At 35.4% G+C, this 72089-nt stretch overlaps 1 protein-coding gene across 1 annotated transcript; it reads left to right on the top strand.

The window, feature by feature from the left end:
• Window positions 1–36024: 36024 nt before the first annotated feature.
• LOC108473316 (uncharacterized) lies at window positions 36025–64444 on the top strand. The gene is made up of 26 exons (XM_017774813.2): window positions 36025–36461; window positions 37185–37360; window positions 37550–39748; window positions 43361–43436; window positions 44303–44425; window positions 46081–46336; window positions 46420–46905; window positions 46986–47171; window positions 47294–47584; window positions 48226–48870; window positions 49188–49587; window positions 49687–49814; window positions 49963–50133; window positions 51207–51401; window positions 51607–52167; window positions 52252–52311; window positions 52448–52767; window positions 52948–53362; window positions 54331–54798; window positions 59858–59974; window positions 60077–60198; window positions 60282–61005; window positions 61169–61423; window positions 61629–61811; window positions 62199–62540; window positions 63192–64444. Exons 2-26 carry the CDS (start codon window positions 37186–37188, stop codon window positions 63939–63941), a joined length of 9648 nt encoding a protein of 3215 aa, XP_017630302.1. The 5' UTR covers window positions 36025–36461; window position 37185; the 3' UTR covers window positions 63942–64444.
• The last annotated feature ends 7645 nt before the right edge of the window (window positions 64445–72089 follow it).

Raw genomic sequence — 72089 nt, 5'->3', positions numbered from 1 at the left:
TACTCAACAGAACGAACTCCCTTTCATACTCAGTAACTGTCATGTTGCCTTGTTTCTACTCGAGAAACTCTTTACGCTTCTGTTCAACAAATTTTTCACTGATGTATTTCTTCCAAAATTTTTCTTGAAAGAACTCTCAAGTCACTTTCTCTTTCGGTACCACTGAAATCAATGTCTTTCACCAATAATAGGCTAAATCTCTCAACAAGGATATAGCACATTTTAAGCACTCTTCAAGTGTACAAGACAATTCATCAAATACTCGAATAGAATTCTCAAGCCAAAATTCTGCTTTTTCGGCATCATCATCAACATTTTCCCTGAATTCTTCAGCCCCTTGCTTGAGAATTCTGTCAACTGGGGTTCTATGAAATTTTATCAGATCCATACCTTGAGGCATCGAAGGTACAAGTTGAGAAATCAAGGGAGGTGAGGAAGGTTGTTGAGCATTCGGGTTCGTACGAACGAACTCGGTGTACCATGCATTCATCATCTGAGAAAGACTTCTTGAGCCCCTTCTCCTCCTCTTTGACTAACATTAGGAGGTCGGTTTTAAGTCGGCACCGCCCCTTTAGCAGGAGCTGGTGCACCACTCTTTACATCATTGGTCACAGCTAGATCGAGATCCATTTACTATAAAAAAAATCATTTTAAAGGTCAGGAGTCGTCACACTATCACAATATATATATGGCATGTATAGTAAAACCCGTATATACACCACGTTAGTTCGAGAACTGACTAAATCGTAGCTCTGATACCATCAAATATAACACTTCCTTACCCGAAACCATCACCGGAGTCGAGCACAAGGTGCTAACAGACTTAAATTATCACTTAAACAATTTCAAACAATTTATTTCACCTTTCGTAATAAACTGCCCATCTACGTAACAGTCGCTAAAAAAATCATATTTCGAGTTACGAAACTTGAAATTAAAATCTGTAAATTTTTCCTGAAACTAGACTCATATATCTATTTACTAATTTGTTTTCAAAATTTTTGGTCAAGCCAATTAGTACAGTTTATTAGTTAAAGTTTCCCCTATTTCAGTGTTCAATTGCACTAACCTTTGTTCACTACGAATCACTTTTCTATTCGTACAGAATTCAGATGACCATGTTGCTTGTTTATCTTAAAAGTAGACTCAATAAGGAATCTATAAATATAAAGTATAAATCCTAATTATTTTTGTACAATTTTTTGTGAATCTCTAAAGTTAGAAAAGGGGATTCAGAAATTGCTCTGACCCTATTCCACAAAAACTCAAATTTCTTATAAAATACAACTTATTTACCTGTTTTGTTTCTTTTGCATGAAAATAGACTCAATAAGATTCAATTTCATATTTTATTCATCATCTAATTCTATCTCTACAATTTTTAGTGATTTTTCAAACTCATGTCATTGTTGTTGTATGATACTGTTTTATAGCAAATTTCACCTTTTTATGAATTTCCATGGATTAGATAACACATTAAGTATACATAACACCAAATATGATCTTGATTAGCCATTCCAATGGCTAATCATTATCAAACATTTCCTTACCACCCAATAGCCATATCATAAGATCATATACACAAAATGATTATAATGCTATACATGCCATACTCAAAATTTACAAGCCACTATACCAAAATGGTCCACGGATAGTGTGAGCGAGCCTCTGACCGTTCCCAATTTCCGAGCTGGCTTGTGAAAACTAAAAAGAATGGAAAAGAGGGAGTAAGCATAAATGCTTAGTAAGTTCATATGTAAATAGCAAGTAACATAATCATGCAATCCAACATAAAACATCATTTGTATAAATATCACCAAGACATTCATGTTACATTTGCATTTACTATCTTACCACGATTTCATCATACCAAGTTCTCAACCCGAGGGTTTAAGCACATACCTGTCCAAATTTTCTCATTCATGTCACCTTCGTCTTAAGTATTCTCCTTATTCACTTAAGATTCACCCGTTGAACACATCGGAATATAATTTGGATACACGGATTGCATGCACATAAGTGTCATACCCGCAGCTAGACAAACTCAATAGCCTGCGAAAATTATGTAGCCAAGCTACCATGTAACCTACCCATAAGCGAACTCAGACTCAACTTAATGAGCTCGGGCATTCACATCCATAAGTGAAGTCGGACTCAACTCAACGAGTTCGGATGCCTAGTTACATCTCACGAACTCGGACTCAAATCAACGAGCTCGGAACTCAAATATCCTAGTGACATGTCACTTGTATCCTAATCTATTCCCAAGGTTCAAACAGGATTTTCCTCAATCACACATCTTTGCTATCTTCCACAGAATGTCAGAACCGATACTTGATAGCAATTCATATTTATCAAGTAGCTCACATAATTTGCATATTACTAAATAATAATCCACAAAGCATAATATTTCATGATAATAATCATCATATCATATAAATAACATTAAATTACTTAAAATGACAATTATGTTACTACATTTACACCTGAACTTACCTCGGTAAAAAAATGTTAGAAATCGAGCCTATTCCTCGTAAACTTTATTTTTCCCTCGTTGACGACTCGAATCTTGTTTCTCTTGATAATCGAGCTTGGAAGCTTGAAAAACCCTAGCTATGTCTTCCTCATGTGAAATTCGGCCAAGGCGTTGAAGATGGACAAAAATTGGCTTTTAATTTTGTTTTTAATTCATTTTAATAACTAAATGACCAAAATGCCCTTAATTAAAAACTATGTTGTTTTATCTTCCTTTAGGTATTTTTGTCTAAACTAGTATAATGGTCTAATTACTATCCAAGGACCTCCACTTTAAAAACCCATTACTCACAAGTACTTAGAACCTTTGTGAACTAGAACACACATTTTACAACTTTTGCAATTTAGTCCTAAATATCAAATTGGACCCTCTATCGAGAAAATTTCTAAACGAAATTTTCACACAATCATGAAATCATGCAATAGACCTTAAAATGATAATAAAATAATTATTTCTATCTCAAATTTGTGGCCCCGAAACCACTATTCCGATTAGGCCCTAATTCAGGATATTACAGTCAACCAATCTATACCCAAAATAACATCAAATTCGTCAAACGGCAACAACATCAAGTCGGCCGAAAAATAATGACCTCTAATCATCAAAGGACATTTCTTGCATACTTTATGAACTATAACACATTTGCCTAACGGGTTTGACACTTTAATCATAAATTCCGTAGACTCAACAGGTATACTCATATTAGACACCAATTTCATGCACATATATGAATAAGTAGAATCGGGGTCAATCAAAGCAATAACGTTAACACCATAAAGAGAGAAAATACCAGTGAACACATCGGGAGATGAAGCATCTTCACGCGCCCTTATGGCATAAGCTCTAGCCGGAGCTCTAGCTTCAGATTTAAACGTTTAATCTCTGACTACATTCTTGCCGCTTGCCTCATTCCCAGCATTTCTTGAAGATCTTCCTCTCAAAATTGTACCACTAGGTTTTGCACTCTGAAATTTTTCTTTCTCAACTCTCTCGGGACAGTCTCTAATAAAATGATCTAGAGAACCACACTGGCAAGAATCGTTAGTTCTACATGGACCAAGGTGACTTCTACCACATCTTTGGCATTTTGGTCTAACAAATCTTGAATTTCCCACACTAGCCACAGAAGTAGTCTGAGATTTAAAACCCTTATTTTGCTTCTTACGATTCCTATACGAATGTCCGGCCGAAACATGAGAACGAGAATACATAACTCTGGATTTTCTAGATTGCGGTGGGAATGCACTGTTCATCTGTCTTTTCTTCAAATTTCTAGTCTCAGCCTCTGCCTTTCTCTTTTCTTTAATTAGTTCTTCAACCTTGCAAGCCCAAGCAAAAAGTACTATGAACTCTTTCAACTTAAGAATTCCCACAAATACTTTGATGTCTTCATTGAGTCCGTCTTCAAATCGTCTGCACATTTTAGCCTCTGAAGGAATACATTCTCTAGCATACTTACTTAACCGAACGAACTCCCTTTCATACTCAGTAACTGTCATGTTGCCTTGTTTCAACTCGAGAAACTTTTTACGCTTCTGTTCAACAAATCTTTCACTGATGTATTTCTTCCGAAATTCTTCTTGAAAGAACTCCCAAGTCACTTTCGCTTTTGGCACCACTGAAATCAATGTCTTCCACCAATAATAGGCTGAATCTCTCAACAAGGATATAGCACATTTTAAGCACTCTTCAGGTGTACAAGACAATTCATCAAATACCCGAATAGAATTCTCAAGCTAAAATTCTGCTTTCTCGGTATCATCATCAACATTTGCCCTGAATTCTTCAGCCCCTTGCTTGCGAATTCTGTCAACTGAGGTTCTATGAAATTTCATTAGATCCATACCTTGAGGCATCAGGGGTACAGGTTGAGAAATCGGGGGAGGTGGGGGAGGTTGTTGAGCATTCGGGTTCGTATGAATGAACTCGGTGTACCGTGTATTCATCATCTGGAGAAAGACTTCTCGAGCCCCTTCTCCTCCTCCTTGACTAACATTAAGAGGTCAGTTTTCAGTCGGCACTGCCCCTTCAGCAGGAGCTAGTGCATTGCTCTCTACATCATCTGTAACACCCCTAACCTGAATCAGATCGCCGGATTAAGGCTAAGAGGTATTACCGAACTAAACATTTAATAATCTCATTCACATTGTAAATAAACATAAACAGAGATCGAAATGAAATACATATTGATATTTAAGTTATCGCCATTTTCAGTATGGCGAATATTTACAATTTCAAAACATCGTTATCATCACCTAACCTATACATGCCATATCGAGTCCAAAATATAACTGTACCCAAAAGATCGATAGTGTGATGAATCACGATGATCCCCAGTCGATGGCCAAAATCAATAATCTATAAAACAGAGAAATAAAGAACGAGTAAGCTTTCAAAGCTTAGTAAGTTTTAAGCAATACAAACAATTAAAACTTGTCATTTAAATCGAGCATTTAGTATCACAAAACTAATATTCTAATTACAAATCACTTGGCCGAATATACACAAGTACACCAATTAAAAAGCCTATTGGCCGAATATATATGCATATAAATATATGAATACACAAAGAAATTTCAGCACATACTTTACTTTACTTTATAGCTCATACAATTAATTTAAGTCACATACTTTCATGTAATGATAGACATCGACCAAATAGGTCATGCTCTTATTCGAAGATATAATAATCATTCACACACATATATCGTTCTTTGATACTAATAATTCACTTTAAAAATCAATTCACATATGAGTACATAATACATACCTGACTATCATAATGTATCATACATAATCAATAGTAGTTTACCTCGAACTTTCGAATTCATAATCTCACTCGAATCACCGGCGTTAAGCCTGCTAGGTTTAAAACCCGAATCCAGTCACCAATACAAAACCTATCAGTATGAAGCCTGCGGGATTTAACCCGGATATAATTCCAGCATATAGCCTGCGGGTCTTGAAGCCCGGATACACATCAAATATCATGCATATTTAATCATATATTAACACATCTCACTCAACATATCACATTAGTAGTCATTTGCTACATTCGGATATAAGCTCCATATGAACACCATCATTTACATTTTGGTTCAAAAGTCATACATAAATATCACATATCCATTTCACGATTCAAACTTAACCCATAGTGACCATTCGACTATAAGTCATATACATAAATTATTTATCACACAACTTAATTCAAGTAGAACCAAAAGGTCACAATTCATCTAATATATACATATCAAGGCATCATCAATTATATACTAAAGGTGACTACTCAAAACTTACCTCGGATATAATTGAACGTTTGCGGAAAGGCTACTCAATTATTTTCTGTTTTCCCCTATATAACTTCGATCCTCTTTGCTCTTGAGCTTAAATTCAAAAATTTTAAACTAGTCATTATTCGACTATTCAAGCATTACTTCAGGAATATAATATATATATTCGACTTTCACACATATAGATCATAGTAAGTTTATAAGAAAACATTAAGCAACTCATTAACAAATTTTTTTTATCAATGTTTACCACAATATCACAAATTCACAATAAGCTGTCTTCCTGAGCAACAGTCACCAAATTATTTATAACTGAAGCTACGAAATTTCAAATCAATTGCTGTAAAATTTCCCTAAAAATAGACTCATATATCTTTTATCCATAAAATTTTTAGAATTTTTAGTTCGGCCAATCAATACCAGATTTTTTTTTAAAGCTTCCCCTGTTTCACTGTTTGACTAATCTGACCACCCTTTACTACAAATCAAATTTCTAATTGTATAGAAGTCAAAATATGTTCTCGTTGATTTCATTTGAAACTAGACTCATTAAGCTTTAATTTCATAGTTTATTCAGCTTCTAAATCCACTCTCACAATTTATGGTGATTTTCCAAAATCACACTACAGCTGCTGTCCCAAGCAAATTTACTACAATTTACTATTTCACAACTCTTTGCATTCATATTATTTAAACATGTATATCACCAATCAATTTCATCACATATCTATAATTTCACTTAAGCATAATCTCAATCCAAATATATCCATTGTCCAAATATCAAGCTTACTTAAAGCTATTTATAATCTATTCATATCATTAACCAAATATAGTTATGCAACCAAAACACAAATCATATACATTATACTATGCATATCCAAATAACTCCAACCATGATCGGATATAACCGAATTTAAACATGAAAATTAAGCCATTTTCGAACTCCTATAGCTCATTCGGCATTTACAAAATCATACCATTAGAATTCATGTACAATACCGAACCTTTAGACATTCAAACATCTACCCTATTCTTTTCAAATCATCTAAAACAGCAATACTAACATTTTAGCATTTAACTACAAAACATTTATTCAAGTAACTAAACAAGTCCAAGTTCGGCTATTACACATATAAATACTATCAAAAATTTTTAACTAGTTCAAACTTCTCTCATCAACATTTATTCATCAAAACATAAAGAAAATAATCAAATCTCTTCATTAACAGCCATGACCGAATGCTCCATTCACCACCCAAATTCAAAATTTTGACATGGGCTAGGTAAGGAACTTGGTAACTAACTTAAAACAAGCTAAAATTTCAAAGACTAACATGAATTTCTTACCTTAATTCATGCCTAAGATGACCGAATGGTTTTTGCTCCCCTTTTCTTTCTTTACAATCGGCTACTAAGGAAAAAGATGAAACAAACATTTTGTTTTTCTTTTGTTTTCTAATATCTTTTCTTATTTTACTTAATTTTTTTATTTCATAAATTAAGCCATTACCATTATATAATATTATTAAATAATACATATTTTTCTATCATCATTACCATGGCCGACCACTACAACTAAAATGGGGAATTTGACATGCAAATCCATTTTTTTACACCATTAATTATTTGGCCACTACAAAAATAACCTATCATATTTTCACAATTTTTTACATAAGTCCTATTTAATAATTTCACTCACAATTAACAATATTAAAGCATGAAATTTTCACACATGCACCTTCACATATAGTAAGCACAGAATATAACATCTAATTATTTTTATGACTCAGTTTTGTGGTCCCGAAACCACTTTCTGACTAAGGTCAAATTAGGACCGTCACATCATCGGCCACAGCTAGATCAGGATCCATTTACTATAAAAAAATCATTTTAAAGATCAGGAGTCGTCACACTATCACAATATATATATGGCATGTATAGCAAAACCCGTACATACGCCACGTTAGCCAAAGAACCAACTAAACCGTAGCTCTGATACCACCAAATTTAACACCCCCTTACCCGAGACCGTCACTGGAGTCGAGCACGAGGCATTAACAGACTTAAATTATCACTTAAACAATTTCAAACAATTTATTTCACCTTTCGTAATAAACTGCCCATCTGCATCACAGTCGCTAAAAAAAATCATATCTCAAGTTACGAAACTTGAAATTAAAATCTGTCAATTTTCCCTGAAACTAGACTCATATATCTATTTACTAATTTTTTTCAGAATTTTTGGTCCGGCCAATTAGTACAGTTTATTAGTTAAAGTTTCCCCTGTTTCAGTGTTTGACTGATCTGACCTTTGTTCACTAAGAATAACTTTTCCTCTGTACATAATTCATATGACTATACCGTTTGTTTCTCTCAAAAGTACACTCAATAAGGAATCTATACATATAAAGTATGACTTCTAATTATTTTTTTTTACAATTTTTAGTGAATTTATAAAGTCAGAAAAAGGAGATTCAGAAATCGCTCGACCCTATTCCACCAAAACTCAAATTTCTCATAAAATACAACTCATTTACCTATTTTGTTTCTTCCATATAAAAATAGACTCAATAAGCTTCAATTTCATATTTTATTCATCATCTAATTCTCTCTCTACTATTTTTAGTAATTTTTCAAACTCATGTTATTGCTGTTCTATGATACTGTTTTATAGCAAATTTCACCTTTTTATGAATTTCCATGGATTAGATAGCACATTAAGCATATATAACACCAAATATGATCTTGATTTGCCATTCCAATGGCTAATCATTACCAAACATTTCCTTACCACCCAATAGCCATATCATAAGATCATATACACAAAATGATTATAATGCTATACATGCCATACTCAAAATATACAAGCCACTGTACCAAAATGGTCCACGGATAATGTGAGCGAGCCTCTGACCGTTCCTAATTTTTGAGCTGGCTTGTCAAAACTACAAAGAATAGAAAGGAGGGAGTAAGCATAAATGCTTAGTAAGTTCACATGTAAATAGCAAGTAACATAATCATGCAATCCAACATAAAATATCATTTGTATAAATATCACCAAGACATTCATGTTACATTTGCATTTACTATCTTACCACGATTTCATCATACCAAGTTCTCAACCCGAGGGTTTAAGCGCATACCTATCTAAATTTTCTCATTCACCACACTTACCAACATGTCACCTTCGTCTTAAGTATTCTCCTTATTCACTTGAGATTCACCCGTTGAACACATCGGGGTATAATTTGGATACACGGATTGCATGCACATAAGTGTCATACCCGCAGCTAGACAAACTCAATAGCCTGCGGAAATTATGTAGCCAAGCTACCATGTAACCCGCCCATAAGCAAACTCGGACTCAACTCAACGAGCTCAAGCGTTCACATCCATATGTGAACTCGGACTCAACTCAACGAGTCCGGATGCCTAGTTACATCTCACGAACTCGGACTCAACTCAACGAGCTCGGAACTCAAATATCCTAGTGAAATGTCACTTGTATCCTAATTTATTCCCAAGGTTCAAACAGGATTTTCCTCAATCACACATCTTTGCCGTCTTCTACGGAATGTCGGAACCGATACTTGGTAGCATTTCATATTTATCAAGTAGCTTACATAATTTGCATATTACTAAATAATAATCCACAAAGCCTAATATTTCATGATAATAATCATCATATCATATAAATAACATTAAACTACTTAAAATGACAATTATGTTACTACATTTACACATGAACTTACCTCGGTACAAAATGTTAGAAATCGAGCCTATTCCTCGTAAACTTTGTTTTTCCCCTGATCACGACTCGAATCTTGTTTCTCTTGATCTAAAATAAAAAATTTTTCTTATTTAATACTCACATTTATTAAAACAGTCCTTGACTCAAACTTTGGCAAAATTATATTTTTGCCCCTAAATTTTTCAATATTTACACTTTTTCCCCAAGGCTCAAAAATTAAACTTCATCCTATTTTCTTATGTTTTATGACATGCTGATCATTTTTCCCTTCTATAGAAACATCAAATTCTCACTCTAACATGTACTTATGAACATTAGGTATTTTTATCGATTATGTCGTTTTACTCGTTTTCATGTAAAATCGCTTGGCAAAAGTTGTTTAACACAATTTCAAGCTTCATATTTTACCATAAAACATCAAAATAAACACATTTCACCTATGGGTATTTTTCAAAATATAAACCTTAGGTTAAATTATTGCTAGAATAAGCTTAATCAAGTTCTGGGACTCTAAAACGTAAAGAACATTAAAAGCGGGCTAAAATGGACTTACAATCGAGCTTGGAAGCTTGAAAAACCCTAGCTATGTCTTCCTCATGTGAAATTCGGCCAAGGGGTTGAAGATGGACAAAAATTGGCTTTTAATTTTGTTTTTAATTCATTTTAATAACTAAATAACCAAAATGCCCTTAATTAAAAACTATGGTGTTTTATCTTCCTTTAGGTATTTTTGTCCAAACTAGTATAATGATCTAATTACTATCCAAGGACCACCACTTTAAAAACCCATTACTCACAAGTGCTTAGTACCTTTTGTGAACTAGAACACACATTTTACAACTTTTACAATTTAGTCCTAAATATCAAATTGGACCCTCTATCGATAAAATTTCTAAACGAAATTTTCACAAAATCATGAAATCATGAAATAGACCTTAAAATGATAATAAAATAATTATTTCTATCTCAGATTTGTGGTCCCAAAACCACTATTCCAGTTAGGCCCTAATTCGAGATATTACAAGTTTACTTGGCGATCATTGGTACGGTAGAAATGTGCAAGTGTACACAATCGTGACAAGTAATAAAATGACAAGTAAATGTCGAGTTATTGCACCCACAGGGTCTGTGAAAAGAATTATTTATGAATGCAATTTAAAACACTTTGATGAAGAAAAAATATTTTGATTTGAGCAGGTGATTAAAAATAAGGATTTTACCTAAGTAAAATAAATAAAAAATAAAATAAAAGTTCCAATGCACGATTTCAAAAGATGATTTTAATCAAGATGACATAATTGTGCTAGATTAATTACATTTCTTAACAGTTTAATCACAATAATCCTTCAAGTTATGCAAGGCTAATGTATCGTTAGATACCATAGCTAATTTAAGCATCAACTACCTTAGATGATTAAACATGCAATGCTTAAGTATTGTGTCAATTAATTACAATTTCAATCCGTTTAAATAATTAATTCATTAGTTACCTTACAATTGTAATACAAGAATAACTTAGTCATGATTTTACTCAATCAAACATCTTACCAAGGCCTATAACAACACAAACACAATTTTAATAAATTAAGTAGACAAAATGCAATCAACCCAACATGAAATAAATTTAAGTCATATTAATTAAATTAAACATATCAACATCACAAATGTTCATAGACATGTTCATAACAACAACAATAAAATTAAAAGGATAAGGAACAAGAATCAAATCCTGTGTTTCTCCGAGGCTTGACTAGTTTGCTCCGCACCTCCTTCTCAACTTGTTCTTATTGAATCGAGGCTTCCATAAACACTTGAATGCTACTTCAAATGGTGGTTGAAGGACTCTTTTTCAAGAGGTGAAATCGACAAAGGAATAGGGAAGAAAATGAAAAACAATGAAAGGGGTTTGAAGAGAGAAAGTGAGAGAGAAGTGAAGAGATGAGAAGGTTTGAGATGTGTTTAAAGTGAGCAGCCAAGGGGGTATTTATAGGTTGAGAAGGCTACTAAAAATATCCAAAATCAGCAGCCAAAGACTCCCCCCATGGCTGGCCACACATGTGGCATGTTTGAAGATTTCAAACATGTTATTTTTAAGTAGGGGCAAATATTGAAAGGCATAAATAGTGGAGGGGTTTGAATGAAAATTGAAAGATTCTTCATGGGCCACTTTGCAAGCCAAATAATCATCCAAACAAGCTGATTGGGTCAGCATGTGGGACGGTTTTGGCCTACCCAGTGCTTAGTTGGATCGATTTTTTTTGTTCAGCGCAATTAGGCCCCTTTTCATAATTAATTAATAATAATTTAATTAACCCAAATTAAATTGGATTAAAATTAAAATTAATTATATTATGAATTAATACACATAATTTGGACCATCTTAGGCTGAAAACTTAATTCGCCTTGATGCTTCAAAATTGTTTCTCAGTTTTGAGCTTCCAGTTGTGTTTGCCGAGTCGTTTTTCACCCTTTGTGCAAATCTGTTAAAAATAATCAAAATTAATCAAAATTTGATATAAAATTAATTAAAATTCAACATGTTTATAATTTGAGTGCAATTTAATTATTTTATAATTATTATATATTTTTCAATAAGAATTTTACCGGAACTGCATGAATTTGAGTTAAAAATGGCATGAAAAAGTGTGTATATCTTTGTGTTTCCAGTCATATTTGATCCGCGCTGTAAAATGAGTTTTTTGGACTTTGGGGTCAACTTGCTTTTTTCTAATGTTGCTAATGACATTATGAAAATGATTGATAAAGAATTGCATTGCTTGTTCAATAAGTATTCTTCTAATGCCAAGAGAATTCAATTGTTTGAAGGTAGATCTAGTTCTTCAACAAATCTTTGCAGTTCAATGGAAATAGATCAGTCAGAAACGAAAACGTACTTGGCCAAGCAAAAAAGCCTTAAGAAGAAGAAACAAGTTGGATTAGAAAGAAAATTTGAGTTGGATAGATATTTGGGTGAGGATGAAGAAGTAAATAATTCAAGTTCATTTGATTTACTATTGTGGTGGAAAGTGAACAATCCTAGATTCCCTATTCTTGCAGAAATGGCTCGAGATATTCCTGTTGTTCCTATCTCAACAGTTTCCTTGGAAAGTGCATTTAGCACTGTGGGCGTGTTCTCGATAGTTTTAGAAGTTCTCTAACTTCTCTCATGGTTGAGGCTTTGCTTTGCACACAAGGTTGGCTTCAAAAATTAAATTATGCCATCAATCTTGAAAATTATGTTGATGAATTTCAAACCATGGAAAATGGTAATATATAAATTTAAATTTATAAAATAAGATTTTGTGTTATTTATATTAGTAAGCATTCCCATAATTTAACTAACACTTTTGTTTTTAAATTTGCTAGACTTATCCAAAATACTAGAAAATCAACAAGGTAATATACTTAACATTAGTTTATAAAGTTAAATGTTTATTTAATTTATTTTTGCAAACATTTTTTATCATTTAACTAACTCATTCAATACTTTTACTAGATGTTTCAAGATTATCAACGGTGTTTGAAGCACAGGAAGAAACTTAAACTCTTCTATAATGGTTTTTGAACTGATGTGTTATTGTTATTATTTTGGTGTGTTATTGTTGCTAGTTTATTGGACTTTTGTTGTGTTCTTTTCTTTTTTTGTTTGGACTAGTGTAGATTTCTACTATATTTTGGAGTTTTGCTTCTTTTTTTTTCTATAATCTTCTTATTGTTGTTTACTTCGGCTCATGCTATTTACTTGGACTTTTGCTTATGTTTTTTTTATTATAATATTGTTGTATTATTTTTGTTATTTATTTGGACGCATGTTGTTTATTTGGGTTGATATTGTGTTGCTTTTATTTATTCACTTATTTACTTCAATTTTTCATTGATCATGTTTAAAAACATTAAAGAAATTTATTTTTTGAAAAATTACATAAAATAAACAACACTAAAGTCTTTTTTTTAAAATTTAACTCAAACAAATATATTTAATTCGATTCAATTTGAATTCTATCTCACTCAACTCGATTCGAGAAAATTTCAAATTGAGTTAGGATGATAAAATAAGATTCGAAAACTCGATTAACTCGAAAATTTTCGATTCGATTTGATCGAATGCTTACCTCTATATGCTATTAGGGAGTCGAGGGATCAAGATCCGACTAATGTTATCACAGGTACTTTTACTTTGCAGTCTATTCTGTTGTTTTCTTTGGTTTATTCTGGATCGACACATTCCTATATCTTGAGTGAATTGGCATGTAAGTTAGAGATTCCTATTGAGACTATTGGTTTGGGTATAACTATTATTAGTTTATTTGGTGGTAGTTGTAGTGAATAAAGATTATCATAAATGTCCTCTTATGATCCAAGACATGTTTTCTCTACTAACCTTATGGGATTTTCTTTTTATGGTTTTGATATGATACATGGTATGGATTGGCTAGCTAAACATAAGGCTAGAGTAGATTTTGAGACTAAACAGATTACTTTAAAGAATAATGATGGGGTAGAAATAGTTGTAGTGGGTGAAAGACCGGGTCTTATGTCTAATGTAATTTTGGCTATGAAGGCTGAGAAGTTGATAGGTAAAGGTTGTAAGGCTTATTTGGTTTATGTGATGAATTCTGTTAGTAAGGAGTTAAGAGTTCAGGATATTTGCATTGTTAGTGATTTTCCTGACCTATTTCCAAAAGGGTTACCGAGTTTGCCACCGGATCAGGAAGTGGAGTTCAGAATTAATTTTTATCCTAATACTGCACCGGTGTCTATTGCGCCCTATCACATGGCACCAAAAAAGCTCAAGGAATTGAAGATTCAATTGCAAGAGTTGTTGGATAGAGGGTTTATTCGACTAAGTGTCTCCGTGGGGTGCACTGATTTTGTTTGTAAAGAAGAATGATGTGTATTGATTATAGGCTGCTAAACAAGTTGACGATTAAGAATAAGTATCCCTTGCCTAGAATTGATGACTTGTTTGATCAATTTAGAGGTGCAACGGTGTTTTCGAAGAGTGATATTAGATATGGGTATAATCAATTAAAGGTGAAAGAGTCTAATGTATTGAAAACTACTTTTAGGACTCGGTATGGGCATTATGAGTTTTTGGTGATGCCATTTGGATTGACTAATGCTCCTACCGCGTTCATGGGTTTGATTAATCGTGTATTCCATTCGTATTTGGGTCAATTTGTAGTTGTCTTCATAGATGATATCTTGGTGTATTCTGGTTCTGAGGAGGATCATGACGAGCACTTAAGGGTTGTCTGTAGATTCTTCGGGATAAGCAGTTGTATGCAAAGTTAAGTAAGTGTAAATTTTAGCTTAGGGAAATGGCGTTCTTAGGTCATGTTGTATCGGCAGAAGGGATTCGAGCGGATCCCAAGAAGATAGAGGCGATTTCAGAAAAGAAGCCGCCTAGGAGTGTTACTGAAGTTAGAAGTTTTTTAGGTTTAGTTGGTTACTATCGTAGATTCATTGAAGGGTTTTCTCTTATTGTTGTACCCTTAACGAAACTATTACGGAAATATGTGGTGTTCAAATAGACCGATAAAAGGTAAAAGAGTTTTGATCAGCTTAAAGCAGTTTTGACTAAAGCGCTAGTGTTGGTTCAACCAGAGCCTGGGAAGGATTTTGTAGTTTATAGTAATGTTTCGTATTCTGGACTTGGTTACGTTTTGATGCAAGAGGGTAAAGTTGTGGCTTATGTTTCAAGGCAGTTGAAGACACACGCACGAAATTATCCTACTCATGATTTGGACTTAGTTGATATGGTGTTTGCACTTAATATTTGGGGCCATTATCTTTATGGAGAGAGGTGTGTTATCTACACTGATTATAAGAGCCTTAAGTATCTCTTCACCCAAAAGGAGTTGAATTTAAGGCAAAGGCATTGGATTGAGATTTTAAAGGATTATGATTGTGTGATAGAGTATCATCCTAACAAGGAAAATTTAGTAGTTGATTCTTTAAGTAGGAAGTCGATGGTGGAGTTGAGAGTTATGTTTGCGCGGTTGAGTTTAGCTAGTGGTGGTGGTTTAAGTATTAAACTTCAAGTGAGGCAGACGTTATTGCAACAAATTATGAAGAAGCAGCCTTTAGTTGGGGAATTAATGAAGAGGATTCAACAGGTTAAGCAATGTATTAAGGGAGACTTTGATGTTGATAGTGATGGTATCTTGAATTTTTGAGGTAGATTGTGTGTGCCACAATATGTGGATTTAAGGCAAGTGATTCTTACTGAGGCACAAAATAGCCCTTATGCTTTGAATCTCAGTAGTGGTAAGATGTATCATGGTGTTAGAGAAGTTTATTGGTGGGCTGGTAGAAAGCATAATGTTACGGATTCTGTGACTCGATGTTTGATTTGTCAAAAGGTGAAAGCTGAATAGCAATATCCTTCGAGGTTGTTGCAACCTATTGCGATTCTTGAATGGAAGTGGGAAAGGATTACTATGAATTTTGTTTCGGGTTTTCCATTGACTCTTTCGAGGAAAGATTCAGTGTAGGTTATAGTTGATCAATTCTCTAAGAATGCGCATTTATTAGCAGTGCGAACTAATTATTCTTTACAGAAGTTAGCGGAGTTATATATTGCTAAAAATTTTTATCTTCATAGGGTTCCAGTTTTGATTATTTCAGATAGGGATCTAAGGTTTACTTCAAGGTTTTGGAAGAGTTTGGAAGAAGCTTTGGGATTGAAGCTTACTTTCAGTACAACTTATCACCCTCCACTAATGGCCAATCTAAAAGGGTAATTCAAGTTCTAGAAGACATGTTGCGAAGTTGTGTGATTGAGTTTAGTGGTAGTTGGGAGCGATATTTGCCCTTAGCAGAGTTCGTTTACAACAATAGCTTCCAAGCGAGTATTCATTTGGCACCATTTGAGGCATTGTATGGTAGGAAGTGTAGAACTCCTTTGTGTTGGACAAAGTTAGATGAAAGGTGAGTTGTTGGGCTAGATTTAGTTCGTGAGATTAAGGAAAAGGTAAAACTAATTTGTGATCATTTGAAAGTAGCATTAGATAGGCAGAAATCTTATGCAGATTTAAAATGTCGAGATATCAAGTTTGAAGTTGGCGATAAGGTATTTTTGAAAGTTTTATCGTGGAAGAAAGTTTTGAGATTCAGTAGGAAGGGTAAGTTAAGTCCAAGATATATTGGACCTTATGAAGTTGTTGAGAGGATAGGTTCGGTAGCTTATCGTCTCAAGTTGTCTCCAAAACTTGAGGGAATTCATGATGTTTTTCATGTATCCATGTTAAGAAAGTATGTTCAGATCCCTCGCATATTGTGTCAGTAGAGGAGGTTGAGGTTCAACCTAATCTCTATTTTGATGAGGAACCAATAGAGATTTTAGATCATGAAGTGAAAGTGTTGCAAAACAAAAGAGTTCCGTTGGTTAAAGTTTTGTGGCGCAATCACAAAGTGGAAGAGTTGGGAAATCGAGGAAGTAATGAGACGCCAATATCCTTATTTGTGTAAATCAGGTAATTTTGAGGACAAAATTCTTTTTAGAGGGGGAGAATTGTTACACCCCAAAATAGGGCCTATGAGTTTTAAGGGTATTTTAGGAATTTTGGCCTATATGAGCTCGAAATTTTGTAAAGTTGGTACTCGATAGTGTTTTCGACTATGACATCTTAACTGTCAAATCAATTTTTGAAAAAGTGTTCTAGAAACCCATAATTTTGAGAAAGAACTAATTTGTAACAAAGTCAAAATAGTAGGCATTTATGTTGAGTTTTACCATTTTGTGAAATTAAACCTATTTCTTCCCCATCAACATGTTTTTCACGTTTGTTTCTTATCTTTTCATTGTATTTGTCGCCCTTTGTCATATCCCTAGCTGTTCCATTGCTTTTTTATTCCCAAATCACAATACCTTGATTTTTTAACATTCTTAAGTCATTTATTACCATAAATCTCTAAGAAAAACACCCAAAACTCCATTAGGTTACACCATCTTCTTCAAACATGGGGTTCTCGAATTTACGACAAAACTCCTTCATTCTTCCAAAAAGGTAATCATTCATGTCACCATTGGCTTTTAATGTTATTTAGACTCTAAAACTAAATATTGGCCCTCAAGTCGCATGTTTTGAATAAAAGCCAAAAATCAAGCCATTAATGGTGGATTTCAGGATTTTGAGTCAAAACTTGGTTTCAAAGTGTTTTTCAACTTGTTTTAGCATAATTAGAAGGTTTTCAAACTTATCTTGAAGTTTCGTTAATGATTTCTCATGTTTTAATGAATTTTATGAAAATTGCCTAAAAGATGTCAATACCATAAATTAAGTAGATTTGTCTAGTTTAAAGATTGTGGATTAGGCGGAGATGATTAAATAGATGAACAGAACTGATTTTAAGCAAAAAGGTTGAGTATAGATTGAGATATTGGTATATAAAGTTTGTTATGTTAATAGTTTAAGTTACACGGGAACTTGGCTTAAGCTTGTGTTTTAGTTTATTTGAGTGAATTCTTGGTTGATATTTGACTATGATTATTGTGTGATTTATGTGTGTAAAGCTTCGGATTAGTTAGAGCTTGCTACGAGCTAGGGAAGCGTTAGTTGAGCTTGACTTTTCTGCAAAAGCATAAAGTGGTGAGTGTATGAAATTACTACTTGTAAACACGAGTCATGTGTTGTTTAGGAATTTAGATGCAGCCTAAACCCCTACTCAAAATTTCGATTGTAAATTTTCTTGAACTATACTTGTCTTGAGGTTATGTGGTTATATAATATGAATGATATGTGATATGTGGATATGGTGCTTATTGGGTAAAGTGCAATTATATACATGCAATAAATATGTAACATATATGTTATATGACTATGCTAGTGTTTTGCAAAAAATGCTTGTAACACCCCAAACCCGGCCTGGACGTTATGACCGGATCTGATGCGCCACATTGATGCGTTCAAAACATTCCGTATTACTTAGTTTGGAAAAGCTGAGTTGGTGTTGTAAAAGACACTTTTAAAAGTAAGTTAAAGTGAATGGAAGCTGCGCACCAGGTAGGAAACCAGGAAGAAGAGGAGGTGAGTCCGTCGGACTGCTTAAGTACCAAGCTCTCTCTTCGGATCCAATCCTAGACATGCACACCGCCATTGCCACACTCTAACATCTCGTATAATTTTGAGAAAACCGTTTGATTATGACCAGCTTAAGAAAATGATTAAGGTTGCAAATCGTTTGCTTAAAATATTTATTTTTCTTGGGAAAACATTTACCTTGCGGAAACTTTGCGCGTCATCGTGATCTTTTTAAAAACAAGTAGATTTTATAAAACGAACCCTAGTGCTGCCAGTTTAATAATCCCCAAAATATAAGTAATTAAAAAGAGCGACCTTATTACAACTTTAAGCATAATAAAAATAATCCAAAATAAATATTAAACTTATTTAAAATCGGCAATCAATCTTCATGGCCACTCTGAATCCCTTGACTCCAAGTCCACCAATTCTAGGGCTCACCGCAAGGATGGAAGAGGAAGGGGTGAGTTTGGGAAAACTCGGTGTATCTGAAACCCATCCAAAGCCCAAATCAGCTCGAGCCCATTGGGCCTAAGCCCTATTCAGATAACAAGATACAAGAGGTCAAGCCCTTTTCGAATCACAGAGCAAGGCCTTAGCCCCTTTTTACATAACAGTGTGGCCCATAGGCCCAGTTCAGTAACATGAGTAACATCAGTAATAATGAATGCAAGCCCATCTGGGGAGACTACTCAACCCACCAACCGCTACACCGCCTGCACCAACCCTACACACCATGTGGGAATATCTCAACCCACCCACCCTACACACACAGTTGCTTAAGCAACGTCACTCAAATTCGATCGATTGAGGCAAAGCCTCCAGTACGTGGATGAACCACTTTCAGTACTTCCTCCATTAATACCCCAATCCCATGCAACAGATATTAATAAATGCATATCATGCAAAATACAGTAGTAATCAATCAAGCGATTCACCAATTTAAAACCCTAGGGGTATTTGGTAATTTTACTCTTTAGGGGTAATTTGGTAATTTTGCTCTTTAGGGTAATTTCGTGATCTACGCTACTACACAAGCTAATTCAGTAATTTTAACAGATTTATGCAATTTGATTCCACCATCTACCTAACGAGCTAATTTGCCCATCTCTTACCCGAATTGGTCCAGTAAGCCCATTGGGCCCGTTTTGGCCCATCGAGCCCCTTTTTCCGAAATACGCTAAAACGTCACGAAACGTTCTTACTACCTTGCGGTGCGGATCTAACAATTACTCTATGACTTGAGAGCATTCGCATACTCACATGACCATGAAATGCCGGAATTTGACATTTCGCTTTTCTTAATTGAACTAAAGAAGGGTGTTCGGTACACACCTGATTCACGACGACTGCTACTGAGATCACTTCCGATGTCCTACAATTGATTAGCATAGTTCTTATTTACAAACCATAATCACTAAACCCCCAAAACTTACTTATCTATGATCGAACCATATCCCTAAAAAGCCTTCGAAACCTTACCTTTTTGCCAAAATCGATAGTAAGCTCCGAATCTAATTGCTCCAATGAACCACGCCTTTAATTCAACGCTTAAGAAGACTCTAGTCACCGAAAGAAAACATCAGTTACAATCCCTTAAGGCCATATGCCCAAATCGACAGCCTCCCTAGATTTTAGGGATTTCGGCTTTTTCGAAGTTGTAAAATAAGACTAGATCTGAAGTGATGAGCACTTACCACTTGTTCCTCTTTGATTTCTACGCAGATCTGATGCAGATTTATCCTCTAAATGATGGTAGAACTCGAATCTAGAAGATCTGAAGTTTCGGCTATAAGTCCCTAAATCTATGGTATTTCGCTTTTAGGTGATGAAGAAGATGATGGTTTGAGGCTATAACCTTGGAGTAACGTTGTCGACAGATATTAAGGGTTTAGAGAAGATGAATGTTGATCACAAGGAACAAAAATCTTGAAGGATTTGGCTTTGGAGAAATCGGCACAAGTAGTGAGTTTTCGATTTCGACCTTTTAATGGCGATTGGTGATGAAGGTTTAATGGAAGATGGGATCGACAAAGAAGGTGAATAAGATGGTCGGAAGGTTTCGCTAGAAGGAGAAGTATAAAGGAAGAGAAAACATGGAGGAAAAGAGAAGAAGAAAATTCGACACAATGAGAAATAGACTTGTGTTTTCGGCTTTTGAGAATTCGAAAAGATGAAAGAAAGCTTTCGGTGGCTAACCTAATTCTCCAAGATAGAAAAGAAAAAACCTAACCCTAATATTAAATTAGAGCAATCGCCCATCTCTCTAAGGCCCTTGTCGAAATTTACTTGTGTGATCACATGCCTAGTACATGCCTAAAAATTAAAAGAAAAACAATATGCCTACCTTACAACTTGAACCTGGACCTCCAATTCCTTCCCAGCGCCACTTTTTTAGGAACTTAGTGGCGTCACCTTGCCACTTCACCAAGGCCTTATTTGTGTCATAACTTACGCAGTTCTTCTTAAAAGCCCACTTAACCAAATCTCCTATTCACTTAAAAATCCCACCTTGATATTTTACGGTTGTTTAGCTTAGTCTTGGGCCTTCTAAAGGTCTACTAACCCATTTAAACATAATTCCAATATTTAGAACATGAAAATTTCAAGATTTACTAAAATCACAAAACCCAAAAAATCCAGAAAATCGTATGCTACAACTAATATTTTTTTTCCTTTCCAATAATAATAATAATTTTATAAATATATCTAATAATAAAAATTTCAAATATCAATAATACAAAATAATAATAATTTTCATAAAAATTTTCAAACATACATACAGAATATTTTTCTAATAATAATAATTTTATCTCATAATACTAATTAAAATTTCATAAAAATTTAAAATATCCGTAATAATAAATACAAGAAAAATTTTCTAGTGGTAATTTAATAAAATAATTTTTTTCTGAAACGATAATATTTAAAACTTCCTAATTATTCGGGTTTTCTTCTATTCAATCCTGGACTCAAAACCCAACTCTTCTAGGCCCCAAATTTAGGATGTTACAATGCTAATATGTAGTGTTGGTGCACGGTTAATTCAACGCTTAAGAAGACTCTAGTCACCGAAAGAAAACATCGATTATAATCCCTTAAGGCCATATGCCCAAATCGATGACCTCCCTAGATTTTAGGGATTTGGCTTTTCAAGTTGTAAAATAAGACTAGATCTGAAGTGATGAGCACTTACCACTTGTTCCTCTTTGATTTCTACGCAGATCGATGCGATTTATCCTCTAAATGATGGTAGAACTTCGAATCTAGAAGATCTGAAGTTTCGCTATAAGTCCCTAAATCTATGGTATTTCGCTTTTTAGGTGATGAAGAAGATGATGGTTTGAGGCTATAACCTTGGAGTAACGTTGCTGACAGATATTAAGGGTTTAGAGAAGATGAATGTTGATCACAAGGAACAAAAATATCAAGGATTTGGCTTTGGAGAAATCGGCACAAGTAGTGAGTTTTCGATTTTCGCTTTTAATGGCGATTGGTGATGAAGGTTTAATGGAAGATGGGATCGACAAAGAAGGTGAATAAGATGGTCGAAGGTTTCGGCTAGAACGAGAAGCATAAAGGAAGAGAAAACATGGAGGAAAAGAGAAGAAGAAAATTGGCACAATGAGAAATAGACTTGTGTTTTCGGCTTTTGTGAGAATTCAAAAAGATGAAAGAAAGCTTTCAAGTGGCTAACCCTAATTCTCCAAGATAGAAAAGAAAAGAACCTAACCCTAATATTAAATTAGAGCAATCGCCCATCTCTAAGGCCCTTGTCGAAATTTACTTGTGTGATCACATGCCTAGTACATGCCTAAAATTAAAAGAAAAACAATATGCCTACCTTACAACTTGAACCCTGGACCTCCAATTCCTTCCCAGGCGCCACTTTTTTTAGGAACTTAGTGGCGTCACCTTGCCACTTCACCAAGGCCTTATTTGTGTCATAACTTACGCAGTTCTTCTTAAAAGCCCACTTAACCAAATCTCCTATTCACTTAAAAATCCCACCTTGATATTTTATCGTGTTTAGCTTAGTCTTGGGCCTTCTAAAGGTCTACTAACCCATTTAAACATAATTCCAATATTTAGAACATGAAAATTTCAAGATTTACTAAAAATCACAAAAACCCAAAAAAATCCCGAAAATCGTATGCTACAACTAATATTTTTTTCCTTTCCAATAATAATAATAATTTTATAAATATATCTAATAATAAAAATTTCAAATATCAATAATACAAGAAATAATAATAATTTTCATAAAATTTTCAAACATACATACAAGAATATTTTTCTAATAATAATAATTTTATCTCATAATACTAATTAAAATTTCATAAAAATTTAAAATATCCGTAATAATAAATACAGTAAAAATTTTCTAGTGGTAATTTAATAAAATAATTTTTTTTCTGAAACGATAATATTTAAAACTTCCTAATTATTCAGGTTTTCTTCTATTCGAATCCCAGACTCAAAACCCAACTCTTCTAGGCCCCAAATTTAGGATGTTACAACTCTACCCTCCTTAAAAAAATTTCGTCCTCGAAATTTCCAACTATCAATTAACTGTATAAGTCAAACCACTATGCCACTATGATATCATGCAAGACTCGATCTAAATAATTTTAATACGACCCGAACATCCAATTACGAAATAAAGAAACGTTTATCGTGCACGCATACAACTCGTAACATATATTTAAATAAAACAAACTTGGCAATCCAGAGCTCGATGCTCCTTGGACCCACATCTACGACATGCTCCTATCTTCCTATGGCATTCACCGAATGACGTCCGTTCTGATCTTCTTGCATTGGATAGTTTGGTCGTGCCTTAACATGTTTCACGAACGAGGCTTGGTTTTCGAGAACTAGAATCCTTCCTTTTCTTACACTCCAAGCACCACGCTTGAAGCGTTTCCCTAATTTCCTTAATTTTGGTATCCAATACTTCCTCTACCACTTTCCTTACTAACTCGCCGAGGCCTCAGTACCAAGCTCAGAAGTTACCGCTACCAAGTTGGTAGACTTTGCTTACCCTCGAATCCATATCAATACTCTACATTACCAAGACACATATCAATTAACTACAAAGATCTCAAAATTTTACTATTTTTTCATATGTCTTATGTAGAGATAGTATTTTAAAGTTTCTATTTTCACGTAATCATAGCCTAGCTACGATCTCGGTATTCTAGAGTTTTAGGGTTGCCCTAGTTATAATGTCATGATATGGTCTCAGTTCTATCTCAAGAATATCTTAATACAAAGGCAATATGAGGAATAGAAATACTAACGAGACTTGGTGCCGGGGATTCAGTGTGCCACTTCCTTATCAGTCCATGTAAAAATTAAAAACCATGTTTTTGTTTACCGAAAATAAAAAGATATCATTTGAAAACACTTTTATTTTAAAACTATTGATTTAACCCCGTTTAACAAATAGAAAAACTTGAACATCTTCGAAAAACTTACTATTTCCAAAAATACCCTTCTTAGGCCCAAGTTTTTGAAAAGATTTTCGGACCCGATCCACAGCCGAGTTGTTGCAACCAGGCTCTGATACCACTAAATGTAACACCCCAAACCCGGCCTGGACGTTATGACCGGATCTGATGCGCCACATTGATGCGTTCAAAACATTCCAGACACTTAGTTTGGAAAAGCTGAGTTGGTGTTGTAAAGACACTTTTAAAAGTAAGTTAAAGTGAATGGAAGTCATGCACTGTAGTAGGAAACCAGGAAGAAGAGGAGGTGAGTCCGTCGGATTGCTTAAGTACCAAGCTCTCTTCTTGGATCCAATCCTAGACATGCACACCGCTATTGCCACACTCTAACATCTCGTATAATTTTGAGAAAACCGTTTGATTATGACCACTTAAGAAAATGATTAAGGTTGCAAATCGTTTGCTTAAAATATTTATTTTCTTGGGAAAACATTTACCTTATGGAAACTTTGCGTCATCGTGATCTTTTAAAAACAAGTAGATTTTATAAAACGAACCCTAGTCTTGCCAGTTTAATAATCCCCAAAATATAAGTAATTAAAAAGAGCGACCTTATTACAACTTTAAGCATAATAAAAATAATCCAAAATAAATATTAAACTTATTTAAAATCGGCAATCAATCTTCATGGCCACTCTGAATCCCTTGACTCCAAGTCCACCAATTCTAGGGCTCACCGCAAGGATGGAAGAGGAAGGGGTGAGTTTGGGAAAACTCAAGTGTATCTGAAACCCATCCAAAGCCCAAATCAGCTCGAGCCCATTGGGCCTAAGCCCTATTCAGATAACAAGACACAGAGGTCAAGCCCTTTTCGAATCTGATAGCAAGGCCTTAGCCCTTTTACATAACAAGTGTGGCCCATAGGCCCGATTCAATAACATGAGTAACATCAAGTAATAATGAATGCAAGCCCATCTGGGAGACTACTCAACCCACCAACCGCTACACCGCCTGCACCAACCCTACACACCATGTGGGAATATCTCAACCCACCCACCCTACACACACAGTTCAAAGAACGCTCTCAAATTCGATCGATTGAGGCAAAGCCTCCAAGACGTGGATGAACCACTTTCAAGATTTCCTCCATTAATACCCCAATCCCATGCAACAGATATTAATAAATGCATATCATGCAAAATACAGTAGTAATCAATCAAGCAGTTCAGCCAATTTAAAACCCTAGGGGTATTTCGGTAATTTTACTCTTTAGGGGTAATTTCGGTAATTTTGCTCTTTAGGGGTAATTTCGTGATCTACGCTACTACACAAGCTAATTCAGTAATTTTTAACAGATTTATGCAATTTGATTCCACCATCTACCTAACAGGCTAATTTGCCCATCTCTTACCCGAATTGGTCCGTAAGCCCATTGGGCCCAGTTTTGGCCCATCGAGCCCCTTTTTTCCGAAATACGCTAAAACGTCACGCGAACGTTCTTACTACCTTGCGGTGCCAGATCTAACAATTACTCTATGACTTGAGAGCATTCGCATACTCACATGACCATGAAATGCCGGAATTTCGGCATTTCGAACTTTTTAATTGAACTAAAGAAGGGTGTTGATACACACGATTCACGACGATCGCTATCGAGATCACTTCCGATGTCCTACAATTGATTAGCATAGTTCTTATTTACAAACCATAATCACTAAACCCCAAAACTTACTTATCTATGATCGAACCATATCCCTAAAAAGCCTTGAAACCTTACCTTTTGCCAAAATCGATAGTAAGCTCGAATCTAATTGCTCCAATGAACCACGCCTTTAATTCAACGCTTAAGAAGACTCTAGTCACCGAAAGAAAACATCGATTACAATCCCTTAAGGCCATATGCCCAAATCGACGACCTCCCTAGATTTTAGGGATTTGGCTTTTCGAAGTTGTAAAATAAGACTAGATCTGAAGTGATGAGCACTTACCACTTGTTCCTCTTTGATTTCTACGCAGATCTGATGCAGATTTATCCTCTAAATGATGGTAGAACTCGAATCTAGAAGATCTGAAGTTTCGGCTATAAGTCCCTAAATCTATGGTATTTCGGCTTTTTAGGTGATGAAGAAGATGATGGTTTGAGGCTATAACCTTGGAGTAACGTTGCCGACAGATATTAAGGGTTTAGAGAAGATGAATGTTGATCACAAGGAACAAAAATACTGAAGGATTTGGCTTTGGAGAAATCGGCACAAGTAGTGAGTTTTCAGGATTTCGGCCTTTTAATGGCGATTGGTGATGAAGGTTTAATGGAAGATGGGATCGACAAAGAAGGTGAATAAGATGGTCAGAAGGTTTCGGCTAGAAGGAGAAGTATAAAGGAAGAGAAAACATGGAGGAAAAGAGAAGAAGAAAATTCGACACAATGAGAAATAGACTTGTGTTTTCGGCTTTTGTGAGAATTCAGAAAAGATGAAAGAAAGCTTTCGGTGGCTAACCCTAATTCTCCAAGATAGAAAAGAAAAAACCTAACCCTAATATTAAATTAGAGCAATCGCCCATCTCTCTAAGGCCCTTGTCGAAATTTACTTGTGTGATCACATGCCTAGTACATGCCTAAAAATTAAAAGAAAAACAATATGCCTACCTTACAACTTGAACCTGGACCTCCAATTCCTTCCCAGCGCCACTTTTTTTAGGAACTTAGTGGCGTCACCTTGCCACTTCACCAAGGCCTTATTTGTGTCATAACTTACGCAGTTCTTCTTAAAAGCCCACTTAACCAAATCTCCTATTCACTTAAAAATCCCACCTTGATATTTTACCGTGTTTAGCTTAGTCTTGGGCCTTCTAAAGGTCTACTAACCCATTTAAACATAATTCCAATATTTAGAACATGAAAATTTCAAGATTTACTAAAATCACAAAACCCAAAAAATCCAGAAAATCGTATGCTACAACTAATATTTTTTTTTCCTTTCCAATAATAATAATAATTTTATAAATATATCTAATAATAAAAATTTCAAATATCAATAATACAGTAAATAATAATAATTTTCATAAAAATTTTCAAACATACATACTGATAATATTTTTCTAATAATAATAATTTTATCTCATAATACTAATTAAAATTTCATAAAAATTTAAAATATCCGTAATAATAAATACAATAAAAATTTTCTAGTGGTAATTTAATAAAATAATTTTTTTTCTGAAACGATAATATTTAAAACTTCCTAATTATTCAGGTTTTCTTCTATTCGAATCCCAGACTCAAAACCCAACTCTTCTAGGCCCCAAATTTAGGATGTTACAATGCTAATATGTAGTGTTGGTGCACGGTTAATTAGTAAGTAATATGTGATGGTTTTCGGATATTTTTTGCCTTGTGATCTTTGAGTCCTTGGATATAGTTGGCATTCCATAGGATTGTGAGTATTCACTTATATGTATAGTGGTTTTGGGTATTGAGGCACTAGGACATGTTTGCAGAAGGATAAGGGAATAATAGCTTCTTCTTTTTTTTGACAAAAGAATGAGAGCTAAGCTCTATTCAATAGGACATGTGAGTGAGGGGAAATAAGGAGAGTGTTAGCTGTACGCTTCACTTTTGGGACATGTTTGACTGTATGAGTCTATGTGGTGTAAGGAGATACATGTATCCGATGTGTGATGATAGAGCTCACTACATGTTTCATAATCAAAGTGTCATGTTATCTTATTTTATGTAATTGTGTGGAATATGTTCTATGCTTGAATGAGTATATGTGTGTTATGGAAATAAATTTGATGTCAGACTCATGAATAAGGTACTTATGAGTAATTGATTTGTTGTGTTGCATGATGACATGGTTGCATTGTAGAAATTCTTAGATTCATTGAGCTTGTTAAAGCTCACCCATTCATTTTAACATATGCCAATTAATGACATCACGGTGCGGGCAGTGTGGTTCTAAAGGGGTGATCCAAGGAAGTCTAGTTATTCTTCGTAGGTGCTTTATTATTCTTATTTGTTTTGGGGAAATAGGCAATGTGATAGAACCTTTTTGAGTTGTTGATCTTTAGACATTTTAATTTGGCTTATATGAATTTCATGTTATTTTTGTGTTAGAATACTTAAGCATTGACAATGGCATGATGATAATGGCTCAAATTTGTTTTTGATTTTTAGTACTATCTATTAAGTCAGATGAACGATGATTTATCTTAATGGCTAATGCATGTTGGTTAGAATCACATTTGGAATGGCTTAGTTCACATATATGTTGTAATTTTCATGTCCAGGGGCAGAGGTATTGATATTTCGCTTTAAAAACGATACCTCTGTGAATTAAAATGCACATGAAGATAGAATAGGAATTTGATATTGATACCTTATCTCGAGTATCGATACTTAGGGCTAAAGTATCGATAATTCGTAAGTGGTACCGATAATTTTTGATACCTCATGTTTTTGGCCGAGAAATAGTATGCTCATTTGGTATCATTTTTCCAAATGGTATCAATACCACTTAAGGAAAATATCGATACCTGGATATAAATATCAATACCTACGTACATTTTATGAAATTTTGTTAATTAGCCCTTATACTTGATTCTAGTTGTGTGCATGATCGAATAACAAATGATTTGCATGTAGCAATGTTAATTAACAATTTGGACATATTAAAACTTGTTCGACTTAACAAAAGATGATTGGTTTGCTTGAATCTAGCTTCCTGTTTGATGAAAATGAGACAAGACGGTAGTGTGGCTTCCCATATTTGGGCTTGGAGACCAGGCTGGGTATAGGGTGTTACACCTGTCTATATGCATGATATAGTTATGGCACTGATCGTATGAGCATGGTGATGTCTGGCTTGGTCCCTCCATGCAACTCTTGTGTTAATCCTTAATCATGCATACAAAGTAGTATAATTGTAAGTTCAGATGAACAACATTAGTCATAAAAGACTCTAATTTTTATTTAATAACAAGAGTAAGAATACAAAATTAAGACTATCTAGTTGTATTAGAGAATTTCATAGTTTGACTATCATGGTCGACGCCCTTGCGTCCTTTGTACCGATAATTGGTGGACATATCGGATGACTTCATTGTCAGTGTACTCTATCAAGTAACCCTATTTTGGAACTTAACCTTGTATGGTTCTCACTCAAGCTTTCATTTACCTTCCTGACTCAATCCATCCAAAACAACCATATGTGCGACTATACGAATTGTCGACTACTACTCTTGGCGGTCTTGCAATTTCCTATGCCAAGATGGAAAATCCTTACCTTGATCCATTCATTCCACATAAAACTCAACATATGCTACCACATTACCCCGATGACTGGCTTCTTTTAGATTAGCCCTTGCATAGGCCCTTCCTTAAGGAAGACTCAGTCTAATATCTGTTGGATCTAGTGCTTTAAATGTAGTATTTTCATCAAATTACTCTTGTAATTTTCTCGAATAGATTGGTTAATAAAACAAATTCATTGATTACAATTAATATACTTTTATTATTGCCCTCAAACGATTTTTCACGCAAAGCAAAATGGAAGCAAATTTTGCTCACTAGTTGTCTAATATTTAACTAATACTAAGCAGTATTACATTGTTGAACCGTAATACAAAAAGATAACTTATATGAGTAGACGAACCTAAACATGTCCTTAGTTTAATAAAAAAATGAGCAAACTGATTGAAAGACTAATATGTCATCTATCAAGTCCAATTTAGGAGATGCTTTGTCTTGTGCATTGGAGTGGATGACTCTTGGAAGATAGAGATAGATGTGACTAACAGTACATTAGATTGGACCCAAGTAGAATAGAACTTGAATATGTTTATGGATCCATTCACTTGTGACGTTTACAGTGTGACATTCTTAAATCTTGAGTGGATGGCGGACTATGTATGCATAACTCGTGCACTTTGATGTAAGTAAAAGATTGAGTTCGAATAGATAAGGAACCGAAAGCTGGTGCGTTAGGTGTACGACTTCTACAGTATGTAGCGTTATTCACAATAGTGGAATTCATGGTTCGAGACATGGGTAAATGATATCCTCTCATTGGCATTATATGGTTGATGAAAAGTAAACATGACCATGGGTATTTTGTCTTTGTGATGAATGACTTAATAACTATTTGATAGTAATTGACTTTTCATGAAGGAAGATGTAATGGTTACCATGAGATAAAATATAATCATATTGGAAGAATAAATATTATCCCAAAAAGATCAAAAATATCCTATAAGGGTAATATACTTACGACAATATCATTGGACAAGTATTAGGTAGTTGCTTTAGTAATAGTATGTCATTAGGGAGAGCTCAGCCACGATACTATAATGGAATGACTTCATGGCTAAATAAGTTTATAATTAATAGGCAAAAAGCCAAAACTTAAATATAAATCATTTAATCCCTAATTACATATGTCCAATCGATCCCTCTGCTAGCTCATTGAAACTGTAAATGAATTGCGTGTTTGAATAGAAATAAATAGAATGAATAGGAAAAGAGAAATGAGAAACATTCAGGAATGATTCTGGTTTTTTTTTTCTTTTTGAAATGAAAAAATGGAATAATTTGGAAATTAATATAGGCTTTCAAAATGGAAATGGAAATGATTCATTTGCAATTCTATATGGATTACTTAAAAATGATTGAAAAAATGAGTTTATGTTTTTAAGTTGTTTTAAAGTTGGGAAATGAAAATAAATCATTCGGTCACAGTGAACATGTTGAGTTGTGAAATATTAAACACATTTTCTCAAAAGTTTTTAGAGATAAAATTGTTAAAATTTTACTGGGGGTAAAATAGGGATGAGAAAATTATTTAATATAGAATATTAAAGTTTATTTTGGGAAATAAGAAAACAGAATCGGGTTGGATCACATTATAGAGTACTAGGTTAAAAGGCCTAGGAAGTACTCATAATTAGACCTGATGTGAGAGAGGCCCAAAACCTCTCATATAACATGAAAGGGGCAACAACTCGGAATACTAGGGTGTGCCATCCACCCCACTCCTACTCTAAGTAGGAAGTTGTTTTTGTATTTGAAATAAACCACTACAACTCAATAAAGGTTCTACCTTCTCTTCTTATAAATAGATGGCACCGGTAGGGCATAATACACAACTTTGAGATATTGTTACTTTACTGAAAAATAGAGAGAATTTATTTTCAACTATCAAATATATTTTTTCATAGAATAACAATTATACCGGTTTCTGTTAAAGAAGAGAGAATTTTGCTTTTCACCCTAAATAACAAAGAGTACCTTTTTAGTTTCGTGTTTCAATTCAATTGGTTCGAGCCTACACTCAAAGTAATTCGTGGTATGAGAATAGCGGAGAAGATGATATGGTTGAAAGCCGAGAACAACAAATGTCTACTAAGTTAAAAACACATGTATAAATTCGGTTAAGGTTTATTGCTATAAACATCACAAACTGAGTCTATTTTCAATTTTTCAATTTTTCGCTGTGCAAGAAAACCATTTTCAAATCGAGATTTTTCCAAAAACATCCTCATTTGCAGTTTTGAATATCAGATTAGGCTGATTGATAAACACCCCTTTTTCCTTGCGAACTCGTACTTGTAAGGTAACTCTATAGGATTTTTTCGCTTTTGACTATTTTACTGAGATGCTCTAATTTACATATAGTTCCCAACATACCATCTCTTATTTGGATTGTCTTTGGCAGACTTCCTCATTTGATGGTCCCTACGGACTTTCCCCTTTCTTTGTAAACCTCTGGTGAATTTTACCAATCATACAATTTCGACAAACATTCCTTTCAAAGTGGCCTTTGGTGGACTTCCCCACTTTCTTAGAGACCTCGTTATCAATTACCACCTAGAGTATCAAATTCGGCAAACATTTAGACAATGATGACTTTAATTCAATTATGACGGGCTCTTATTTACACATTCCTTGAAGGAAATACCTCTTCCTTCCACATATGTTATCTAAAACACTTCTACCAGTTCCTCTTACCTTTGTATTTTGGCAGATTCCTCTATTTAGCACGTTTACCCGCATTTTAGACACTCAAGGGTCATTTTGTCAATTACTCGCCACACGAAACCTACATTTACCTCCTTTTTTACGCTTTGGCAAGCTTCATGTTCATCGTCCGATTCCTCGCCTTAAATCCTCATTCCTCACCGGCTTAGCTTACCAAATGCCAAAGACTCCTTCGTCCTGGCAGCTAAGCATGACAACCATATATCAGTTAAACCGAAGATATTCAAACTTCAAAAACCCAAAACCCAAAAATAGGAACTTTACAAGAATTCATACCCTCTCTCTTCCTCTAATCCACGAGTATAAAGAGACTTAAGAGTTTACCAGCTTATTGGATTATATATATTCCAGACTCGAGTCTCACATTTACTGCCCCATGCAGAGTTTTCCTTAACTTTCTCTTTTTCAAAGAAATCGAAGAAGAAGATGTAAGTGAAAAAGATTATAAGTAGAATTAAGTAGGATTTTTTTTGCCTAAGTTTCCTTCCTCTCTCTCTCACACACACATATATCCCAAATGGCATGATCTCTATAGCCCAAAATAACTGTCCATCACCCATCATTTTGTCTCCCACTAAGGAACTAGCAAGTTCTATCTTAATTGAACTAGAATTTGATCTCAACTAATTACCATCCAACCACTAAAATTTCTAAGTTTTCTAGTAAATTCCGTCGGCTTACTATTTATTCAATTTACTCGTATCTCTCCTCTAAATTCGGGACCTAAAAGAAACTTGGGTGTGATGTAACTATTGGAGTTAAAAAAGAATGAGCAGCTTTAACTGTATTAACCAAGACTTTGTGAACCTTCCAAACCCCTCTAAAATAAAGATTAATTGTTGGATAATTAGAACAAAACAAAATGCATGTCACATCATAAATGACTTTAAAAAATTTGTAAAAAATAGCAGTATTTCTCTACTCCTCATCAGAAAGTGCAAATATTTGATAATCTTTATCCTATTGGCCCCAATAATCTAACAAATATTTATAGTAAAGAGCATATTCAAGCATCAAATAAGTAGAATTCCATCATACACACACATCTTGATGCAACTTTTTGGCCACATTCAAATGAAAGCTTTTGCCAATCACATCATAAAATATTTTCTACAAATTCTCGACTTTTTTATATACTTAATTCCATTTTGAATCTTACCAATAACATCATCAACAAATGTCAAACCAACTTTAACTTTAAGATTCAATATATGTGCACAACATCTAACTTGAAAAAAAAACACCATCACATAAAAGATTTCAAATCACACAAAAATGATTTTTAAAACAAGAAACCATAACATCATATAAGAAGCATTATCCAAAGTGATGTTAAAAATTTTCTTGTTTATACCCCACTGAGATAAACATAGAATAACTTCATTCGCTATGTTTAAACCATCATACGGAAAATATAAAGCTATAAATCTTATGATTCTCTTTTGTAGCTTCCAATCTTTGTCAACCCAATAAGCAATTATGCAAATGTATTCATCATTAGAATGCTAAATGTTCCAACTATCAGAAGTTAGGCAAATTAAACTAGGTGTTTTAGCCAACTCTTATTTAACATGGTCTCTTTCTTTTGCATAATATTAGGACATCCTTAGCAGCTGTATGTCTACTTATATTCTTAAAATTAGGACTAAGAATACTCATCGTGTGTCTAAATCTTAGTTCTTCAATTGTTCCAAATGAATATTTGTCACACACAAGAAAAGTAGAAGCAACTCGATGACACTTATCACCATCAAACTTATAGTTCTTTATAGATGGATTACCTCTTAAGAATGGTTAAGTGACTATGGTGTATTGAGTGATGTCTTTATTAAAATTTTTCAAACAACTATTTAGATGATGTCTTAAATGGGAAATTCCACTAGAAGATTTAGCAAAGAAGATACTCTTACTGTGATTACATTATGCATTCAATTTGTCTTTGTTCTCACATTCAAGCTTTGTCATTTCATCCCATACCTTTGAAGTAGTAGACTTTTAACGCTTGAGAGCACTTTAATATTCATTAATCCCATCGTCCACATGTATTGGAGTGTTCGAACTAAACATTATCGTAAAAACTCAAATCTTGAAATCATAAAAATTTAATTAATATATAATTTCATACTAAATTTCAATTCTTCATTTTTTTTAACCACGGTGCACTAAAGATTAGACATTCATATTTATAAAAAATATATTAAATGAAAATCTACCCAATAGAAAAAAAAACCTTGACATATAAGTTAGATGCAACTCGATTTATAGGAACGTATAAAAGCTTTATTAAAATGTATATATGTATATATTAATTTAATCAAAATAATATAATATAAACTGTCATAGTTTAGAGATAAAATAATTGATTTTCATAAATTTAACGATAAAAAGTATAAAATATTTATATGTAAAAATTATGTAGTGGTTCATTGTAAGTTTTTTATTTTATCCATTTCTTATAAAGTGTTTAAAATTTATTGTTAGATCACTAATTTGACCCTCTTGTTTTATCAAAATTTTTCAATAAAAAATATTAATATAGCACTCAAAAAAGGCACAACATTTCATATTAGAAGCAAAAACCATGACAAAGTAAAACTTGACGAAACAATAGCTAAAAAATAAGCAAATCATCATAGAAAGAAATAGATTTTGTTTGTGCTACTTGGGAAAAGCAATATGAGATAAAAAAAGAATACATAAACATATCAATCACCAAGCACAAAACTTATCCAAAGAAAAATTCAACAACAACAAAACACAAGTTTCAACACTCAAATTTTATGTAATCTAACACCTAAATATATGAAAAACTAACCTTCAAACCTTCAACTACAACTAAGAAACGAGTAAAAGAGTGGGAGAATTTAGCAACAATATATGGCTATGTTTTGAAATTTGAAAACAAATAAGGTTGGGTAAGAAATATTTCTGACTTTTAAGGATAAAAGAAATTATAGATAAAAACATGGACATTATTGTTAAATAAAAAAAAAATTTCCTTTTTTTACTTTGAGTTCTCAATCCTACAATAATGGAGTGCAAACATAAAACAGAAAAGTGGAAAAAGGGGTTAAAAGGGAAGCTACAATGGCCAGTGGCTGTGTGGAGGATCGGTGGTGACTAGAGTGATGAATGATGATGGTGGTGGCTGATGGGTGTTGGAGTGAAGAAGACAAAGTTAATTTATTAGAGATTTAGTGTTGTTAGGGATTAAAAATTTGGATGGGTTGGCTGAATAGAGGAAATTAGGAAAAGAAAAAAAGGGTAAGGACTAGGGGCTACTAGAGAATTAGCCATGTGATTCTAATCGAGTTGAACTCGGGCAAAAAAATCTTACCCAAGGCTTGGTCCTTTTAGGAAATGAGCCTCGTTTTTTTTTGTCAAAACTTCTTTTTTGGATTTATTATTTTTCCCAAATCCTTTTATTTTTTGGGCGGGCTTTTAGGTCTGGATGGGTAACCCAACTCATGATCAGGTCTAATAGTGACTAGGGGCTACTAGGAAATTAGCCATGTGATTCAGGTTAGGTCGGACCAAAAATCTTACCCGAGGCATGACCCATTTAGAAAACAGGCTACATTTTTTTTTATCTAAGTCTATTTTTTGGGTCTATATTTTACCCAAACTCTCCTATTTTTTAGATGGGATTTTAGAACTAAACGAATGACCCGACCTATGATCAGGTTTAAAATGTACATTAATAGAAAAAGAGAAAAGTAATATTGACAAATATTGTTGTTTGATTTTACCTGATTTATTTAAATATTTTGGGAAATTACTTGATTTATTTTAGAAAAATGAATTTTTTTGAAATATATGACTTGTTTTAATTTATACTATGAAGAACTGTTGGTTGTAATTAGCAATATTCATTATATTTATAATTAAATTGATTATTTATGGAAAAAACACAAATATAACATCTTTGACTTTTAATCTCATTGATTTTATTATTGCATTTTGAATAGTTATTTTTCTTTCAAAATTAAGATTTTAATAAACTTAATGTGTTTTGTGCACTCAAATGAAAATTTAACATTATTTAGCTAGAATTTTTAATATTTATGTTATATTTATAATCCTAAAGATAGAATTTATGATTCAAGTTGTCAATATTCGAACAATATTAGAACTAAATGTTCTTTGGTCTAAAACATTAGGATCGTATATATATAATACATGTCGTCTTCGATCGAAAGTAAATAAAAAAAAAAATTCTCTCAAATCCTCCTGAAAAGAGGAGAAAAATAAGGAGAGGAAAGCAAACAAGAAAGAAAATTATCAATCTTTCTACTGAGAAAAAGCTTTGGCTCTATCGATTTGTAGAGATGCCGTTAATCAATTGAAGTTATCCGTTTTAACTTCTTCAGGTTCTTTCTCGATTCTAATCTTATTGTCTTTTCCCTGTCTATTTAAAAAAAAATTAATTATTAGGTTTTTTCCCTGATTTTATTTTTTGCAATTTCCTTTTTATTTTTCATTGTCTAATCTAATTTTCATCGTGCAATTAGTGCTCGATTGATTTTTTTCTTGAATTTGTTTATAATTTTGCCCAATTTCAATGTTAATATGTCGGCCGTATATTGATTAACTTCGGTTTGGTTGCTGAGAAAATCGAAGGAGTGTTAAAGGAAAAATTGAGTGATTTTTAAATGCTACAGTAAACGCTGTTAACTTGCTAATGAATGGATAGTGTAACTTAGGTCCACTTAGTAAAATCTTCAAGCACTTCCTTTTTGTTTGCTTTTTCACCGTTATGAACGCACGCCAATGAAATTTAGCTAAAATTCTCAGCCACTGTTCTGGGAGAAAATGTAATTGTTTTATCTTTATCGTTTCGTTACTTGGATACCTATTGCAACTTGTGCATTAAAATGAATTGCACAATTCTATGAATTTTATTGCAATGATTCTGCGATGGATGCGTCTTTCTTCTGATTAGATGGGCACAGGCATGTAGATTGTAATGCATATTACGGTGGTTGTGCAGCGTATTGTCTAATGTTAAGCATGCATTGCAGGAATTAGACCTGCTAGATTTTTCTGTGATTATAATATTTATGGTCTGCATCTGTGATTCTGCTTATGAATAGAATGGATCGTTCTGCCGGTAGTGAGGGTCCTGCTATACTGAAATTACATAAATGGGGTCCCTCCGGGTTGCCACTCAATCTGTCAGAATATCGTGAAGCTTTTATATCTCCGACAAGGGAGTTACTGTTATTGCTTTCATACCAGTGCCAAGCTTTGCTACTTCCTCTGACTACAGGTTAATATATTCTATTCTCTGTTTCTAGACTGCCAAAATTATATTTTACTTTTGTGTGGTTTGGAAGGTCCTGGTTTTGGGGCTTCATTTAAGTACTTGCTATTGCTATCCCCTCGGTTTCAATTGCATTGCTATTCTGAATTTTTTTATTTATTTTACAGTTGTTGAGTTTTCCCTTTTGGTTTGCAGGGGGTTCTGTGGATACTGATGTTTCTGAAAGTTGTCATGACAAGAGTTCTCAAAATTTAGGTTTATTAGCTTCTAGGTCCAATTTAAAGGAGGATATTCCGTCCACTTCTGGGTCTGCATCAGATTGTGATGATGTTATTTCCCTGAAACATGGATTCTCAAGGTCTAATGGTTACCCTTTTCTTTGTGATGTGAACTCATTGGCTTGGGGGATGTGTGGGGATACCTATAATCAGCACAAAGATGGTTCATTTAGAGAACTTCTTTTTGTGTCTGGCAATCAAGGTGTGATGGTGCATGCCTTTTCTCATCCTGATAATAGCAGTGAGCCTGCAGCAATGTTAGAGGGTGAGTTTAGGGAAGGGAAATGGGTTGAGTGGGGGCCTTCGTCTTCGTCCTTGCCATTTAAGCATATTGAGGCAGAGAAGCCAGTTGATTTGTCTTTTGAAGGGACTCAGAATACTATCAATAAAAACATTGCAAATGGAAATTTAGGAGTTCCAGACAAGATAAGTAAGAAAGTTGGGGTTGATGTATTGTCAGAAACTTCCAGTTCAAAGAGGTGGTTGCGATCATTTTTCACTAAAGCTGGAACTGTTGAGTATGAGGGTAGCATTTGGACGAGGTTTCCTCAGAAATCGTCATTTCCTTCCTCTGCGAAAGTTGTTTCTTTCGGCATTTTTACTAGTAATTTCCCAGTTCTGAGATTCCTTTGTAAAGAGAACTCTTCATCAAGTGGGGAGAGCTGCCAAGAGACTATTAGAAATCTGGAAAATGGTTCCCATGAAAATGTTGAGTTGGGTACATCTGATGTTGGTTCCAACACTTCATATAAATGCACCAGAGTGTTCTCTAGCAATTCACATCAGTTAATTGGATTCTTTTTAACACTAATGAACTCTGCATCTGCTAGTACTAGTGATGGAAGTGAGAGAAGGACTAAGAATATGATTGTCATTGGCAGGTTGGATATTTGGGGAATTCAGTGGGTTTCTTTAGTGAAGCTTCAGCAAAATGTGAATACATGTCCACTGAATGATTGGAAAGACTTCCACTTTTCTGATGATGTTCTTATTTGCCTCAATGCTTCTGGCTTAGTGTTCTTTTATGATGCAATTTCTGGTGAGCATGTTGCACATCTTGATATTTTACAGACTTGCAGGTTAAGCTGTTCTGCAAATTTGCGTGAACCAGAAAGGTCATCTTTAGATGATGATATGCAAAGCAAGTCAAATTATCAGCATGGTGATTTATTTGGTAGAAGAACATTTAAGAGGCTACTTCTCGCGTCATATACATCTCATTTGGCTGTGGTTGATGAAAATGATATAGTCTATGTGATTTATGGTGATGACCATCTACCGGACAAGTATCATGCGATTGAAAAATTGCTTCCACATTATCAACATTTAGGACTTGGGATGTTAGTTGGTTGGGATGTAGGGAATTCTGATATTAGCCATCAAAGGATATATATTAGTTCTTCAAATTCTTGTAATTTAAATAGCTCTTCCAAAAAGAATGAAATTGTTTCTTTTTGTGATAATACTGGAAACAATATTCTTCAGAAAATCCATAGCTGGAACCGTTACGGAAATGGGTGCCTTTCTGATTCAGTTTTGAATGGCTTTTCTGCTGCTTCAAAAGTAACAGATGAGAAAGTTCATGATTCAAAAATACAGTTCCACCTTATGCGAAAGATTTTTCTTCCCACAGATAGATATAGTGATGATGACTGTATTTGTTTTTCTCCTTTCGGGATTACTCGGCTCATTAGAAGGCATAATTTCAAGGAGAGCAAGAATTCTAAAATTGTTCATTTTGATTTGCATACAGACTCAGTAGTCCAAGATGATAGATTCTTGAATTTGGGAAGCAAAAAGTTTTCTCTCAAAGGGAGAGAAGAACTTTCTATTGGAGAAGCTATTGGTTGTACTTTCCAGGGTTGTTTTTATTTGGTGACTGATGGTGGTCTCTCGGTGGTTCTCCCTTCTGTTTCAGTTTCATCAAATCTCCTTCTCATTGAAACCGTTGGTTATCAGCAACCAAATATTGGTACTGGCATTGGATGTCAAGCAAAAAATATTCTGGGACTGGAAGAGCCAAAAATGTTCTGGTCACCTTGGAAAGTTGAAATTTTGGATAGAATCCTTCTGTACGAAGGTCCTGAAGAGGCAGATCGTTTATGCTTGGAAAATGGTGAGAAAAAAAAAATTGAAACAATTTATATAAATATATCAGCAAAAATTTGGTGATCACATTGTTTTTCATATAATATTTTTATTGTTTCTTAACCATCTACCATGCCCATCATCCTAAATATCGTTCTTACGCATTTCTTTTCTACTGTCCATGACGCTTGTCCCGAGCTGTTAATTGATGTCTGTCTATTCTGGTCAAATTCATAATGGATATTTAGTTATGGTGGCTGGCACTAAGTTGGGGTTTAGCTGCTGGTATCCAAAGTTATTGTTGACTAACTTAGCCCTCTGCATTGGTCCTGTACACTAGCTAACTGATCTTTATTACTAACTTCATTTAAAATGGAAAATTTTGTGGCTACTAAAGAGAGGCTGGAATATCTGGCCTGTATTATGAGGTGAGTATTTATTTTTATAGCATTGGTTTTGAATTTGAAGTTATGAGGTTATATGGGTTGGGAAGTAGGGAAATTTGTGTGGAATTACAATTGCCACTTCCTATAGAAATAGGCTTTACTAGTTGTAGATTGTAAAAGAAGTGTTATTCACTCAATCTTGATGTTGATTAGCATCATAGCAAGAACCTATAACTGTAACTCCTTTGAGCTCTGGATTTTAGTAGTTTAATTTAATTTGCAAAAGGGATGTAGCAACATTCTTTCTCATTTTGGGTCTAGAATTACCTTTATTGAATAAATATGAATTCATGGTGATTTCTGATTGTGTTTGGGTCTAATCAATTGAGTCGTATAATCTTAAATGTACCAGAGTAACCAGACTAAATAGATAAGACCCGAACAAAGTCAGAAGTCACCATGAATTCATATTTAATCAATAACATATATCTTCATTGTAGTTAATTAAAGCTAAATCCAATTTCTATAGTAATGGTCTCTGCAATGAACATTTTTGTTGATGATTAAGTTAAATTACTGCTATATCTATTAGAGCCTAGGTGTACAGGCTATTTCCATTTTATAGCTTTAGACTTGAAGTTGAGAGAATTTGGATGGATTCTTGACTTCTGGTTTTTGTTAAAAATGTTCTCTGGCCTTCTAATGATTGTTTGAGAATGTGGGATTTTCTTTACTTAGCATTTAACTAATAATTTCTTCCATCTTAGATGCTTATGCTTGGATGTGATTAGGAGTGCATCTAGCATATTGCTTTTATGTTGTATTAGGAGATTCAGTGATTATGTTGTCTTAGGAAATTTAGTGATTATGTTGTGTAAGTAGTCCTGTGCAAAATGCAAACTTGCAAGCATTTTTGTTTGTGCTAATTTCTCCTATGTTCTTAAACTTCATGTGATGCGTAAATGTGCAAACTAACATATAGTTTGTTGTTTATTGACCTTTTGATGAGACGGCTCTGTAATTACCATAATGAAGCTGATTGACGCTTTATTAAGTGTTAGGATGATTTCCAGTTTATCCTTGCTGGACATTACTTTGATGAGATGATACTGGCTACTGGCCTCTTTATGACGAACATAGCATGCATTATCAATTTATCATAATCATTATGTAAGGGTGAATAGTGGTTAGACTGGTTTTTTTAACTTTTAGCAGAATCATTTTAGCCACTTAAAGTAGCAGCTTTCTGCATATTCATTCTGTTAATAGTAGCTCCTGTTTGGTGTCAAGTGAATGTGATGTTTCAATTTATGAAAGCTTCTATTTTAGATTGAAAGGCTAAATTGTTGAACCATACCAGATTGCCCTTCCAGGATAAAAGCTGGGGAATGATCCTTTTTCTCTATCTGTCCTGTAAAAAAGGTTTCCTACTAAGTCTTAAAATTTTGGAACAAAGGTTTTGGCTTGTTTGGAATAAACCTGTTGAAGTTGTAGTTGCTCGAAGCCTTCTTTAAATTTTCAGTATTCTAGCATATGGAAAAAACCATTTCAGCTTCTACTTTATGTTTTAATATTTGTGTACTTCTTCCACTCTGGAAATACCTACATGGGAGAACCTGGTAAAAATATTATACGGTTCAATGTAGAATTAATTGACATTTATGAAAATAAGAACTATAATTTCAAGAGATATTCTGTTAGTCTCATAGGTAGTATTGAATCGAATGCTAGAATCTATCAGTTTGGTTTTTTGAGTGATACCTTTAAAGGATAGAGATCAAGTTGGTAAACGAGATAATTCACCAGTGGGTTACATTTACCTGTTAATATATAGGTGTAAGTTCGTCAGAATTCTTTTTGATTGTTTCAGTGTTGTCAAGGGCATAAGGGCACTCTAGGAGCTAGAACCCTTATATTGCCTTAGGCACAAGGCGCAAAAAAAGCGCTAGCCTGAGTGAAGCAAAAGCGCAATATGTATATGTGTGAGTTTTTGTGTATATATATACACATCTAAAGCTTAAAACTTGCATTTTTTTAGTTGTCAATATGCCTGATTTTCTTGTAGTCCATTTCATTCAGGCAGGCTTTCTATTTTTATTGCCTTAATGGAAAAGCATGCCTAGATACACCAGGCATCACCAGGCATGCGCCTGATCAAATGGGCCTTGCCGGAAAGGGTATGGCATGGGTGCGCCTGACAACAATGGATTGTTTAAGTTAGAACCACCTGAGTACCACAAGTTCTGGTTTAAATCGAATGCAATCCCTTATCTGTGGCTTTTATGTGCTTTTTTGAAATTTTTGTTCACGTTCATGATTTTATTAGTGTTGGGATTTTTCCTCCTGTCACCCTCATCCTCATAAGCGCTTTATCCAATTTCGTATTTGGATTTCAGTTGAACTTAATGTCTGCAGATCCTTCTTGTCGTATGTTACCCAATTGTCCCTTGGGCAAGACCTATCATTCTAAGGCTCAGAAGAGGATTTCTTTATTCTCAATTGTACTTTCTTTGTTGTTTTTAACATTAAAACGACTTCCTTTATCTTGTGGCTACTGGCCCTGTTGGTGTTTGTGGCGTGGGTATAGCTTTAATGAGACAATTTTGTTGCGTCCATTGGCCCAACTGGTTGCTTGAATAACTGTACAGTCTGTTCAATTTTTTTTCAATATCATTGTCTATCATCTTTAGGTTTCTTCTTTTAGTTAGCTGAGCGAAATAGTGGTTATGGCACCTATGACAAATTGGTTTATTTTATCACCAGCACACCTATGTTTTATATTATTTTCTCATTGTTTATTCTGAAGAAAAAAAATGCTTGTTTTTGAAGGATCCGTCCTTCTTTCTTCCCTCTTGTTGCATCATTCTTGCTTCAGGGAATTACTTTGGAATAGTCTAGAGATGTAAAAATGAATGGTCACCTTTTTCTCATATGCAAAATATGAAGTAATGCCTTCCGGATAAGTTTTTCTTGTACCATTTGCTTTTGCTTTGAAATATTTGTATTGTTGAGATGTATTTCCAGAGTGGAGAAGGTTTACATGTGCTTTCATGGAGACAGTGTGTGTGTGTTTGTTTATGACTATGAATGCTATGTTTTCTTTAACCAAATTGCTTTTGGGGTCACTTGCCTTTCTATACTCCTTATTCTTTTATGGTTTAAAAGTATGGTCAATTATTTACTCATGGATTGCTGCATCAATAAAGAATGCTTAACTAAAATTCCAATTTTCATTTGAATTGCTGCTATGTTAGGATGGGATCTGAGGTTTTCACGGATGCGTCGGCTACAAGTTGCATTGGACTACTTGAAATTTGATGAAGCAAAGCAGTAAGATTCTTTCTTTTCACTTTAAAATTCTGTGTTGTTAAGTCTTTTTCTCCTCTTTTATCTTTTCCCCCCCAAAAGTGACATTTTGTACAATATGCTCAAATCTTAGTTATCTGTTTATGCTGATATAGAATATATCTGTTTGTATACTTTTTGTTTCTAACAGCCAATTGGGCCATTGCTATATATGTTTATGCCTTATGGTATGCATTTCGTATTCCAAAGGCAGAAGGCTATTCTTATTTTGTCTTTCACTCTCTCTGGTAAATTCAGGAGAAACCTATGAAATAGATAAGTTTAAGGGAATATATGGACTAGATGTCAATTCATCTTGTTCGTATTAGCCAATTGGGAGTTTAGATATTCGCATCAGTGTCATCATGATTATCCCTATCATGTTGGTTTTAATATGATGTCAATTTGATTCTACTGTACATATTGAAGGAATCATGTACTGTTTGAAGTATATTGTATGGGGTTGAACAAGAAAATTGGGGGGGGGGGGGTTGATAGATTGAAGTTTTTATACACTTGGCAAGTTTTATTTTATTGTCATTTTCATCATGTATTCTAGGTTTTTACATGCTGTAGAAATCATATGCTATCATGTAGTTGATACTTCTTGAGATTTTGTTTTGTATAGGGTATTGCTGTAATTTACTAATTTGCTCTTCACTTATTTCCTCCTTTTCAGTTTTTCCTATCCTATTTAATTTATATTGTGCTGTCCTCTCTGTTTTGCTGTATGCCAAGAAGAGTACATTGATTCTTCAGCATTTCATATATAGAGAGCTGTATTGAGGCTTTGTTTCACAGATTAGAATTATTTTTAACGATTAATTAATTAACTTCTACTGGATTAACAGATCTTTGGAGATGCTTGTGGGTGTCAACCTGGCAGAAGAAGGGGTTTTGAGATTACTTTTTGCTGCAGTTTATCTTATGTTTGGGAAAAATGGGAATGATAATGAGGTTTCTGCTGCATCAAGGTTAAGATCTTCTAACTATCTTTCAGTGGCTAGGATGTTCTTATTATTGTATTTGTTTGGCCCTTGCAATGCGCGTGGCAAGCATAATTGCTTGTTATATTATAGATAAGAGTGCACAACAGAAATAGATGTTATAATTACAATATTCATCTCAAAGGTGCTGCTAATCTCAAAACAGCCCCAAAACTGGAAATTATCACAAAGCACAGTGTTCTGCCTTTATTATCTATATGTTTTACATGCTTTGACCTTCATCTCAAAGATGCTGCTAACCTCTAAACAGCCCCAAAACTGGAAATTATCACAAAGCACAGTATTAGGCTTTGATAAGGGGCCCTGATACAAGTTACAATAATTATTCGTAAAGGATCTCTACCAAACACCAGTCAGCTGAAACAAATATCTGTTCCTTCCTTCACTAGCTTCTATCCAAACATAGTGTAAGATTTGGAACCCTATGACTAACGCTAGTAACGAAACAGCAATTATTCAATTCAAAACTAGTCGTAGTAAGAACCAAAAAGAAAGAAAGAAAGAAAGAATACACTAGCCTTAGTCTTCTCATCAATAAGGATATTGTTTGATTAGTTTAGCATCTATTCCTTGCAAGCAAAGTACTCAAGGGTAGTTTTTAATTTTTCTATAAGCAGTTATCTTCCTTAGTATTTGACTCTTTTGCTTGGTGTGTCATTGTCTCTATTGGTGTTTGATTTAGGTACAAACCTACTATGTGAAGGATTGTCTTGTACTTATATTTCCAGATACTTTTAGATTGCAATAATTAGTTAACATCACCTTTCACGTGCTTGCTCATGGAGTTTCTTATATTATAACTATTTTATTGGATTGCATATGTGCTTTATATGAAAGTTTATTCTGTATTAATCCATAAATATCTCCTTTCATAAATGAGCAAATCTCTTTCTGTACATTAACTGGGAAACTTAGCAATAAAGTATTGTTAAATTGTTGTATCTTCAGGTTATGATGACACGAGCATACATATTTAACAAAAAATCTAGAAAATCTTTGTGTGAGGTTTTGGCCCAAATTCTAGCAACGTTGCTAAGATGTACTAGATAGGACCACAAAAGTGAATTTTTTAGTTTTTAAATCTAGGATATCTACATGAAGTGTAGATACATATCACAAGAATATTATATTGGATTGCATATGATACAAGATTTACCTACTTGCTACCTTTAGAAGTATATCTACTACATAGGTGTTAATCCATATTCAGATTTTGAGCTCGATTGACCTATCAAAAGTGAATTTCACCTTTATAGTTTATTGGCCCTATCCTTCCCCTCGTTTCTTAGTCTGAGAACTAGTTGAAGGGTGAATCCTCTTTTCACATGATAGGTGTGTGGATTCGGATCATGTCAAATTTAGTCTCTTGCAAAATACATTTCAAATTAGAATGATTTCCTGATCATGACATTTTGGTTTACTTACATACCTGCCAGTGTCTTTCTTTGGTTTTGCATGAGCTATAATTTTATTTCATGTTCTGGTCAAGACCTATATAATTTTGGATGTTTGGTATGGTTCATTATTTCTTAGTTTGAATAATATTTTCTTATGGATGAGTCAGATTGCCATGTATATCTTCTAGATATATATATTTTAGGTTTCATTTTCTAATGTTGCAGGCTACTAAAATTAGCTACCTGGTTTGCTACCAAAATGATACGTGAATATGGATTACTCCAGCTTAAAAGGGATGCATTCATGTTTCATGGCTTAGATAGGCCAGGTGTCCTTGCTCTTCCTTCAGTATTACCTGACAAAACACAAAATGAAGTAGGAACTTCCATGAAACTTCGGGAGATGGCTCATTTTTTGGAGGTTATTCGTAATCTGCAATATCAACTTAGAGCAAAGCTTAAAAAGCCAGGACAAGCATTGGTATGATTTGGATACTCTTTGCTGGTTGTATACATGTAGTCTATCTCTGGAATTTTAAGTAATAATTTTTCCATATGAAACAGGTGGACCGGAAGGAATCATTAACTATCGTAGATCCAAGTTCCTTGCAGGATGAATTTCAGTTTTCAACACCTTCAGTGGATTCACTGGAGACACTGAATCAACATGAGCTTCAAATTCCTGCATTAGCTTTCCTACCCAACAATAATGAGAAACTTGCTTTGGTGCCCAACAATTCCATAAGCACTGAGTCTTATTTGAACTCGGAGGATCCAGGTGAAGCAACTGCCCTAATTCGACATGGAGTGGGCTCAGGGAAAATTCTTCCAACTGAAAATCCAAAAGAGATGATTGCACGTTGGAAAATAGATAATCTGGATTTGAAAACTGTGGTAAAAGATGCGTTACTCTCTGGACGCCTCCCTTTAGCTGTTCTCCAATTGCATCTTCATCGTTCAAGTGAATTCACCTCTGATGAAGAGCCTCATGATACCTTCAATGAAGTTAGTGACATTGGAAGAGATATTGCTTATGACCTATTTTTGAAGGTAAATTTATCAAAGGTTAAGTACATGAAGGTGAAATTTTTCCATATATCTGCAGAATGTTGACTATACATGAACAACAGGGTGAAACTGAACTTGCTATAGCTACATTACAAAGGCTCGGAGAGGATGTTGAAATCTGCCTTAAGCAGTTGTTATTTGGCACAGTAAGGAAAACTCTACGTGTACAAATTGCTGAGGAGATGAGGAGATATGGTTACCTGGGATCAGTTGAGTGGAAATTATTGGAGAGAATATCACTTATTGAGGTATGTGAATGTTTACTGTTACTTGGTTACATTTTTGTTAAAGCATGTGTAAATGCGATCAAGTTTGTGCCCTATCCATCTCTGTGGATCTAAATATCTTTTCTCTTTGTCTCTCTTGGAAGCGACTTTATCCTAGCTGTAGTTTCTGGAAAACGTTTCATGACCGCCTGAAAGGGTGCATGCGTGTCACATCAACTTTAAACTCACCAGAAGGGGTTCATTTGCGCCTCTTGGACTTTTTCAACAATTTAAAAATTGAATGCGGTGAGATTGATGGAGTCGTTTTAGGCGCATGGGCAAATGTTAATGAAAATTCATCTGACACTGTGCCTGATCAAGATGATGTTCATGCTGGATACTGGGCTGCTGCTGCTGTGTGGTCCAAAGTCTGGGATCAGAGAACCATTGATCGTGTAAGCAACTTTTCTTGCCTTCCTTGCAGCATATTTCTTTTGAAAATATTATGAATTGTATTGAAATGTGATGGAAGGAAAAATTTTCGTAGTAAGACATGTTCAATGGTCTGTATTGTTTGTAATTCTTGGCTTTAATTTCTTATCATCCCATTCACTGGATATGATAAGAAAGATGGGTATTGTGTTGAAGTAAAGCCTGAAGGGAAACCTTTTACATGATTAGTTACTAGGGGTAGGAGGGAACCTTCTTCGTGGAGATCAACCATTTTAAATGGCCAACTATATGTCATTAAAATCACAGTTTAGTTCTCTTGTTCCAGTCAATTCACTTAGACTGGAAAAAAGCTTTCAATGTGTCTGATATGTTATGAAGTGATAGAAGTATTTACCAGCATCTTGAACATGAGTTGAATTTGATATTTATCTGTGTCAAATTGGCATCTAGAATTTCGGTCCTAATTGCTTCAACAGAACGGCATCATATTTACTATTATTTCCATGGGATGAATCTTAGAAACTAAAACATAAAATATGTTTGAAGGTTGGTCTTTGTATTGCATGCAAATTCATGTTTGCTTTAACAAACTTATTGGGTGGTGGACCTAAACATGTCTGTTGTTAAAACTTCTGCTTTTCAGATAGTATTGGATCAGCCTTTCGTAATGGGTGTTCATGTATCATGGGAGTCACAATTGGAATACCATGCATATCATAATGACTGGGAGGAAGTGTTCAAACTCTTGGATTTTATTCCTACATCCATGTTATCAAATGGAAGCCTCCAAATAGCTTTGGATGGTTTCCAGCCTGCCTCAGCCATTGAATGCAGCCGATTTCCTGACTTTGGCAATTATATTTGCTCTGTCGAAGAACTGGATGCTGTATGCATGGATATTCCAGATATTAAGATTTTTAGGTCGTCTTCCGTTTTTATGTGTTCTACGTGGTTAAGGATGCTGATAGAACAGGAGCTTGTGAAGAAACTTATATTTTTGAAAGAATATTGGGAGGGCACTGCAGAGCTAGCATCTCTTCTTGCACGATCAGGCTTCATTACTGAGAGAGATAAGATTTCATTTGAAGATAATTCCATATTGAGATCCCCAGATCTAGATTTCTCAAGCAGGAATGGAAATTTTCGCTTAGATACTGTGCAAGCTCTTGATAAATTACTTATTCGTTATTGCGCACAAAATAACTTGCCAAATCTTCTGGGCCTTTACCTTGATTGTCACAAGTTGGTTTTCAATGACGAGTCACTTTTTTCATTACAGGAAGCTGCAGTAAGTATCATGAAATGCCCAGTGATTGTTAATGTTCTTTGTAGTTAAACCTTTTTTGATTGATAGATAATTTATTAACCATCCTTCATTATTCTGTTGACTTTGATAACTAGATTTGTCTTTGCTCAAGGTGATTACCTCTCATTTTATATTTTTTAATGAAAATGTGAAATGATGTCTATATGTGGGTTATCTTAAAGCTCTCCGACTTCGTCAGCTTGTGTACTAATGTCTCTACTAGATTGTTCTGTTCTATGTGATAAACTAATTTTATATGTTCTTACATGTCTCCCTGCTTATGTGATGCATCTGTTCAGGGAGATTGTCATTGGGCAAGATGGTTGCTCTTATCAAGGTTTAATGGCCATGAATATGATGCATCTTTTGAAAATACTCGTTCAATAATGTCTCATAATTTAATTCATGGTGGCAACCTCCATGGTCATGAAGTAGATGAAGTAATTCATACTATCGATGATATTGCGGAAGGAGGTGGAGAGATGGCAGCATTAGCAACTCTAATGTATGCTTCAGCTCCAATACAAAATTGCTTAACTAGTGGGAGTGTTAACAGGCATAACAGCTCCACAGCGCAGTGCACATTAGAAAATCTGAGACCTACATTGCAGCACTATCCTACATTGTGGCATACACTTGTATCTGGATGTTTTGGACAAGATACAACTTTTGGTTTCTTCCAGACTGGAGCTAAAAATGGTTACTGTTTTACCTTTCTTTTGCTTGTTCATTCATACCCATTAAAAACTAGACATTATTTTAGGCATAATTTTCTTGCCTTTTGGTTTGGGAATGCAGCTTTAGCAGATTACCTGAATTGGCGTGACAACATCTTCTTCTCTACTGGACGCGATACTTCGTTACTACAGATGCTACCTTGTTGGTTCCCTAAGGCTGTGCGGCGGTTGGTCCAGCTTTATGTGCAGGTCTCTCTCTCCCTCCCTCCCTCCCTTCCTCTCTCTCTCATGTTACCTTTGACATATTTAAGATTCCTTGTATGTTAAATTCCATCTATTCACTTTCTCTTTTGGCATTTACTTTTTTCCATGTCACTTACTTTGCACAATGTTGCAGGGTCCTCTTGGATGGCAATCGCTTTCAGGTTTGCCTACTGGAGAATCTTTGTTGGATAGAGACATCGATTTTTACATAAATGCTGATGAACAAGCTGAGATTAATGCTATCTCCTGGGAAGCAACTATACAAAAGCACGTTGAAGAGGAACTTTATCACTCTTCACTCAAGGTTTATCCTTATACACCCAAGATAATAAGTTGATAATTACAAAATGGCTAATAAACATGTGGGATAACGTTTTATTTACTTACAAAATGTTTTCCCATATGGCCTGGATTGATATTTGCAATGTTTAAAAAATCGAACCAGAGATCAAACTGGTGTGATCTCCTGTTACGGGTTGAACCGGTTGGTTGCATTAATTATTAAATATTTAATAAAAATATGTGTTTGACTAAATAGTATGACTGATATAATTTCTGGGGGTTAAATGTTCGAATCTCATCACATATAATTTCTTTACAAAAATTTAAAAAGTTTTAAGACTGGTAATTTTTCCTAGTTTTTAACGGTTCAACTGGTTTTTAGCGGTTCAATAAATGCCTGGTTGGATGATATATGCTGGGCTGGGCTGACCACTGGTTCCTGGTTCAATTGGCCGGTCTGATCTGGTCTTTTTAATACTATACTGGAGATCTGGTAAGAGTTTCATGTGCATGTGTAGTGTAGTGACAAATGGAAGTTTTCGCTTGAAACACTAGCGATAATTAAGGGAAATATTGGACTCATATTCTATCTTGAAAGTGTCCTGTCCTTTTTAACTTCTGTGCTTGTAAATCTTCTTTCCTTCTCTCTATGTTCTGGTTAAATAAATAAATAAAGTTGGAGGTATAGGGTCATCATCATACTTCATCTTAAATATTTAGACACGGAGTATTTGTTTTATCAAATAAATCTGATTTCATCATGGCCTTTTTTTCATTTATTTCTCATTAGCTTTTCTGTTATTGTCACTCTTGCATGAGATGTCATATAGTCCAATCATTTTCAACTCTTGTTTGATTGTTCTCTCATTTCTCCTCTTTTGTATAAAAAAGTAGTTTACTTTCCTAAAGTAACTGCAATATTATATATCATGCCTTCTTTTTCTGCTTTGTTTGTTTGGCTCTGATGTTTATTTGGATTAATGCTACTGTTAGTTTAAGGTTTGCTTCAACCTTTTTGTTTCAGGAAATATATATTTCTTTTAACCATAACCAATTTTATCTCAGTAGTTCCATTGTTCTCTTTTTGCACTTTAGGAAACAGGACTTGGTCTTGAACATCATTTGCATCGTGGCCGTGCACTTGCAGCTTTTAACCATCTTCTTATTTCAAGAGTTGAAAAGTTAAAAATAGAAGGGAGAACCAATGCTTCTGGACAAACAAATGTTCAATCAGATGTCCAAACACTTCTTGCACCTATATCTGAGAAGGAAGAGTGTCTTCTTTCATCTGTAAGTACTTTGTTTTCATGTTATTTAGATTATATCATTTAATATATTTATGATTGAATGAATGAAAATTGACTAGAATGCAAATGCATTAATGGGGGCTAGCTTAGTTTATTTTCTTATGGTACCACAGAATTACCAAGAGATAGCTAAGCTAGGGCAATGTTTGATATGAGCTGTGTAATACTCATTGCTTGTGAATTTTCAGATCATGCCCTTTGCTATTACCCATTTTGAAGACAACGTGTTGGTGGCATCATGTGCTTTTCTCTTAGAGCTTTGTGGCTTATCAGCCAGCATGCTGCGAGTAGATGTAGCTTCATTGAGACGGATATCTTTCTTTTACAAATCCATTCAAAATAAGGATAATTCTAGGCAACTTTCCTCCAAGGGTTCGGCTTTCCAAGCTGCAACACATGATGATAGTATTATGGAGTCTCTAGCTCGAGCACTGGCTGATGAATGTATGCATGGGGATAACTCTAGGAATTCTAAGCAAAGGGATTCTCTAATTTCAGTTTATGGTAAACAGCCTTCTCGAGCTCTTATGCTTGTTCTACAGCATTTAGAGAAGGCTAGTCTTCCACAGTTAGTGGAGGGAAAAACCTGTGGATCTTGGCTCTTAACTGGTAATGGTGACGGAACTGAATTGAGATCTCAACAAAAAGCTGCTAGTCAGTACTGGAGTTTAGTAACCGTCTTCTGTCAGATACATCAGCTGCCCTTGAGTACAAAATATCTTGCAGTATTAGCAAGAGACAATGATTGGGTATGCCATCATATATTTTTACTTTATTTCTGAATGACAGTTTTTCTTTGACTCCAAACTTATGGTTCCCCTGTCTTCTTCAAGGTTGGATTTTTGTGTGAAGCTCAGATTGGAGGATACTCATTTGACACAGTGTTCCAAGTTGTAAGCTCGTTGTTTGTGAATTTTTTCTTTTAAATATTATGTTGTCTTTGTGAGTTCATTGCTTGATGATGTTCTATTATGTTTATAAAAAGTTTGCACCATTTTATATCATGTTACTTTGTTTTCCATGTTTCAGGCATCAAAGGAATTCAGCGATCCTCGTCTTAAAATTCATATACTAACAGTTTTGAAAAGCATGCAGTCAAAGAAAAAGGCTAGCTCCCAATCATACCTGGATAAGAAGAGTGAAAGTCCCTTTCTAGAGGAAAATGTATATATGCCCGTTGAGCTCTTCAGAGTTTTAGCAGATTGTGAGAAGCAGAAAAACCCTGGCGAGGCTTTATTGCTAAAAGCAAAAGATTTCTCGTGGTCTATTTTGGCCATGATTGCATCATGTTTTCCAGACGTGTCTCCACTGTCATGCTTAACCGTTTGGTTGGAAATAACTGCAGCCAGGTTGTTACACCTAAATATTAAATTACAATTCCATGGTCTTTTCACTTTGCGCTGTGACTTTACTCTACAATGTCAATCTACTAGTTTAGTATCCTCCTTTCTCAGATTTTGCATTTTTCTCTGTGAATATAACCATCTTTGTAATTACGATCTTAGATCTGATTGGATATGGCCATACAGGGAAACTAAATCCATCAAGGTTAATGACATAGCTACCCAGATGGCAGGTAATGTTGCAGCAGCAGTGGAAGCTACCAATTCCTTGCCAGATGGCAGCAGATCACTGTCATTTCATTACAATAGGTGGAATCCAAAACGAAGGCGGCTTTTGGACACTTCATGCAGGGCTCCCTTGTCTGAGGCATCTGATAGTTCAACAAGAATATTTTCTGCTGAGGGCAGTACTGCTGGGGAAGAAAAAAAGGTTGAACTCAGTGAGCAGATTAATGTTTCAAGTGATTTTAACGAAGGTCCAGCTTCTCTAGCCAAGATGGTTGCAGTGCTTTGTGAACAGCGCTTGTTTCTGCCTTTACTAAGAGCATTTGAATTGTTCCTCCCTTCATGTTCCTTCCTGCCATTTATCCGGGCTCTTCAGGTATGTTAGAAGGACTTAAGTCTAGCTTTATTATTTATCTTCGCTGCCTTTAAAGCATGAGAGGACTGCCATTAATGTGGTAGAAGTGTTGTAAACGAGTTATCACCAACTGGTGGTAGATGTGTCATTGTGTCCTGATAATCATAAGACATGATCTGCAGTTTCTGTGTTTTCAACTTCTATTTGTTATTTGGCTGCCAAACATAGACACTTCGTGCTTGGCATAAAGCAATTGGAAAGTGAAACTTGAAGGGCTTAGAAAATTTTTAAAATAATGATATCTCAACCAAATATTTATAATACATATTCAGGTCTGAGTTTCCTCCTGTTAATTGAATACATGATGTATCTTAACATGTTTGTTTGGACACCATAAGACGTTCCTTGAGAATGTTCTCTTATAGACCTGAACCCGAATAATTTTGTCTGATTATTTGAACCTTGGATATGAAGTAAAAGATGTGGGTGCTGTATTCATGTCCAAAGAATGAAGAAAGTAGAGGCAGACCAAAAATAAAATATATTAAAGTGATAGGAAGAGTTTGGCAAATTTGGATCTTTTAGAGGATGTTCTGTTAAATGGAGGGCCAGGAGAAAACAGGTTCATTATTCATGTAGCTAACTCTTAAATAGTTTAGGGATTAAGGCTCAATTGAGTTGAGTTGTCTTGTAAGCAGTGATCTTAACTGATTATTTGATGATTTTGGGAACAAATCAGGAAAGGGATTTTTTTTGTTAAATTGAGTGTTCTTATTTCCTGTGCACATTACTTATATGTGCTTTTTCCTTTGTGCAATGTAGTGCATTATGCGTTTCAGTTTCTGCAAATAGTGCTTATGGTCTTGTAAAGTAATAATTTTACTGTGGGTTCAGGTTTGAACTAAGTTTGACAATTTAATTGATCTTGTATAAAATCTGATCTATTTTCCCTGCACTATCCCCCTTTCCCTCTTTTCTCTTTTCTTCAGGCATTTTCGCAAATGCGTCTGTCTGAAGCTTCAGCACATCTTGGTTCTTTTTCTGCCAGAATTAAGGAAGAGCCAAGTCATTTACAGACTAATATTGGAAGAGATGGGCAGATTGGAATGTCATGGATTAGTTCCACTGCAATAAAAGCTGCTGATGCTACCCTTTCAACTTGTCCATCTCCTTATGAAAAAAGGTGCTTACTGCAGCTTCTTGCTGCTGCTGACTTTGGAGATGGAGGCTTTGCAGCTGCTTGCTATCGACGACTTTATTGGAAAATAAATCTAGCAGAGCCTTCTTTGCGTAAAAATGATGGACTGCACCTTGGGAATGAAACTCTAGATGATGCTTCCCTCCTAACAGCGCTAGAAGAGAACATGCAGTGGGAGCAAGCACGCAACTGGGCAAGGCAGCTGGAGGCGAGTGGCGGACCTTGGAAATCTATTTTTCACCAAGTTACTGAAACTCAGGTGCACTTTCAACTACATCTCTGCTTGCTGTGCAATACAATTTACCAAGGTTTTTAACTTGTGCATTTGACCATCTGAATTAGATTTCTTTGGGTTCAATACTGTCACATCCACACTCTAGTTGGATGCCCTTTTTACAGTATATTGTTTGCTCTAAAAAATTAGTTTAATAATCATTCCTTAGACACCAGCAATCGTATTATCTATTCCCTGGAGCATTTTATTGAACACTTGAGTTTTATTCTCAGCAATAATTTCATCGGCATGCTAACATCTGTTCTGTCTTTGTTCACATATACTCAAACTCCTTGCATATTTCATCTCTTCACCTGTATATCACTGTTCTACCATTGCCAAGTATCATTGGCTCTATACCCAAATTGTTACAGCCAAGAGTTTGGGATTGAGTCAAGGATGATGGACTGGGAAATCATTCAAGCTCATTAAAGGGAGCTTGAAACCTTAGCGAAAGACCCATATTCTTTAGGGTTTTTTATGGTGATTCTACTTAGGGTTTATTATTCCATTTGACCCTTTAAATAAGGACCAATCTTCTTACATAAATAGGAATCTATTCTAGAAAGGAAAGTCATTTGGCATACCTGCATGGATTAGATGTCCAGATAAACCCCCCGACCTGGGAAGTCTTTCGACCTCACTCACTTGATCAGCAAATGGGAAGCTTGAAAAGCGGCTTTTTCTCCTCTCCTTACAGTCGAGTGGCTTTCGCTCCTTCTTCCGTAAAATAAAGCAAAACGGCTGCTGCAACTACAGGTGAAAGTGGCACGGCTCTTGTATGATGGAGAAAAAATGACCAGAATCAAAAGATAGACCAAATTCAATGGAGGATGGGGAGTATGGCTGAGATTCCAAATCTTAAGAGATTGAAAGAGTGTAGGGGACATATTCTACATCTTAATAGCCCGTGCTTTATTAGCGCAGTGTTAGAGAAGGAGGACCGAACAATATGACAGGGCAAGAGCTCCGCTTAGCTTAGTTAGGAAGGCAATATTTCAAGTGCTAAGGCGCGTAAGCATCAAAGCCCATAGCGCGATAGGAAAGAATCTTAGTCTGGGCGGCGGGAAGATAGTTCATATGATTTTTCCAAAGAATGATTCTACAATCGTACATAATACAATACTTAATTTGAAAATCCTTTCTGCATCCATTAGAACTTTGTTGTCGTATACCTTTTTCTTTTCCTCTGATCATCTATATATATTGTTTAATTCTGAAGAGCAAGGTTTAGAAGAGAAATTTTGAGAATTCATATATGTATTGACTGAAAGCATACATGGTATTTATACAAGACCCTTAGGCTTATCTAAGGAAACAGGAAAGACAAATAATCTGAAATAATTCCTGAGAATCAGTAATTAAGATCAAAATATCACTAAATATCAGAAATTTGATCTCGTCAACACCCCCTCTCAATTTGGTGCAAAGATATGACACATGCCCAACTTGCACACCAAATTATGGTAGGCTTTATTAATCCTTTCATGAACACATTAGCTAATTGCTTGTCAGACATCACATAAGTTTAAGGCACCTGTAGTTACTTTCTCTTTGATAAAGTGACTATCAAGTGTTTTGTTCAATCGTGTTGGATTGGATTTTGAGCTATATGCTTATAGCACCCTTGTTGTCATAGTATACAGATAATTCCCATTCCCTAAGAAGTTCAACTCCAACACTTTTCGCAGCCACAAGAGCTCACTATCACCTTGAGCCATAGCTTTGTGTTCTACTTCAGCAGTTGATCGACCAACTACACTTTGCTTCTTACTCTTCCAAGCCACTAGGTTTCCTCCCACAAATGTACAACACCCAGATGTAGACTTCCTGTCATCCAAAGATCCAGCCCAGTCCACATTTGTAAATGCTTCTATCTGGATATGATTGTGTTTAGAGAACAGAAGGCCTTTTCTTGAAGTAGATTTTAGGTGGCGAAGAATGGGAGAAACTGCCTGCATGTGAGGTTCTTGAGGATCATGCATGAACCAGCTTACAATATTGATCACATAAGCAATGTCTGGTCTAGTGTTAGAAAGATAGAGCCTCCCAACCAGTCTTTGTTATCTCTCTTTCTCCATTGACTCTCCAATCCTTGCTTGCAGCTTATGATTGCTTTTCATAGGTGATTCTGCAAGCTTGCATCCCATCATGCTAGTTTCAGTTAGAAGATCCAGGATGTACTTTCTCTGAGAAATGAAAATCCCTTTCTTTGATCTACCAATTATATTTCCGAAAAACATTGTAGCCTCTGTAAACCTTGGATTTCAAACTCTTGAGACAACCGCCCTTTCAGTCGAGTCATTTCTTGTCATCACTATATTGCCAACATAAACAATGAGAAGAGTGATCTTACCCTTGTAATGTTTTATGAAGAGGGTATGATCAGCATTCCTTTGTTTATAGCCAAAAGAGATAATGGCCTTGCTGGATATGTCAAACCATGCTCTAAGAGATTGTTTTAACTTGTGCAAGGCCTTTTTTGGTCACACACTTTCCCTTGTATTTTTTCATCCTCAAGTCCTAGAGGAATTTCTATATACACCTCTGCTTCTAAGTCTCTATGCAAAAAGGCTTTCTTTACATTGAACTGTTATAAGTCCCAACCTAGATTAGCTGCACAGGACAACAAAATTCTGATAGTGTTCATTTTTGCAAGAGGGGTGAATGTCTCCTGATAGTCCACTCCATAAGTTTGAGTGAACCCCTTGGTCACCAATATTGGTTTGAATCTCTCAACTGATCCATCAGCCTTGTGCTCCACAATGAACGCCCATTTGCAACCAACTAGTCTCTTGTTTGTTGGAGGAGTAACTAGTTCCCAAGTTTCATTTTTTGTCAGTGCTTTCATTTCTTCAACCATGACTTCCTTCCACTTGGGATCCTCAAATGCTTCCCTCCAATCCTGTGGAGTAGAGAGGATAGAGACAATGATCCAAGATTCATTAATAATTTGAGCATTAAGAGCATTACATAACTTCACAAAATTGGAAGTTGCATTGGAGGAGTCAATTTGTGATAAGAGACGCTTGAGGTGTTGAATCTGTGTCTCAGTGAGAACTGTCTCCTTCGATGGCGTTGTGGTTTTAGATAGATTGGCTTGAACCCTAGTAGCCTTATCTTTATTTCCTCCCAATCTCTGGTAGGTCGACCATGTAACTTCCAGCAAGTCTCCGTAGTATGTCTCAGTTTCCATAGTAATCACACTGTAGATCTTTATCAGACTTCGTCTGCTCTTGAGGTCCACTAGCAATCAGCCCAGCTTTCTCAACCGATAGTGTATAGAGAACAACATTCCTTCTACTTTCTTCTTGCCGGACATATGAATATGCTGGCTCAAGTGATAGAAAAGGAGTTTTTCCAAGAACTTGAACTCGAATTTGATCATACTCATTATTCAGTCCAACTAAGATATCATAAACCTGCTCCTTTTTTACGAGTTTCTGAAATTTAATTGCATCACCAGTGCTATCAACTTGAAAATCTTGATAGTAGTCTAGTTCCTAGCACAACCCACTCAAAACAGCAAAATATTGAGAAATCGTCATCCCACCTTGCTTTGTGTTATGAATTTTGTTCCGAATCTTAAATATTTGAGAATGATTCCCCACTTGTGAGTAAGAGTGGCTACACTTCATATTTTTCTCGTTGTATCAAGCGATAAATATGTCTTAGAGATCTGAGGTTGCATCGAATTAATAAGCCATGCCATAACTAGTGAGTTCTCTGAATCCCATAAATTGAAAGTAGGATCATTCTAAGCAGGCTTCTTCTCTCCTGTGATATACCTTGCGGTCCTCTAGCTTTGATGAATAACAGATGAGACCGCAACCACGCGAGATAATTGCTTCCATCAAGTTTTATAGGATTGATTTGCAACGATGGGTTGTCAGATCTGGTTGCAACCACTTTCTTATCATCTACCATTTTATAAAAAAATAGAGGATAAAACAGTAGAAAGGCAAAAAAAAAAAAAAAGAAAAAAAAGAAAAGAAAAGAAAAAAATTCTAAAGGAAAAATTGAATCCCTAGATCTGAAATTTTGGCTTTATTACCATGTTAAATTCTGAAGAACAAGGTTTAGAAGGGAAATTTTGAGAATTCATATAGATATTGAGTGAGAATACATGGTATTTAGACAAAGATTATTAGGCTTATCTAAGGAAACAAGAAAGACAAATGATCTGAAATAATTCCTAAGAATCAATAATTAAGATCAAAATATCCCTAAATATGAGAATTTTGACCTTGTCAACAGATATAAATATATCTATATCTATATTCTGTTAACATTTTTGGACCTGCATTTGGGAAGAAAATGCATCATGTTGTCAAGATATGTTTGTTAAAAAAAAAAAAAAAAAGCTGCTTTTCCTTCAGGAACTTGATGATGGCATAATCGGTGTGTGAGGAGTGCTTTCATGATCTGATGAAGGGCATCTAAAGAGGATTTGTTTACTAGCTTTCAAGAGGAGAAAAGGAAGGACTGGTGGAAATGGTCATGGATATAGTTAAGGAGCAAACTTAGATAGGTACATACAAATATACTTTCAGATAGGACGGATTGATTGATGGCTGTCAAACTTAAATAGAAAATCTAAGGGTCTTGGGACTACTCCGTCCTTTGATGTTATATCCTAGGGTTGGAAATAATATATTAGAGCGTTTAGAAGTTATAGCCTTATAGGTGTTTTGGCGAAGGGATAAACTGTGGAAGTGTGTAAAATAAGGATATTTTATCACTATGCTAAACTTTGTAGATGAAATCATACTAGGAAGTTGACAAGAACTTTGCTGGAGAATCTTCTAGGTCCTAAGTGTAAACCTAAAATATGAGACTTGTCTTACAAGTAAGGGTTTTATACCAGGGATGCTCGATATATGATTATAAATCTGAATCCTAGATAAAGCCACATCTGGAGTTAATTAGTGGACTATTTGCTGTTTATTTTAACTTCTGATATGCTAGATGCCTTCTGCAGTGAATGTTCTTCTTTTAGCATTGCCTCTTGAACTTCTGAATATCAACTCTCTTTGTCCTTTAGGCTGAATCCATGGTAGACGAATGGAAAGAATTCCTTTGGGATGTCCCTGAAGAGAGAGTTGCTTTATGGGGTCACTGCCAGACTTTATTCATTAGATATTCCTATCCTGCTTTACAGGTATGCTTCGATCATACATCTGAGAGAAATCTGCCCGATTCTTGTTTCTTGGCTGCATGCTCATTTATTCTTAATGTGATTTTTCTGCTATATGGCTTGTAGGCAGGGTTGTTTTTCCTTAAGCATGCAGAAGCAGTGGAGAAAGATCTTCCAGCTAGAGAGCTTCATGAGATGTTGTTGCTTTCTCTTCAATGGTTAAGTGGGATGATAGCCCAGTCCAACCTGTAAGTGATTTGTCCAAATTGAACTGCTTCTTTTCATCTAAATATTTAGGCCTCTTCTCTAACTTCTGTACTAAATTTATCAGAGTTTATCCTTTACATCTTCTGCGAGAAATTGAGACTAGAGTATGGCTTTTAGCCGTAGAATCTGAAGCTCAAGTGAAAAGTGAAGGAGAAATCAATTTAGCGGGTTCTAGCCAGAATCATCTCCCAGGGAATATTTCCAACATTATCGATCGAACTGCTAGCATAATAACAAAGATGGACAATCATATTAATTCAATGAAGAATAGAACTGTGGAGAAATATGATGCAAGGGATCCACTCCACAGAAACCATGCATTAGACTCCAGCTCTTCTGCTGTAGCAATTGGGAGTTCAAAGACAAAACGAAGGGCCAAAGGCTATGTGCCATCAAGGAGGCCATTGGTGGACCTAGTAGATAAAAGCCCTGAGCCAGAAGATGGTTCCAATCCTCCCAATCTTAGAAATGATGTCCAGTTGCAAGATGAAAACTTAAAAATTGAAATATCTTTTTCTAAGTGGGAGGAGAGGGTTGGGCCCAGAGAGCTTGAAAGGGCTGTTCTGTCCTTACTAGAGTTTGGACAAATATCGGCTGCCAAGCAACTCCAACAGAAGCTGTCACCTGGCCAGATGCCTTCTGAATTCATACTCGTGGATACTGCTCTGAAACTTGCTGCAATGTCCACTCCTACCAGTGAAATACCAATAGCAATACTTGATGAGGAACTTCTCTCTGTTATTCAGTCATATACACCAATTGATCAGCATCTCATCTACCCACTGCAGGTTATTGTTGTCTATGTAGTTTTTCGTATCTCCAATTTCATCTGTAATAGTTGATATAGGTTTTGAGTAGTTAAACTCAATTGTTTATGGGCTACTCATGGTTCTTTTAGATTCTGATTAGTTCTCATTTTCCTACCTGAATTCTATATTTTGAATTTCAAAGGTCTTGGAGAATTTAGCAACTGTTTTCACCGAAGGTAGTGGACGTGGGTTATGCAAGAGAATAATTGCAGTAGTCAAAGCTGCAAACGTCTTGGGTCTTTCATTTCCAGAGGCATTTGGCAAACAGCCAATTGAATTGCTACAGCTACTTTCTCTTAAAGCTCAGGAGTCTTTTGAGGAAGCACATCTCCTTGTGCAAACTCATGTTATGCCAGCTGCTAGTATCGCTCAAATTCTTGCAGAGTCCTTTCTAAAGGTGATTTCCTGATGCAGTTTATATTTACTTGAGTGATGATGCTTATATCAATGCTCGTTGCTTTTGGTATGTGGTGTTTAGTTGTGTGAGAAGCCTTTATGTTTCTGTTTCCATCCAGATCTTTGCACTGCACCCGTCTGACAGTTGCAGTTTAATTTTGTTTGTATATCTAACCTGTTGACCTCTCATATTCAATATGCCTTAGGGTTTATTGGCTGCTCATCGTGGGGGATATATGGATTCTCAGAAAGAGGAAGGGCCAGCTCCTCTTTTGTGGAGATTTTCAGATTTCTTGAAGTGGGCTGAACTGTGTCCTTCTGAACCTGAAATTGGCCATGCATTAATGCGTTTAGTGATTACCGGACAAGAAATACCACTTGCCTGTGAGGTATTTTCTTGTTATATCAACTATAGAACATTTTGTGGGGATAAAAGTATTAAGCTTGTTAAGAAATATACAAATGTGTGTCATGCAGAAACTTTTTTAGGAATTTATGGAACTATAACCAGAAGAGCATTGATGTCTTGGTTACCATCTTTCTTTTAAAAGAAATCCATTTTAAAAAGCCAATCCTTACAGTTGTGATTAGGCATGTGAATCTTGTGAGTAATGACTGTTGTTTTGGCTGTGATATGATCAATAACTCTATTCAATTATATCATTTTTTAGTTGTATCACTTGTGCAATTATTACGCTTTCTAATTGTTAGTTTAATAAAAGTTTGTTTCTGATTCATGAATGTTTCTTCTTTCACTGGAAATTTCATGTTCTCAGGTTGAGCTTCTTATTCTTTCACACCATTTCTACAAATCATCAGCATGCCTTGATGGGGTTGATGTTCTTGTAGCCCTTGCTGCAACCAGGGTTGAAGCTTATGTTTCCGAGGGTGATTTTGCATGTTTGGCTCGCTTGATAACTGGAGTCGGAAACTTCCATGCCCTTAATTTTATTCTTGGCATTCTCATAGAAAATGGTCAATTGGATCTACTTCTTCAGAAGTATTCCACTGCTGCAGATACAAATACTGGCACTGCTGAGGCTGTCAGAGGATTTCGAATGGCTGTTCTAACGTCTTTGAAGCATTTTAATCCTTATGACCTTGATGCATTTGCTATGGTTAGTATATGCATGTTTGACTTAAATGCTGTCTGTTTTATTCTAGGCAATCAATATATTCTTTTGGAAGGAATTGTTAAGTTTAGGAATATACATCATATATTCATTCTTTTGGAAGGGCCAACTGGTTAAGGGTTTTTTTTTTTTTTGACCAAAACTGGTTAAGGTTTCTTTTCAAAGACTAAGGCTTTATTTGGATGGGGGGGCCTCCGTGCCACCCACATTTCCTGCCCCAAAATAAATATTGATATTTTAACACTTTAAAATATATTTAGGAATCGAGTTTAAAGCTCCGTATTCATTTAGTAAGATCATAACTCCACCTTGGACTTGCGGAAATCTTATTGAAGCCCAGCCTGAAGCTGGTCTGGCTTGCTAACCTGAAAAGGTTATTCGGTCCTTGAACAGGTCCATCTAGGGGATCATATTTGATGTTATGTAATAATGGGCCACTCCTACTGGCTCGGAATTAGGTTGATGGTTATTTTGTATGTTCTCTCACTGATTCCATCCAGTTCTTAGTTAAAGGAATTCTACAGACGTCGTTTAGGCTTCTGTGAAATACTTTTATTTCATTTTTCCACGTTCATATACTACAAACAAGTTGGATTATTCATCAGTTTCCTTCTGTCATGCTTTTCTTATTTGCAGGTTTATAATCATTTTGATATGAAGCATGAAACAGCTTCTCTGCTGGAGTCACGAGCAGAGCAAGCTTCCCTGCAGTGGTTTGAATGCTATGACAGAGACCAGAATGAAGATCTCCTGGAATCGATGCGCTATTTCATTGAAGCTGCTGAAGTTCACTCTTCAATTGATGCCGGCAACAAAACACGCAGGGCTTGTGCCCAGGCTTCTCTTGTCTCGCTTCAAATACGCATTCCGGATTCTAAATGGCTCAACCTATCTGAAACCAATGCTAGGCGAGCTCTAGTTGAGCAATCTCGATTCCAAGAGGCTCTTATTGTTGCAGAAGCCTATGGTCTTAATCAGCCGACAGAATGGGCCCTAGTCCTTTGGAATCAGATGCTCAATCCAGAACTCACAGAAGAGTTTGTGGCTGAATTTGTGGCTGTGCTTCCACTTCAGCCATCTATGCTTAGCGAACTGGCAAGATTCTACAGGGCCGAGGTAGCTGCCAGAGGTGATCAATCCCAATTCTCGGTTTGGCTCACTGGAGGAGGGTTACCAGCAGAATGGGCCAAATACCTTGGGAGATCATTTAGATGCTTGTTGAAGAGGACTAGGGATCTGCGGCTACGATTGCAACTGGCTACTTCAGCTACTGGGTTTGCTGATGTGGTGGATGCCTGCATGAAGGCCTTGGATCGGGTTCCTGATACTGCAGCACCACTTGTCTTGAGGAAAGGGCATGGTGGGGCTTATCTCCCACTAATGTGAGACAGATTTTTGATCCTCTTGAAGTTATTCTGATGGCTAAGAGCCATAATGATTGATAGCACAGTGATACTCATTGAACTGACGACAGTTTCCTGGTATTGCCGCTTACGATCTTTATCGAAGAACATGTGATATCGGTAAGATATGGAAGTTGTCGAAGAGCTGCTGGAGCTTGAGGAGTTCTTTATATTATATTAACATGATCGGACAAGCTCAGAGCTAGGAGGCGGAAAAAGAAAAGATGGAAAGAGTATAATTTTTTTAAGAAATTTAGATTAGGGGTTGCATTGCAATCAAAATGTTGTATAATGCTTTGTTTCATATATTCCATTTTTTTTTCTATTTCGGAGAATTATCTTGTTTCGAATTAGCAAGAAATTACAGCAGGTTGGAGATGCCATTGGCAATGGATGAATATTTTAGGGTCCATATAACCATTCCTGTAAGACTAAGAGATGTATAGTTTGTTCATTCTTTTTGAAATATTATAGTTTTTTGCCAAATCCTTTTGCTTTCCATCAAAATAACATTCTCAGAGGTTCTACAGATCCAATTTAAAATTGGTTTGATTCATGTTTGTTGAAGTATATTTGTTTTCTAATTTAATATTTAATTTTTTGACCCATTTTGAGTAATAAAGTATAGCAAGTTCCACCCATTAAATCATGCCGCCTGGAAAAAAAACATATCATTAATAAATTAGTGTTCACTCCTTTTTCAATTTCCTCGTCTTTGCTTGCTATGTTTTTTCTTTTTGACTTTCAGAGTAGGTGTTGCGTAGGGTAGTCCAGTGGGTTGGGTAACCAATTAAATTAGGAGATATCTTAGATGAGGAAAGGCCTCCCATTTCCTGCTCAATTTGGGCTCATAACATTCAATTCATGATGCTTTTAACAATCTATGAAACGGCTTTATAGGCCTAATTCACAAACCTTTAAACAAGCTCAATTTAAGAATGTGGGAGACAAATTAGTGTTGAATGCTTCTTCCTGGTTTTCTTTTTTTAACAAGTTGTGTTGTGACCAATTAAGATATTTCTTTTAAAGAACAATTATAGTTGGTTTATAGGTTTTTTGTTACATATGACTATTTCCCATCATAGGATCATTTCCACCATTACAACACATATCGTACCACCAAAACCTGAGGAACACACAAGCCCACCTAACCAGGACTATGGACATATTTAATTAGCAAATCAAGGCTGCCACGTGTCCCAAAATAATTTTTTTGATTCTATCGTGTCCCATAAACTAATATAAACCCTCTCTCACAAGAAGGGCCATGTTTACCCCTCTCTCTCTCCTTTGCTTCCAAAAAATCTCTACCTCACTGCCCAACAGGGTGAATTTCATCACAATCTCCTCCATGTCACTTCTTAATATCAACAGTTTCAATCAAGGGAAGATGAAAGGATCATAGGGTGTATTGAATTTCAAAAACCAATACTAAAATAAAAATATTTTTTTATTTCTGAAATGTTTAAAAAAGTTTTCTCGAGCTGGTTAGCTTTGACCCAACTGTGTTTTGGTGAGGGATTTTTGGGGTTGCAACATCTCTACTATGAAGTGGAACCAATAGTGTAATAATTTTAAATAAAAGATTGTTATAATTAGGAAAAAAATTAATTAGATATATTATTTTTATTTATACTATTATTTAAAGCAAAATAAGGCGTAAATGTCATTTGTTTAAATTAAGGTTTTGGGCTAGTTTTAAATTTAATTAGGGATATAGGCCAGTTTTGCTGAAAAGTGTAATGTTGTCGCCAACGGTAAAAAAAATTAAAACCCCTAACGGTAACCTTTTTTTTTTCTTTATCCTATATACATCCATCAAATTTCATTTTTTCATTCACATCATTATCTCAACTCTCTCAATTCTCTCAAATTCTCTCAAACACTCTCAACTCTCTCGTTTTTAATAATTTTTTTATATTTTTATTTAAAAATATTATTTTTTTAATTATCTCATTTTTATTCTTTTAAATTGATTTCTCACGAATAGTTGCCTCCCTAATGCGCTTCGACAAGAAGCATATTTTCGCCGCCCAATTAGTAATGGTAAGACCGAAATTTAAAATTTGTTAATTTCAATAATGTTAAATTTAAACTTTTATTATAATTATTTTTTTTGTATGTAAATAGACGAGTGGTCATGTTTTGGAGGGCTTCATCCATAATATGGGAAAGTGTGCGATTCTTGAAATTCATGGCCACTTGCAAGCGAGTAGATTCTTACATGTGTCTCACATGTCCGGGGGCTGCAAACTCAATTTGTAAATAATCAGTACATTGGTGGAAAGATGGAGGCTTGGAACACATTTTCCACCTTTCATGTAGTGAGTGTACAATCACACTCGAAGACGTAGCGCTACAACTTGGTCTACTAGTGGATGGGCTAGTCATCACGGGATTTAGGATTGTTTCGGACAAAGTGACCTTCTGTTGATCACTGTTGGGGAAGGTCCCGGATAAGTTTGAAGGTGGTCGAATATCGATGAATTGGTTGAAGGATAATTTCGACGAGCTCCATGAAGACCCTCAAGACTGAATAGAGGAGGTGATACAACAATACGCCTGAGCATACATCATGAGGTTAATCGAGGGCATTTTAATGCCTCACAAATCTCGAAATTTTGGGCACGTGAGGTGGCTACTGCATCTAGTGGACTTCAATGACTATGGAAAACTAAGTTGGGGATCTGCTGTATTGTCCACGTTATACAGAGAGATGTGTTGAGCCACGAACCTGAGGTTGGCGTCAATCGGTGGTTGTCTGCTCCTTCTGCAGTTGTGGGCCTGGTGGTGACTATTGTTTCTACGTCTCAAGGTAACTGAACCATATATGTTATTGTTGGTGGCGACGCAAACATCATTTATTAACAAATATGTAATTTGTACAATTATTATTATATGTTTCGACTAACATATTGCTTGTATAGGTGGAACCATGGGTCGAGCTACGTGGGACTGGCCGAGGTTTTAAAAGAGATTAGGCTGTTATTAGATCAACGGTCCGAAGCCGAGGTTAGTTACCTTTTCTTTTAACCCTATATTAACTACGTAATGATTCATAAAAAAAATTCATAAATAACGATATTTAAAATTTTGCTTATCAGTTTGAATGGATGTCGTACGCCGACACCGATACCATATCCTGCATCCTGTCGAACGTGAAGGTGCCGTTGATAGTGTACGCGATGGTGAAAATACACAAATTGGATCGAGTGTTGAGGTAGTTCAGGTAGAGGCAACAAATTTCGTCGCCACCGCAAGACTTGAAGGAACTATACAAGGTGGACATGCGGGGGAAGGACAACATCGACTGGTCGGTGCGGCACGAGGAGCACATCCAGGCGTGGGATTGTCGCGAACAATTTTTCTTAGCTGACATGATAGCAGTTGATGATTACTTGGCATGGATCAGAGCCGTCAGTAAGTCATATATGTTATCATCGGAAGAGAGAAGTCAAAAAATTTAGGCGAAGAGGTCACGTTGACCGCCACAACAAACTAGGAGGGAACGCGGTCATATGACGGGTCCGTCATCTACTTCGGTAGAAGATGCTACGCCTATGGCTATGCAATATCCGGGCCACTTCCCTCTAGGTATTCCCATTCAATTAACTAACCATGTGCTTTATTCACAAGCACCATCACATTATAGACCACCGCCACACGTGACTAGTTCTTTTGTTCCCACAGATACATATTTCGCGCCACCCACGTCCTTCGTATACTACACCCTGTACAGATTTTGATGCAGAACCCTACGTCTGGACAGTCTCCGACGTGCCCACTGCCACTGATGCAATCACCCATGCAGTAGTTGATGGTGATGTCGATGCCCGGTACCTTTCTGACGTACCCAGAATTTGGGGCACCTTATGGTTTCAAGCCTATAGTGACCCAAACACCGCGCGCATAACTATTTACGGGGTGGCTCATCATTGCAATCAGTGGATGAAGGAGTGGTGGATGCACAATGGCGGACGAAGACTATGCAACAATTGACCAGGGAGGAAGATGATAATGGTGTCGATCCCGATGATACCATTGCCCAAGGGGCTGTGCTAGATATGTACTCAGGCTATGACGACAACGAGAAGGAAGTCTACAAGCCGACACCTCCAGTTTCACCTTCGGTGGTACGACCGGTTGCACGTAGAAATCCTCCATGCGACTGCCATCCATTGCCTTGTGACACACATTCTCCCCGACGGCACCATTGATTTTATTTTTTCTTTGAATTTTTATAATGTAAATATAGGCATGTCATAAATAAAAAAATCGAGGTTATTCATTCAAACAAACCACTTGTCATTATTACTATCTATGTTTCAACTTTTGATGGAAAACATGTTGGACGAGCTTAACCTCTAGATGGAGTAGGGAAATCATAGTAAGCAACAAAAACAAAAGCAAAAGCAAAAGCAAAAGAAAAAGAAAAAATGAAATGAACATCTCAAAAATTACATTGCTAAGATTAAAATAAAGAATGCATACCATCGATTAGTCCTACAAAACTGGGTGGGTTTTCATTTTTCTTAAGATTTCCAAGCTTAACCTTTCCAAAGTTGGACTCATCAAGGCTAATGTATGATGGTGAATACTCTAACTTGGTAATAACTATATACGGTCATGGTCAATGAACTTCATGAGTGAAACTGATTACAAAGTAGAACTATGAAAAGGAAGAAAAGAAGAAAGAAATATTTACAAGTCTCCCATTAGTTATAGTTTCCTGAAGAATGACTTTGAAAAAATTAGGAGTTTTGGAAGTAAACATGGAATAGTCATCATTTGTTGTAGGTTGGGAAGTCGTGATGGAAGGTTGTTATTGACACTGAGACCCTAATTTCCATGTATAGAGAATTTTGGCTTCGTATTCCCTGGGTTTCTACAATACCTACATAATTTTTATTGATCGTGCCTCTCCTAAATATCCATATTGTTCCTTATCCAGGTGGAATTTGGGACAGAATGCAAGTCCTTGTTTGGCACTAGCTCAAATGGCGAGCTAGACATAGGCGGCCACATGCTCTCATTTAGGACGGGTGGGAATTTAACTCCACACACTACGAATGTATTGTATTCGATAGACTTCGTTGATGTAAGGTGCGTACTCAATCTATATGTTCCTATATATGGAAATTGCATGTGTGCATGGGAACCGAAGTGCTTGGATGCTCCCACAATCATAGGTCCCTTCTATTAGGTTCACATGATAGGATGCACCTGACATTTCCTGGTCGGGCCTAGCATGTTCAGTGACTCAAAAATCAAGGTTACAATATGAGTGACACACTACATACATCATGTTCGCTCTCACTGTACTTCGTCGGATCTTTTTCATCACATTATTGCAGAATGTACCGCCACTCGCTATTTTTCTAGCATACATTGACTCCCTCTTAGGGAATAAGGCGACCAGTTGAAAGTATTTCTCTTTGACAACCGATGTTACTGGCAAATGACGCGTCTCTTTTAGTATCGAATTGATGCACTCCGCCAAGTTTGACGTCATGTGCCCATATCGTAAGCCACCATCGTATGACTACGTCCACTATTCAAATGGTATATTCAAAACATAGGTCACATCGTAAACATTAATGGTTTCAAGTTGTTCAACTTTTGATGGAAAACATATTGGACAAGCTCGTAACCTGTCGATAAATAGTTACCAGTTAGCGCAATGAAATAACCTCGTTATTCAAAATCTGGTTTGCAGTGAATACATAGTTGGAACTACAAACCCATGTCGATGACTAGATCTCGCTCAGTCACCAAAGGATATTTTTGGTAGTAGTTGGATCCCATATGTTGTATGCGGTATTGATGATGAGTGTAATCCAAGGGGGATCCATGTCGATTAGTCACCGAGAGTATTCCAGGTCTCTAGTCAGATATGACACATATGTTAGGCTGCGGGCAAACGAGGCGGCACAATCGGCTCAAGAAGAAATCCCAGTCATCTGTCATTTCTCTATGAGTTATTACGAACGCTATAGGGATAATCTTCCAATTATCGTATTGTGCAACGACAAGCAACAAATGCCGCTCATACCTTATGTATAGTCAGGCACCGTCAATTTGGACCATAGGCTTACAATGTTGAAATGCCTCTCCATAGTGCTATCTAATTGCTGCAGTACCATGGGTGCATTTCAAGATCATTTACGGAACCTGGTACGTACTGATCCAATACCTAACACCATTGCCAAAGATAGTTATACGAACCCTCTCACCTGTGATTCAACTTCTCCATAGCCTTCTTTTTTGCAACCCATACATTGTAGTATGTTGGAGTGTACTAGTACTGGCTACGTATGTTCACAATCAACATCAACTTTTCAACCCAGGGATTGGCCTTCACCACCGGTGGAACAATGTTAGCAATAATGTACGATCCTAGCCTCCTAACTTGCACCCGTTACAATACACTTATGGGGACTGGAATACTTTTTTATCATCCATAGCTCAGATTTTTTCCAGTACGCGCCATGATTTTCCACTTACACCTCCCATCTTTCGTTGCACACTTTCCTTTGAATTTTTTGGAGTGGGACTTCATGACATAGTAGTTCTTGTCTTTCTTGATGCTATACCACTTCAGTGCAGTAAGAAAAACAAATTTTTTGGGATATTCCATTCCAACTTCTAGTACTTGTACATCATAAACTGTGCTTGCATGACCAGGTGTTCTATGCGGAAGCTGAGAAAACTCTAATCCACCCTTGGCCGATAGATGATGTTCATCATGTGGGATGGAGGTTCATATGTAAGAGTATGCCCAAAGATCAATCACGAGATGGTTGTAATAACATACTTGGTTTATCATGTTTATTAATATAAGGCGTTGCCATTATTATTTCAGCTTTTACGTGTGCATAAATAAACTGCTTTTATAATAATGTCCTGAGAATAATATGATTATTCTTAAAAGATCCTTAGTCAAGTATTATTGTTGGCTAGGACAATAATAATGCATTAAGACTAACATGTAGTTGATTGATGATAAAGAGTTGTCATTGATATGGAGTGTCAGAATCAATGCATGAATATGTGTGTTAGAGAACAACATATTGGACTGACCCGCTATGAGTATGTTTCTTGGATTATTATGTAATTGTCACAACATTACTCATAGTGATTAATATGTATATGATCCTCAAACTTGAGATCATCTTTATCCCAACATCATGAGTTGTATATTTTGATACAGTCAAACAAACACCGTAACTGGTTGTTCTATAAAGACTGATGTTGGATATACCACAATCTATGTTGAGGGATATAGTTGATCAATATAGGATAAGTCCCCCCTACATAATGGGAGTAATATCTTAGGCCACTTGATTGAGTGAGGCTAGAAATGCATGGCCATGCTCAAATAAGTTGATATGAGATGTCATACTTATTTGTGTATCATAGTCTACTCAAGGTATCAAGAAACATGGGATGGACTATGCAAGTGTGACTATTCCATGACTTGTGTCCATTCCAAAGATATAGGACTTAAGGATTAATGCATGAAAGGTTAATCACAAAAGGTTATGTCGAATCATGACTTCTTGTAACTTAGGTAGCATTGATGCATTGCTAGATGCCACTCATTGTTTGTAACATTAGATTCGTTCTAATATTACGCTAACGTTACAAGAACCTATAGGTCACACCCTATGGTTGAAATGAACGAGGTAAAACTTAGTTGGTATATTGCTTGGTTGTCACATGAATTAAATTAATTATAGAATTAATTTAATTGGGCAATCAAATTGTTGAACATACTATATGTACAAGAATGTTGTACACATAATCGTAACATAATTTTATTGATATATGAATTTAGTTCAGATATAAGTTTAAATAAATATAGTTTATCAAATCTTTATTATAATTAATGTAATTATAATTTTTCGGTTAAACATTATTATATTTATTTGAATGATAATTATTATGTTCGGATTAATTTTAATGAATTAAAATTGTTATAAATATATACCAATTAAGAGGAGTCATATATAGCAAGGGTAAAACCCAAAAAGGATATATAAAAACTAGCCGAAAATATGCAAAGTGGTCTAGCAAATTGCTTAGCAAAATACTCTCGAAAATAGTTTTCTGGGATTTCTACCGTTTATTG

Source organism: Gossypium arboreum, chromosome 12 (assembly GCF_025698485.1).
Source record: "Gossypium arboreum isolate Shixiya-1 chromosome 12, ASM2569848v2, whole genome shotgun sequence".
NCBI classification, from domain to species: Eukaryota; Viridiplantae; Streptophyta; class Magnoliopsida; order Malvales; family Malvaceae; genus Gossypium; species Gossypium arboreum.
This window is presented reverse-complemented; position numbering and strand designations above follow the sequence as displayed.

Coding starts and splice junctions, on each gene's coding strand:
- LOC108473316 (XM_017774813.2), top strand. CDS start 37,186: ATGGATCGTTCTGCCGGTAGTGAGGGTCCTGCTATACTGAAATTACAT. Junction 44,426..46,080: donor GAGGTTTCTGCTGCATCAAG/GTTAAGATCTTC, acceptor CTAATGTTGCAG/GCTACTAAAATTAGCTACCT. Junction 47,172..47,293: donor AGAGAATATCACTTATTGAG/GTATGTGAATGT, acceptor CTCTCTTGGAAG/CGACTTTATCCTAGCTGTAG.